Below are 70,574 nucleotides of genomic sequence, written 5' to 3'. Positions count from 1 at the left end.
GGAATCTCAGTAGCAATAGGAGCACCACCTATTGATAATCTAATTTTTGCAGGTGATTGTCTCATTTTTACTCAAGATAATTTAAGCAGTGTGAATAATCTTCTTCAAGTCTTGAAGGATTTTAGTTCACAATCTGGTCATGTCATTAATTTTGACAAGTCTTCTGTTTCCTATAGTAACAATCTGGATCCATCTGTGTGCAGTACTCTCAGTAACATTTTGGGAGTTCAAAATATGGAGAAAAATGAGAAATACTTAGGTTCCCCTCTTATTATTGGTAAATCCAAAGTGAAAGCTTTTGAAAGAAGGCTTGGTATTTGGAAAGGCATTAATTTACATCAATCTAGTAGAACAACAATGGTTAAAGCAGTTCTCAATGCTATAACAATGTACCAGATGAATATATTTAAGATGCCTAAGACTTTAATTAAGAATCTATATGCATTGCAAATGAAGTTTTGGTGGGGATACAAGTCTAATAGAGATTTAAACTTAATTGCCTGGAAGAATATGAGTTTGTCCAAAGACCTGCAGGGACTAGCTTTCAGAGATCTTGAGATGTTAAATCATGCACTACTTACTAAAATTTCTTGGAGAATTTGTCAAAATTCTGATCATCTTCTCACTAGGATTCTCAAAGAAAAATACTTCAAGAAAGAAGAGTTTCTTCATATTGAAGGAGAAAAGAGAAATTCCTCATGGACTTGGAAAGGGATTGAACTGGGTCTCTCTATTCTACAACAACACTACATCATGGAGGTTAACATTGGCAAGAACACTAAAATTTGGGTTGACAGGTGGATCATAGGTATTGACATCAAAGTTGTGCCTCTTCATCCCCATCATTTGAAATACGAGTTTGTCAGTGAACTAATTTTGCCTGGGTCTAAAAACTGGAATATTCCTCTTCTTAATGATCTTTTCAGTCCAGATATTGTTGATAGGATCAGAAATATGCAGCTCTCTCATGAAGAACAAGACATCGATAGATGGGCTCCTTCTAAAGATGGTGTTTTTAGTGTCAAAACTGTATACAATAAACTAACAGGAGCTAAAGTTCAAAGTAAAGTTGCTTTAAGTGATGTACCAACATCAGTATGGAAAGCTCTCTGGAAAATGAAGTTACCACATCGTGTTCTATTATTTGTATGGAAGTGCCTGAAAAATATAGTTCCTACAAGAGTAAGATTATCTCAGGATATGCATGATATGGAAACACATTGTGAGGTTTGCAAGGAAGAGGATGAAACCCTATTCCATATTCTTATTAGTTGTTCACATGCTAGAGAAGCATGGCGTTCCCTTAATATCAATATTGATCAGATTGTCTCTCAATGTCAGTCAGTCAAAGAATGGATCATCTCATGGTTTAATGATGTTCAGAATACCAGCAGTAAGGAAATCAATAACTGGAGAAGTTTGTTAATGGTGGGAAGCTGGATAATATGGAAGGAAAGCTGTGATTGTGTTTTCCAAGATAAAAAGCTGAATCCAATGAACACTGTCACCAGAATTCAGATACTGTTGAATAGATACACTGCCTGCACTCAAGATAGTTCGAAGTTCAATCCTCAAATTGACTTTGCTTACTCTGATAGTCAATCTAACAACTCATTATAGTTGCAGGATATTCTAGATGAATCAGCTTTTTTTAAATTATTTGTAGATACATCTTTTGACCCTAATACTAATGAGAGTGGTTCTGGCATTGTGTTGTATAACACTTCAGGTGCACGAGTTGGATTCAAAGGATCCTATGCAGCTGGCTTAATTGATGCAAAAGCTGGAGAGTGCAAAGCTTTTCTTGAAGGGCTGAGATGGGCTAAAGCAATGGATCTGGATAGCATTCATTTAGTAGCGGATGCAGAAGTTCTGGGTGTGAGATGGAGAATAGGAGAACCATCCTGGAAATTAAGCTTTTACTTAAATCTTTTAATTTTTTTTAAAGTATCGCATGTCAAGAGGGATTTAAACTCTTTACCGGATTCTATTTCGAAAATAGTTAGGAAAGATAAGCTTATTATTGAAGAATTCAGTCATGATGTTGCACGTCTTGAAACCTTGTTATCCAGGTTTTTAGTTCCTGGTATTTCTTAATAAATTTTTTAATCTTTATCTAAAAAAAAAAAAGAGAGATTTGGGGGGTTTAGGGTTCTTCTGTTAGCTGCCGATTAAGAGATAGATGGCGACAAAAGCAATGGCGAGAAAGATTTTTATGAATCCTCAAGAATTTTCGATCATTGGCCGTGCTTTTGTATCCCCTGGACGCATCAACTATTATACCTTATTGGTCTCCAGTGGTAAGAACTGTTTTTACTGCATCCCCTGGATTAATAGAATAAGAAAAGATAGAGAAGATGTTGAGTTCCCGTTGCAGAATAGAAAGCTTCAAGTGGATGAGCAGCAGAGACTCCTACAAGAAGTAGAGGAATTGACAAACTTCAGGAGATCACTGTTATATATCCAGCACCACCGTGGCGGAGGAGAAGGAATTATTAATTTCACAACTGCTGCTAGTATTAGGAGATTAGCATAACAGCATCGTCTTGGTCCCTACATCTTACCAAGACAAGCGGTGGAGTATGTATTACGTCACCTTGGATTGAAACAACCACCACTCGGGAAGTATACGGAAGAGGAAAAGCTAGGTGCCAAGTTGAGTCCATCGCTTTAGGATTTGATCCACAAAGCAAGAAACATAAAGTCATATGCATATCAAGTCATATGGACAAAATGTTTGCTGAAGAAGACAGTGATGACGACAACGACTATGAGACTCTGGTTGTGGAGGTCTTGACAGTTGGGGATCACACATGGGCTACTGGAGAACACAAATGGAGAGAGTTGGTTGATGCCCCGCCCGCCTACTCTGGCGGAGGAAGGTTTTCCTTTGTAGATGGACCTCTCTATATGAAAAGAATTGAATATATACTTGAGTTTGATGTTGGAACTGAAGAATTCGCTTACACTCCATTAGGTAGGCGTCTCAAGAAAGACTTACCGGATTCTTTACAACAAGCTCGGTCGGTAATGATGGAAATTGATGGGAATGAAGCTATTTTAATGAGTACACCAGATGATCAGCAGACTTCTTCTTTATGGATATGTCATGAACTATCTAAGGATGGCCACATGAGATGGAGAGATGAGAAGGTATTGATAACACCTTACGATTATGTATGTCCAGGTTCTTCTTCCATTGTAGCTCTTACTGAGACAGATTTCATCTTCATACAATCACATGATGGCCGTATCTCCTGCTATAATCGAAAGACGAACGTATCCGTACCCATAAGGATTCCAACTGCGCCCATCCCTGACCATTTTGATTGGGGAAGGATAATAAAACTGTAGGTACTGTCGACTGGACGGCCTTGAAGCTGTTGTCAACGTGCTGGATCAATGATGTTTCACATGGTCTTAGAAGTTAAAACCAGGTACATTCGCGAATGAGAACATTGTGGCGTTTATGCTCTATATGTTACAACAAATGCAGTACAAGAGGGGAAGACCTTGTTGTTTCTACCTTAATCAGATCATTGTTATCATGTTAAATGCACCTTAAACAATTCTATTTCGCCATCGAGAATGGATTCATAGAGGCTTGTATTTCTTCCAGTGTTAGACCCATAGTTTCTGGTACCAGCTTTGCTACAAAGAGAATGGTGAAGCCACAAATGCTTGAAAATATGAAGAATGTACCTACAGAAAGATAAAAGTAACGGGGAGCCGACTTCAATTCCTCGAAACAGGATAAAAATAGCGCAAGAAGCAGGATAAAATAGTAGTGAAGTGTAATAACCTGCTGAATTCCACTCCATGAGAAAGTTGAAAGCGTATGAAACAATCCAAGAACCAAACCAGCTTACTAAGGTCACTAGGGACCCTGCTGTGCCCTTCATGTTTATTGGAAATATCTGGATGTGGCAAAATTCATAAATTCATGTTCATTTGGCTCGTTCATTTCGCAATTCAGAAATTTTATACCAGAAAGAATGCAGTTACATTACCTCGGACATGATAACCCATGGTATCCCACCCATGCCTAATGAGAAAGATCCTGTGTACACCTAAATTCACAAGTCACATAACGTTTGTGGTTGATTAGCAAATTTTAACCCATTGATTTTTTTATTTTTTGTGGTCTAGTTTATTTGGATATGGTGCTGTGTAGTAATTCTTATTCCAATTACGAACAAGAAAAAAGAAGAAGCTGAAATGGGCATACCAGAATGCCCGTAAGGGCCAATGTTGGACTCAGCTCTTTAGGGAATTGGCTACCATGCTTGTGAGAAAGTACTTGACTACTTGAGAAAAGCAAAACAGGATCATCCAAAATACGAAAAACTGTAAACATCATTAATGAAGAGTACATGAGACCCTTTTTCCTGAACATACCTGCAAGAGAAACGACAATCCTGCTAGGGAACAACCCAAGCAAGTTCCAGCTGCAGAAATCTAGCAATCGTTGTAGATAAAACATGAGTTATGTTTACTCCGTCAATGTCAGAATCTAATAATCTGAATGAAACTAGAGATATCATACCATAAGAAGTGGTCTTCTCCCGGATTTATCCATTAAAAGTACACCTAATATTTGCATGGGTATCTGCATAAAGTAAATAACTTGGTTAAAAAAATGAAATGACAAATGAATACTGGAATTTGAGTTGCTGTTAAGAGAAATGAAATGACCTGAACTGCAACCATTGCTATAGTTCCAACATTGCCCGAAGAAAAACCTAGCAAAAAGAGAACCACAAGATAGGAGTGTGACTTCAATAACAATGAAACGAATGCATTTAGTTGAAGACCAGTTGTTAGTTACCTGCCGAAACAAAAATTGAACTCGCGTAAAATGCAATTCCATTAACACCTCCAAATTGTTGTAGGACCATTAATCCAACTCCAACCTAATTCAAAAGCAAGACCAACATATAAGATTCAAACAAGTTTTGTAAGTTCTATTAATCGGAATGGAGAACTAGTATGCGAAAGAAAGTTTACAATGAGCGAATGAGCATATTTTCTCTGAAACAAATCCAAGGTTTTGGCTTTTGGCAGTCGCTGAATGGTCTCGGTATAATCCTGTGGAACAGCAAGGAATTTAGAATCTGAATTATCTTCTCAAAACTAATTAGCCTGGTCGTAAACATACTCTAATTTCTGCGGCTTCTTCAGATATATCGGCATTGTTTCCCCGAAGACGTCGAAGGGAGAATTCAAAATCTTCCACTTTACCCACTTTTGCCTGTGAGAATTCAAAGTCGTACGACTGAATAATGCATAAAATTTAAAATATACATTTTAACACAACTTGACATCTGACTAACCAGCCATCTAGGAGATTCAGGAATGAAGATGAGCCCTATAAATTGTACTAGGCACGGAATGGTTCCTGTAGATTAAGTCCCATCCTGAATTAGCAAAGGTTTTCATTACAATCTATAAAGGATGACTGCAGAAACTTACCAAGTAGTGCTAGAGTGCGCCATGTGACCATTGTTCCAAATAGAAAGGTAAGAGATGCGCCAATGCATATCATCAACTGAAAATTCAAAAGCTAATGTATAAGCACTTGCACAAAACAAAAGCAAAACCAAACTCAATTTTTTTTAAGTTTACCTGATTAACTGTAGTAAATGCTCCTCGAAGATTCTTGGGTGTTATCTCAGCTATATACACAGGAACCTGCACATTCGCTATTTATCAATTTCCTATTTTTTGAACAAATTGGAAAGGACTCATAAAACAAAATGTTGAATTACCACATAAGAGAGAAGCCCTATTCCGTATCCCATTGATAGTCTTCCAATGTCAAGCACCCAAGCACCCTTTGACAACACAGTAAACGTTTAACTTGGATTGATATGAGTTGTACTTACATCAAACATGCTCATGTAATTTAGATTACGAACCTTCGAAAAGAGTATTGCGAGCCAACCAATAATGCAAAATATATCGGCAACCCACATAGCCTACATCCAATGCAAAAATGAACACATTTATGTAGAGATCAAAACAAAAACGAAAGAGATGGTAAAGTTTTTGAAGTTACATTTGCGTACTAAAACCAGAGATGATTCAATAAACATCATAAAAAGTACGTACACCCCTACGTCCGAGGACATCCGCTATGCGGCCACTCATTATGGCACCTGTCATTGCTCCGATTGTTAAACTTGAACCAAAAAATGAGTACTGCATAAAATAGACAAACCACAAGACATGAAAACTTAAATTCGATGGTGATAGTCGTTTCCGTAAAAAATTCATTAGTATGAGATAGAATTGGAAATTAATGAATTACCTCTGCTAAGGAAAGGTCAAGTTCATTCATAATCCCATACTGTGTTGGTGATGAGTATCCTATCTGATAATGTAACAAAACATACAATACTTAAATTGATTAAGCTTAAACTGGACTAGTACAGTTCCCACTGTGGAAGAAGTATAGAAGAAACAGATACAGATTCCCAAGTGTAGTCCAGAGAAAGAGACATAACTTACAGCAGAGCCAAAGATATAAGATCCAGAAACAGCAACAAAAGTGCCAAGAACCACTACTGCTATGGAGTCTGAACATGGAGGAGATTCCTGTTGCTGCTGTTTCCTGTGTTTTGTGGGAATCAAAGGCGTCTCCATCTCTCCTTGTTCCATGATTACTTCTTCCATTTTCTGAAAACTAGGAGAAAAAAGACTGCTGAATTTGCAGGAGATAAAAATCTAGAGAGACAAAGAGAGGGAGAGAAGGACAAACAAGGAAATGACCCACAACACAAAATGACAAGAACGGAACAAACAGAGTAGCAGTTGGAAGGCCAAGCAAAAGTTAATGCATCCTAGGTGATCATTCCACTACCTCTCTAGGGTCTACTCTTTTGTAGTGACTGTGTCATACTCCTTTACAATTGTATGTACCTGCTGTATGTCAGAATTTTGCATTCATAGAAACTTTGGTTTGGTTGGTAACTTACATGGATAACCTTGTTACTATGAGCCCATTATGAATATCAATCCCCTAAGTGTTGATTAATCTGAACAAGTGCATTTGGCTTGAATTTGGATTACAATATGAAACAGCATTGGATGATACTGTTCAGAATAGCGTGGCAGTGAATGCTTAATCATGCTTTGAGATTACATTTTTGTTTACTTCGGACAAAATAAACGAAATAAATGCTAGTTACTATTCGTCGACTAACTTCCTTTTGGTTTTCATCTTCAGGACTTGTTGATGGCAGCTTGAATCTCTTCTAGAGTTCTTCCCTTTGTTTCAGGTACTAACATGGCGATAAATACTATTGCTAGTCCGTTAACCACAGCGTATATGATAAATGTACCTGCAATTCACACACAAAACAAGTAATGATGAGTGCTTAGTGTTTTAATAGTTTGGTTTCACTAGTTTGAAAATGGAGACTCAATTACCAGAAGAGCTCCAACTCATGAGATAATTGAATGTGTAAGAAACCACCCATGAACCAAACCAGTTCACTAATGTTGCTAGACTTCCAGCTACCCCTTTAACATTTATTGGAAAAACCTGCAAGAGAAATGAATGCGGAATTAGAACCTCTTGCTTAACGTGTTAATAAAAATGGGAAGAATGATTAAGAAGTTTGAAATTACCTCAGACATTACAACCCATGGAACTGCTCCCATTCCTACCGAGAACGATCCAATGTACACCTATATTAAGTCCACAAATATGAATAACTTTATATCGAGAGTACAAAAGACGTGCTTAGCGAAGCGTTTAGTTTTATCAATCATACCAGTATTCCTGTCACAGTGAGGGCTGGTACTGCATTGAGCAGCAAATCATGGTCCTGATGCACATAATGTCGAGATTCAGAACAAAAAAAAATATTCGCCATGAAGATTCTTGTTTGTTAGAAAAATAGTTTAGCTACTACCTTCATATAGAATGCAATTCCAGTTAGGAGGCAACCAACAACCAATCCTGTTGCTGAGACCTACAACAAAATAAAATAAAATAAAATAAATTAGAAGGTGTAAACAGTATTATGATTTTCATGGTAACAGAATCTTACTAATTCGACAGCTTACCAGTAGAAGTGCCCGTCTTCCAGCTCTATCTATTAAGCTTGCACCCAGGGCAGTTACCACAATCTGCAAACAGGATAATCCATAGCAGTATTGGAGAGGAAATGGAATGTTCAGATTTGTAAAAGAAAGAGTGCAAACCTGAAGAACAGCGTAGATACTAGTTCCAACATCAGCTGGAAATCCTGAAAGGATACATAAAGATTGATGATGAAAACCATGAGTAATAAAAGAACCTGAAAGGTAAATGATTTTTCTTTAATGGTTTCTATTGTGCTTTACAGTTTACCTGCGGACACGAATATTTGGCTTAGGTAGAAAACTATTCCATTTATTCCTCCAAATTGTTGACACACCATCAATCCAACTCCAATCTGATTGTTAAAGGAAGCATGAGGTGCATTGAAGCTGTAGGTTCTTAAGAAGTGCTTAACCAAATTCAGTAAGAGTTATTTGGGAGAGATGCTAACAGTGACTGAACGCAAGTATCTTTTCTGAAACAAATCCCATATTCTGGCCTGTGGGAGTTTTTGAAGAGTTTCTATGTAATCCTGAGAAGCAACAATGCATTTGTCAGTTCACTATATCAATTTTGTGGAGCTAATTTTTAGAAACTAGTAGTGTTTAATGTTTAGCTGGAGACTAACCTGGATTTCGGCCACTTCCTCGGAAATATCAGCTTCCTTTCCCCGAAGCTTTTGAAGTGCTCCTTCAAACTCTTTTCGTTTTCCAATCTTGGCCTACATATATCGTCCGGCTATAATACTTGCGTGATTCTTACACAATTAAAATGAACTTCTTGGTTGTAATTGCATACCAGCCATCTAGGTGATTCTGGAATGAAAAATAGACCCACAAGCATAATGGCGCAAGGTATTAGTGCTGCAATACGGATACAATTTTCAGTTGATTTTCGCAGTACTATTCCACCCAATAGACCCTTTTCTTAAGAAATTTTCCTCCTTGGATTCATTGATAGTTTAAATTTACAATTTGCTAAAGTTAGATGATTTTACAAGATAATGCTAGTTCGCGCCATGGCATAAGCGTCCCTATCAGAAATGAAGCAGAAACTCCGCAGGTAATCATAAGCTGTAGAACAAGTAGAAAGTAATGTAAACCTCTTTTCTGTAATTATAATCACATCTGTGTGGAAATTCTTTTGTCAGATTAGTTCAGTGAAAAATTGTGTCATAAGTTCTGAACCTGATTCAATGTTGTCAAGGCTCCTCGAATATTTTTGGGTGCAATTTCAGCTATAAAAACAGGTACCTGTTCCACCAGGACACCAAATATCAAGGATTTGTAAGAAGTATTTTATTATCCAGGTCAACCTTATCAAGATGTTTACTCAAGTGAAAAAAGGAAAAACATACCACATAAGAAAAGACTCCCATCCCATATCCCGTGGCAAGTCTTCCAATGTCAAGGGCCAATGCACCCTTTAAATAAGAGATAAAAAATCATCATATAGAAGTTGATAATTCACATTGCAAAACGTAGCTACATATGAAGATGGAAGTTAAAAATAATTGTCAAGCAAACCTTGGCGAAGTATATGGCAAGCCATCCTGCAACACAAGAAGCAGCTGATGTTCTCAATGCCTGCAGGTTCCGCGGAGATGAATTACCCCGTTGCTCAAAAACAGTAAATTAAACATTAACTTGGGTGACCAGTATTTCTTACCCCTTTCCGACCAATGAAATCAGCAATCAACCCACTTGTAATTGCGCCAATCATTGCACCAATTGTCAATATGGAGCCAAAAACTGAGTACTGGAAACAGAAAAAACACCCAAATTGCAAGTCACAAATCGCACCAAATTATCCGTCACTGTCATCATTTATGATCCATTGCTTAATTTTTTCCGTTTTCCGCTACTCGGCTAGCTAAACAAGTGTGTGCCCTCCTACTAAAATTCGTATCACAAATCCATTACCAATTTAAGCTTCCTCGGCCAAGTATTTACACATGCATAGCAGAATTTCAAAATCTCATTGTATTTCAAGTAATATTCAAAAAAAACATATGGGCTCATTATACATTACTAATTTCTAAGGATACATCAAGGAAATTAACAAGGAAACAAATTTCTTGCAAACCCAAACCTCTGCTAAAGATAGATTCAGCTCGGCTGTAATTGCAGCCTGAGTTGGCGATGAATACCCAGCCTACACACACATAAAACAAAACATACTAGTCTCACAAAAATACAATATAACTGAAATTCCAATGATTACTTGCAATGAATATGATTTATGCATACTTACACAAGTACCGAATTCAAACGAACCCCAAACTGCAACAAAAGTACTCAAATAAACCATCCACAGACTTTCTTTGTTGTCTCTTTGTTTCCCATTTTCTTCTCCTTGATGATCATGGTGTTGTTGTTGAATAAGTGGTTCTCTTATCTCTTCTGCCATACTACTTTCTGGGTTATTCACACTTCTTGAGGAGTCCTACTACTAGTACTAGATTAGATTTGTGATTCAATCTAAGATGAGAAAAGCAAGAATGAGAAATCAAAAATGGAAAATCATTAAGAAAAGAAATTTTGGTTACTTGAGAATCTTTGCTTTCTTGTCTTCTAGAAAGAAAGACAAATAGTTAAGTGTTTAAGATTATTCAGCAGTCTAGCGAGTGTACACATGTATTATCTAGTGGGTTTCTTGATTCGTGGGACCCATTTTTGAAAACTCTAACATGTTCTTGTTTGTTTTTATCTGTTTCTTTGGTGGGTGAAACATTTACTCAATTTTGACAAAGGCTGCTATTAGATTCATTTTGTTTGACTAAAATTAGAATCGGTATTGTTCACTCAGTTGGGTTAGAGCAAGCAGGTGTGGTAAGCTTAGGCTTAGCTACAACTTCCGGATGTGGATAAGTCTTAGCTAAGAAGGGCAAGGTTGTAAAATTGTGAATCATGGAACGAATTGTTTTTTAATTTTGTGAACTGAATCGGGTGCTAAAATGTGAATCAAAGATTTATAGTCGATTGTTAAATTGTATATTTTCTTATAAACAATAATGAATTATGCAGAGCTTTTAAACATTTTTCCACCAAGTTTTGGTCTTTTATCCAATATATATACTAATGAAATTCGTCAAATATCAACAAACCATAAAGAGGAACACTGATTAGAGGCGATTTTTATGACACAAGAGGTTACGAGTTCAAACCTTCATAACCATGATCAAGAATGATGGAGAAATTGTCAAAATGTCTCAAGTATAACCTCTTTAAAGTAATACTCGATAATATAATATTCTTTTTAAAATAATAAAATTTTCTGATCCCGACTCGGGTTCTTAGTGCTAAAATAATAAATTCGATAAAATCATAAAATAAAGTAATACTAGATAATATAATATTCTCTTTAAAATAATAAATTTCCTGGTCCCGACTCGGGTCCTTAGTGCTAAAATAATAAATTCTTTAAAATCATAAAATGATATATTTCAAAAAGTGCCCCTTAAACATTAATAGGTCCCAAATAATATATAAAATAATACTGCTATTATAAAAAAAAAAATTTATACATGTTCAATTTTCTCCAAATATGATTCCATATTGGTTTTGTTTTTCTTTAAAATTCAAATCAAATTGTATTTCATCCTTAATAGTTGGTGGTGCACTCAAAAGATCTGGAATCACGTTGTTGTATTGCAAAAAGAAGTGTTGAAGTGCGATTGATATTGTTGGAGTGGTTGTATTTTTATTGCAATTAATCAATAATATAATATCACGACAAAATTAATCGATATTTTATTTACAATTATTATTCAACCTTCAAGATAGGAATTATTCTTCAAAACTATAAAATAATAATATATTATGTTATCGATAATATAATATCTCTTTAAAGTAATAAATTTTTTTGGTCCTAAGGCTATTATTTTATAGAAATTATACTATACTCTGAGTTTTTAAGAACAGAAAAAATGTCTCATTTAGTTAGTTTTAAGTAGTGAATTTGGCACAATATGACTTCACTCGTGTAAGAAAAAGCCAATAATAAATCCTCGGGGTTTAGGGTTCAGAGCTAAGGGTTTAGAGTTCACGTGGTGGCGCGCGGTAGTGGTTTTGGTGATGCTGGTTCATGTGGTGGTGGTTTTGGCGACGATGGTTCATGTGGTGGCGGCGGCCGTGATGGTAGTGGCGGTGACAATGGTTCTGGTGGTGGCGGCGGCGTTGGTGCTGAAAATATAACACGTGTTGTAATTTCAAGTGTTGGTCGTTTTCCAAGAAGAAAATGTTATTTCAACAAAATTCGCGGCAAGAAATGTTTTTTTGTTTAACATGTGGGATTTTACATGTGTATAAACTTGGCCACTTAACTTCTTTGGATTACTTTTTCTTTTCTTTTTGAAAATTTTGGATGTTGATACATGAAAATAATTACCCCTTAAAATGATTAGGGAGTTCCCAAATAGAGGGCAAGCCCGTTAAGAAAAATGAGAACTTGGGGATAAAGGCCCATGTCCAAAAAGATATGTCCATGGAATGTAAAGGAAAGGATAGGATAGGGATTAATGAGAAGTTAGGGGTCATATTAGGAGGAATGCAATGGTAAATAAGAGGGTTCCTTCTTTACATGGCGTGATGTCATGTAAAGAAAGAACTTTGGGAAAAGCTTATAAAAGGAGGAATATACCACAGAAAACAACCTCTCTCTCTCTTACCGTTCTAGGAAAAGGTGTAGTCATTGTTGTGGCTTGGATGTGTAGACCCAATATCTTCTTTACCTTTCAACATTCGGCGACCACACCCGGAGGCTCATCTACTGTCCATCATGACACACCCTACAAATAACAGCACACGCGCATTGGGGAATCAACCAACCGATCAACCGCCCAACCTTGAAGATGAGGTAGCAGAAGTTGCATGTGGAGGCATAGTAAAGAGTGCGATTGTACAAGGAGGAAGGGTGGAGGCTTCGCAGGAAAAAGACAAGAAACAAGCATCCGAAGATACACCACCTGCGCGGATAACTTTACAAGATATGCAAAAAAAAAAGCTGGAAAGCCATGTCCGGAGAAAGCAGGAATTGAGGAAGCTAATGAAACAGACGGTTGAAGCTGAAAAGGATAAGTCCCCAAATAAAGTTACTTGCAAGAGAGAAATATGATTGATCCAAAGTTTCAGCAAGTTGACGTACAGAGAAAGGAAACACCGAAGCCCAATCACTACCCGGAGAGACCATATTCCAAATTTTATGCATAATCTTACGATGCAAGAAAACGTGTTTTTGTATTTCAATGGTGTTGCCACAGAGGATGCATGAACTATAAAGATCAACTCCTTTATCCTGATAAATGGTATTAAGTTAGTCATGAATTGCACATCAGACAAGAAAATTTACTTTTGGAGCGATAGTAGCTTTCCAGATAAAAGAATGAGGTAAGTTATCAAATCTAGAATCTTCAATAAGTTTTGAATATAAAGTCTTAACTGAGAAGATACCGGAACTGTGGAGTGCACATCTTCTAGTATCCAGTGAAGAGTCTAAGGCTGGAGGAATATCCCTGATGAGCAAGAAAAAAGCAGCAAGATCATTTGTTTCACTATTTGTAAGCAATCTTCTGAATGTGAAATTCCATTTACCATCTTCTGTCGTCATTTCTGAAATCTTTGCATTTTTGTCTCTAGCAATCTTATACAGGGAAGGGAAAGAAACTTCAATAGGAGCATCACTCACCCACTGATCATTCTAGAGAGTAATATGCCTTCCAGAGTGAATATATATAGTGGAGTTCATAGGAATGCTCAGATGACTGTGATTAGCAATGACTCTCCAACAAGAAATGCCATAAGTAGAGTTAACCTTACCAAGTATCCAACAAGAGAAATTATTCCCACGTTTGTCAGTGATAATCTTGTACCAAAGTCTATTCTAATCAGTACCAAATCCCCAACACCATTTAGCTAGCATTGCAACATTCATCATTTTGAAATTGCAAACTCCCAAACCACCTTTGTTTATAGGTGCACAAACCATATCCCAGTTTATAAGATGAGAAGTTCTTGAACCATAATTGTATTCCCATAAAAAGTTTTTCATTTTTTCTCCAGAATTTTGATAACTGAAACAGGAAATTTGAACAAAGAGAAGTAATACATGGTAGAGCACAAAGAATACATTTAAGTAATGCAAGTTTACCTCCTTTACTGAGATTACATCTCCTCCATGTGGAAAGTCTAGCTTTAAATTTTCAATGATAGGATCCCAAATGTATTTAAAAGTACATTTAACACCAAAAGGCATACCCAAATATAAGAATGGCAGAGTATCAATAGCACAGCCCAACTCAACTGCCCAAGTGGATAAATCAGGTGCATAACCAATGCCAATTAGTCTAGTTTTTGAAGTATTCACTTTTAGACCAGTAATGAACTCAAAATAGTGTAGTGCGTAGAAAATATTATGTAGTTCTTCCTTCTTGTTATCAAAGAAGAAAATAGTATCATTTGCATAATGTAAGTGAGTTACCTTAATGCTTGATGGACTGACAGAAAAACCATTAAAGAAATTAAGATGAGCTTCCCTATCCATGTATCTGGAAAAACCATCCATAGCAATATTAAAAAGTAGAGGTGAAATAGGACATCCCTTCCTAACTCCCCTTGAACTTTTGACGTATCCAAAAGCAGAGCCATTAATGAGAATAGAGAAAGAGGAGGTAGAATAACAAAACCTGAGCCATTTGCACCACCTACTACTGAACCCATCTTTCTAAGCACAAACTGGAGATAACTCCAATTGGTTTATCAAAAGCCTTTTCAAGATCAATCTTACAAAAAATTCCAGCCTTTCCTGAATTAATTCTTAATCAACTAACTCATTTGCAATGAGAATACCATCCACAATCTGCCTTCCCTCCATATATACACATTGAACATGTGAGATAATTTTTTCCATAGCTAGATTTATTTTAGAAGCTTGTACTTTAGCAATGATTTTATAGACACTAGTCAAAAGACATATTGGTCTGCAATTTTTTATGATTTCAATACGGTCTTTCTTAGGAACAAATGTAATAAAAGTAGAGTTACGTCTAGTATCAATATTACCAATGGCACAAAACTCAGCAACAATATCCATGATGTATTTTTTGATGAAGTTCCAGCATTTAAGAAAAAACATAATGGGAAAACCATCAGGTCCTAGTGTCTTGTCATGATCAAGCTCTTTTATTGCATATAGAACTTCATCTTCTTTGAAATCTTCATCAAGTATATCTGACTCCACCCTACTAGTTTTTTTCAAACTCAATGTCCTCAAGTTGTGGCATGGTGAGCTCTTCTTCAGTGAACAAGTTCTTGTAATAATTGAAAATGTGATCTTGAAGCTTTGATCTATCTGACACCAGCTCACTATTAATGTATAACTGTTTGATTATATTATATCTCCTCTTGGGTGAAGCATGCTTGATAAAAAAAAAAGAAGTATTCCTATCACCCTCCTGCAACTATTGAGTATTAGACTTGATCTTCCATAAAACTTCTTCTTGTTCTGACACTTTCTCAAAATTCAGTCATGTACAACTTTATTTTCTCTTTTATTATATCTTCAGTAAGGATATTATCTTTTGCAAAATCATCCATGGCCTGAATTTCTGAAAGAATCATATTGAGTTTTGTGTTAGTGTGTCCAAATACTTCCTTATTCCAAATCTTGAGCTTTTCTTTGAGTGCCTTCAGCATGAGCCAAAATATACAGCTTGATGTACCTGCAAAACAAAAAGACTGCCACTAATCCTCCAATAATTAAAGGAAACCATTCTCCATAAACCACATTGTTACAAACCTAAAGGGACTAGGGCCCCAAAAAGGGTCAAATATATGATCTGATGTGGAATATGATCTTATGTGGATCTGGCTTTTGCTAGCTGAGATACAAGAGGATAGTGAGATTCAAAATAAGAAGAGATAGGAAATCCGTCAATTCTGGACATCACTGGATTTGATTTTCCATTTGACCAAATATATCTATCACCTTTCAGTGGTAGATCAATGAGATCATGCTGCATAATGAACTCAGAGAAATGCTTCATGCTAGTTGTGATTTTTGCGCAACCTTTCTTCTCATCACATTTCACAATTGTATTGAGATCAACTCTAAGACACCATTGGAGATCCCATTATCTACAAACATTGTCTAATTCAACCCAAAACTCAGCCCAGTCAACTGGTTTATTAGGCCCATAAACATTAGTGAGACCCCAAGCAAAGTTATCATGTTTATTGATGCAAGAAATGGAGAGAGTATATTCCCCCACCAGAGAATCAGTAACATCTACAAAATCCTTATCCCAGATAGTTATCATACCTCTAGAGCTACCCACTGATTTTTGAAAGGTCCAACCTATGTTTGTAAGCCCACAAATTTGTTTAATATCAAAAGCAGTATAATGCATCATTTTTGTTTCTTGAAGAATGATGATTGGAGCTTTAATCAAGTGTAGCATTTTCTTAACCACAGTTCTTCTGATGTTGGTTAATTAGCAATTTTATGACTGTTTTGGGGTAAAAACTGATTTTGCTGTTTTTGGTAAATTTGGGTGTGTTGATGAGAAACGAATTCAAACCCTAAACAAATGTACTGCACATGAGTACTTATAGATTCGAGAGATCAATCTGTAAGACTCTAGCCTAAACCAAGAAATGGTCGTTCCAGCTTCAATTCGGTCACAAAGTGAAGGAGAAGGGTTGATCTTAGGGAGGGAAGCGAAGAAGGTGTTTGAGATCATAACGTTGAATTATGAAGGTGTGGTTGTTTTATGACTTGCATCAGAATGTAGAACTGGCTTGCAGAATGTAAGCTATCAGTTCTTGGTGTTTTCTGAATACTTGTGTTGATCACACTTGTGTTGTTGAAATAGGTTGAAATCCTATTTATACAAGTCATTGAGCGCACCTTGATCTCGTTGGAAGTGGAGGTAGTTAAGTAGTGGAGTTGTGCGAAAGGTGGTGATCATCACGTTTCCATAATGAGGAAAGACTGGTCACCCTTTCACCCAGTACTCTATGTATTAACTATCCGTCCTTTTCCAAACACTTTCTCGTAATGGGCGCGTTGCACACCGCATGCTGTAAACCGCCAGACCAATAGCCCAGTGACCATCTTCCAATTTGTGACATGTTTGATGTCTCGAGTAAATGGGTCAAGTTGTGAGACTCGCCGCTAAAAGCAGCACATAATGCTTTTAAGTCAAATAATAAAATTATTTGTGAAATCAATATTTATAAACATCGCTTATAATCTATGTATATAAAACATCGCTTTTAAAAAAGCAGCTGAAAATAATCGATATGCAGGAAATATCGTTGTTTTAGAGATCGTTCAAGTTAGTCGCGAATTTAAAGTCTTAAAAAAGGAGCGTGACCGGCCACCTTTGGGCGATCGTTGGGAACCTTACGGGTGAGCTACCGCTTGGTCGATCGCTCCCTGTGGAGGAGGGGTGGTCGGTGATCACAATGTTATCATGTTGGCCTCTTGAAAACAAATCTACACCATCCGACTAGGATAGCGAAGTTGGATAGACGAGATGATATGCTGCAGGTGCATATTGCCGTTGATGTAATTTAGGGTTTAGGAGCCGTGCGGCCAACCCTCTTTTGGGCGATCAATTCAAGGCACTGAGCGTTAGTTTGAACATGCCAATTGGTTGAGTGCAAAGGCGGGCTGCCGCCGGTGATCATGTTGATGCCTTCTGGGCCGTCCGAAATTTATCTAAACCGTTCAATTTGGCCGACAAAGATGGACGACTGTGATCGATTTGCGACAGTAGTATGCTGCCGCAATGCAAAATAGGGTTTCCAAAAACAGCGCGTTCACCCTAGTTTGATCAAGCGATTTGATGCGCTCTTGACTTGCTATGAGCAAGTCGATCGACCAAGGACGGAGTTGGGTCGCCGGTGAACACGCCGGTACCCTTTTGAACATTCGAAAGAGGATCTAGATCGTCCATCTAGGCTAGCTAAGTTGGGTGGATGTGATGAATTTGAGACAGTTATGGTCGGTCTTAGCTCGTTCGAGCTCCTTTTTTAACATCGCGATCACCCATGTTCCGGCTAACGTTCAGGGGTGTTACGGGTGAACTAAAGGGAATATGATCGGCTGGGATGTTAGTGGGCCCGTCGGTGGTCATCATGGTGATTTCCTAGTTCCGCTGGGAGTAGGCTAGGCTTGTCTAATTTTCTGGCCAAATTGTGTGGTCGTGGTTGCTCTTTAAGATTGACATGGACAGTCTAGGTTTTCCTTTGGGGAATTTAAGCGCATTAATTGTGCTAACTTTCAATTAAAAAGCGCATTGATACGAAAATCTCTTTACCAGGGAGTGATGTAGCCTACGTGAGTGTTTTCATGCAGGTCTCAATACTGACACTTCGGGAGATTCATGCTACTCCGCTGCGAGTGAACATTAACCGTCATGTCATGCCAATATTGAGAGTTCGGCTGGGAACATAGCATAAGAAAATACTAGGCAGGTCATGCATTAGTGAATAATGCAGTAGGTTAAAATTTACAGAATATCTGGGATTGTTGCTTCATGCACCATTCTGGATAAATTTCATAAATATGTTGAATTGCTCAATACATATGTAAGTAAAGAGATCTAGACACTCATTACTTTTTGAATGGCTCAGTCTCTTTGCAGAATGACGACGCTTTAGATACAGGGCTTTACGATTTTAGCCCTGAACTATAAACCACCATCAACAATGACAGTTTTGGATTTAGCCTGACGAGTTTATAAGTGAGTATGGTTCTTCATAATTTTCTTTCACCTTTAAAAATAATATAAACAAATATGGAAATAAAAAATTCAGTTGTAAACAAAATACAAGGATTACACATTGGTAAAATTCTAGAGGTAAACAAAATTGTCTGATTGCTAGATGTTTGAATCGGTATGATATTTCTCCTGGGAGGTGAGGAGTTCCACGATTGCTAAAGTCGGATACCATTCCAGAATCTAACGGTTATGATTGATTTGTTTTATATGAATACTTACACTGCTACGAGCTTGTCCAATACAATACAATGAGCGTGGAGATAAATGTCTAAATCCACATAGGATAAACATTTATTTTTCCTAAAATTCTTCGTCAATCCAACTTCTTAAATCCACATGAAGATGACATGGCTTAATTTTTGATTCGACGTTGTCAAGGTGAATGTCTAGTTTGACATTCACCTTGACAATATCTAGCTATCCTAGTAAACTTTTGCGTAACTAAAATGAATTCAAATATATTAAATAATAACTTTCAGCTCTAATAAAATCTTAAAATTACTAAAAATAAAATTTATATTAAATAAAAAAATTATCACAAACAACACTATTGGAGATGGATTACTTTTTTCATCTAAACTTTAGAAAATATTGGAATAAGGATGTCTTGTTTGTGTTTCCACCTAGAAAATACATACAACAATCATTGGAAAAGCTCTAATGGCGGTACTTGACTTTAGTAATCCTGTGGAATACGAACCCTATCCAGGTGCTATGATTTTTTTCTTTTTTCTTTTGAATGTTTGTTATTGAATCCTATTATTGGAGCTGCAAGGGGCTTGGTTTTTTGGGGCTTAAAATGATAACTATAACCAAAACTTGTATATGGGGGACCTAATCTATGTAAAATATCAATACTACCCCCACTAAATTAAACATATTACCTTATTACCCAATTTAATCTAATTAAAAAAATATTATATATTCTTATCCTTCTCTTTCTTATCCTTCATCAATCATGGTCAAAATCATGAACTCAATATTTTTTTTACGGGATCAAAAATCGAGAAAATGAAATAACTAGACAACCTTATAATCTTCCATCCATAACTTTTATTAGACAAGAATCGACAAACTCGTCAATTTTTATTTTTGATTACTTAAATACTTTAAAATGCTCGAAATATGATTCAATTTCAGTTTCAGGAAATACTTACGGCTAGGAGTTCATCTTTTCTGAGGTGTAAGTAGTTCATTTACGACTAGCCGATATTTTCTTTACTTACGGCTGGGAAATGATGAATTCCTAAACGTAGTAATGTTTACGGCTAGGAGTTCATCATTTCTTAGTCGTAAGTTGAGCAAAAAATCCACAATGAATATTTGAATTAAATTTTATATCCAATCTTAAAATGAATTATGAGTATATGTATCACTTTATACTCGAATTAAAATAGAAAATAAGTTCATACTCGATCTCAGAATGATATGCTTTTACATTGATTCAAAAATGATAAGTTTGTACTCGATTTCAAAATCAGTATAAAGTTATACGCGATTTTAAAATGAGTACAACGCGATAAGCAATTTTAAAATGAGTATAAGTTCATACAGGATTTTTTCATATGAGTATCACTTTATGCTCGATTTCAAAAAGAATACTAGTTCATACTCGATTTAAGATCGAGTATGAAGTGATACTATTTCTTAGATATACTCATTTTATGAGTATCGGTATGTACTCAACCTTAAAATGAGTTCAACTATATACACATTTTTCATGTAGATTACTGGCTCATTTCGATTGGAATAATGCCGAATCTTTAGCCGCAAAGCAGGTATACGGCTGGGAAATGTTGAAATCCAAGCCGTAAATATATGCTTACGGTTAGGAATTCCTAGCCGTATGCACTTATGTTTATCATAAACAATGAAAAAACAGAGGTTGTATTGCGGCAAGGTTTTTCCTACCGTAACTTATCATACTGCTGGAAAACCCGGCCGTAATTTATTCTGAAAATACAAAAAAATAAACACTTTCGGCAGGGAATTTTTTATTTTCCACCATAAAGTGTTGATTTCGGTTGGGCGATAACATATTCCAACAGTAACTCCTAGAAAAACCCCGAATTTTTATGATTTTTAACGGATGTTAATCAATCAAACCTGTTACGGGGACATGTTTATAAGGTTCTCTTGACTATTTTTTAGGATATATTTCATCAATTTCTTCCAAAAATTTCATCAAAATCTCCTTCTTGTTCTTGCATAACCAAAAAAAAAAAAGAGAAAAAATGTTTTAGTTGAACCCCTTTTAAAATCAGTGTGGTACAGTTCATTACAGAGTCCCATTAATTTTGTACTGTTGTGTTCTGTCTTGTCAAACCAGCTTTCTTGATCAATGAAAATCTGTACAGGATTAGACTTGGTTTTGAAAGTCGACTCAAGGTTTACAATCATAAGTGACTGCTCATCAAACAAATGAGATCAGTAAAGTGGTATTTATATGGGCATACATGGTCCTTTCTTGTACGATTGACATAGTGGGAAAATGATGGGTGATTAGGTGATCAACCAGCTGTGGTGGTTACAAGTTGGACAATTCGGGTTCCATCTTGTCCTATGATTAGAACACTTTGATGAATGATTTGGTCGACAGAATATTCCTGGTATAAAATCCTGCATGATTCGCTCCTATAGAGACGACCATTTTTGACGGAATTTCCTTCAACCTTCGATTCTTTTTTTTTTTTTTTTTTTTTTTTGTAACAAAGGAACGTACTTATATCGAGAACCCTATTATTGGGCCGCAGGAGAGAGAGATTTTGGGGCTTAAAATATTAAGTGGAACCCAAATGGTACCGGGAGATCAGATTTATGCAAAAGTTCAAATATACACTCACTAATTTTAACTTATTCCCGTTCTACCCTTTCATTAACTACCTAATATAATAATGAAAAAAAACTGAAAAAACAAAAAAATCATTAAAAGAAAAAAACTGTCGCCCCCCACCATTCTTCTTCTTCCCCTTCTTCTTCTTCTCATATTCTTTCCCTATTTTATTTTCTTTCTTGTTTTTTTCTTCTTCCATTCTTCGTTGTTCAACGATTAATCGTCGATTCCAAAAAAAAAAAATCTTCGTCGATTAAACTCATTCTATAAAACCATGAAACCTAAGGAAAATTTAGGTCAAGCTTCATCGAATCAACCTTTTTCTGAAGCAGAGAAACCAACTTCATCAAATGAAGATGAAACTGAAGATCAAGAAGAAGTGAATGAAGGAGATGCACCGTCGCGAGTCCTGATATGACAACAATAAGGTATGAATTTCAAAACCCACTCTTTATCTAAGCGTTTTGTTGATTATTTTGTTGATTTTGAAAATTTTAGGTCTGAAAAAACAGTTTCTGAAACTGCTTACGGCTGGGAGTTCTTGTATTCCCAGCCGTAAATAGGCCTTACGGTTGGGATTGTTTGTTTTCCTAGCCGTTTATATGTTACACGGTTGGGATATGGTAGAACTCCCAGTCGTTTGTAGGATTTACGGTTGGGATATCTTAGAACTCCCAGCCGTAATATAGTCGATGCGTACGAGATTGAGAAATCCTATCCGCAACAAGTTGTATACGACTAGGTTATTCTTAGCCGTATATTCTCCTGTGTTCGAATTTTTTCAGCGGTAATATTTACATCTCGGTCTTTCTGTCTGTAACCTTGTTTCGGCTGGATTGCTTATTTAGTTTCCCAGCCGTTTACGTGTTACAGCTTGGAGTTTCCTAGCCGTTATTATTACGGCTAGATCGGTTACTAATATTCCCATCCGTTATGTTTTTTGCGTCTTGGGCTATCCAATTTTCCTAGCTGTTTTGCTTGTCACGGTTCGGTTGTGTTAAAATTTCCCAGCCGTTTTTGCTTATCTACTATTGGTTTTTGGCCTTGTTTGTCTTTGGATAGAGGAAAAGAAAAGAAGAATAAAAGATGACAAGAAGTAACACCTCGTAATGACCCGACTCCGCAACCTCGTTATGCAAAACCATTGGGTGCAAACGCAAGGACTACAAGTGGAGTTGTGACTTTTGGAGAAAATGAAGGTGGAGGAGATGGAGTTGGAATTACTGGAGGAACTGAAGTTGGAGTTGCTGGAAGAACTGAAGTTGCTGTTACTGGAGGAACTGAAGTTGGCACTTCTAGTGGTGGTGGAAATGAAGGTGTACTTGTTGTTACTAGAGGAACTGAAGTTGGCACTTCTAGTGGTGCTGCTGCTATTGATAAAGGTAAATCCGTAGTTGAGGAGGAAAAGAAGGAGGGAAAGAAGAAGTATCCACCAAAAGAAACGGCAAGACAAGTAATTAATAATATGGTGCCTTTACCTCCCAAGAGGAATGGGAGACCTTGGGGTGAGGCAAGAGATTGTTCCGTCTTGATTGGCTACGCGTCTTCATGGGATGCTAGGGTTTGTGGCACAAAGGTAATAAATCAAATTACATATAGGTTATATTCATTTTTTTATGGATTATTAATTTTACAACCAATTTTTTTTTGTAGTTCCCGGATAAAGCGGTCCCTAAACTAAAACACCAACAAGCAAGGTTTTGGTCGTTGCACAAGGAGCATCCAAATGTGATATCTTTGGTAAAAGCTTCGGGGTTATGGTCTGGAATCGAGGCTTTGCAGAAAATATATGATGTTGTGATAGTTTGTGGTTTTAGAGAAAGATTTTGGACCGAAACAAGGACTTTTCACCTCTCATTCGGCGAGATGACTATCACTCCGGATGATGTAAATCAAATCACTAGTCTAGCTTTGGAAGGAAAGGCTGTGTTTGAGGGTTTCAACAATTCTATGCCTTTTGATGAGCTTTGTGCCTTGGCGAAGAACTGTCTTGGGTGGGGTAAAGATGAAGCGGAAGAAGAGTTTGAGATAGGGTATGGAGCACCGCCTAGAGCTAAAAGGAAATTTAGTGCACCGAGCGAAATAAGTGAAGCAGTTATGTCAAGGAAGATTAATTTGGTTCATCTGAAGAAAAAGTCTGGGGATTCTGATACCAAGACTAGGAGTGGATTGGTGGTGATGGACGCAGAAAGAGCTAGACATACGGCTATATCTTACTTGTTGCATGCTCTTAGGACCGTCTTTTTCCCCGATTTCTCACGAAATAAGGTAAATGCTTGTTATTTGCAGTGGTTGAAGACTCTCAGTCTTAATCCGCAAACAAATGAGGTACCTAGGTACTCATGGGACACCAACCTCCTTGCTGATGTGTTGGACTGTCTTTGCAAAGCTTCTAGATGGAACGAAACACAAGTTACGGGATGTGTTGCTCTTATCCAGGTATCTTTTTGATTTAATATAACGAATGTTTATTTATTTTACTTTTATATATTGACGTACTCATGTCTTATTAAGAATAAAAAAAAATTTGACGTAGTCATGGGCTTACGACCATTTTAAAAGCTTGAAGCCTACTCGGGATACAAAATGGCCTCTAGAAAAACCTACAGGAGGAAGATACCCCTTTGTAGGGACCCAACACAAGGCTAAAGAGACGGAAATGAAGGAGATGAGGAAAAAGTTGGATGCTTTGAAAATCGAAGATGTGTCTTTTGATACATATTTGAAGCTTGATGAGGATGGAGAAGATGAAGTTGGTGATAGTGTATTTTCCGATGTGGCGACCTATACGGGACCTTTGTTTCATGCAACTGGGTTCGTCATCTTAGATCCTCGTAGAACGCTCCGCCAAATCGGTATTGTCCAGAAAATTGTACCTGAAGAAACTCCTTTTAAACCGAGCATAACCAACTCCCAATTTAAGGACAAAGATGTCAAATTGAACTATGAAAATGCACCGTCGATCGAGCGTTGGAATGCTCGTTCCCAAGAAGTAAACCAAATGTATACGAGACTCCTTGAAGCTTCTCATGGGACTTCCAAAGCGGATGCGAATTACATGGAATGGTATCAAGAGTGGGCTCATCCTTATGTGGAAAATTTGGATCCGGAGGCGCAGAGACATTTCAAGAATGCAGAGAAAGAGATTTCAAAATCAAAGGCATCAATAAATGAAGAAGATGATTGGGAGAAGATGGTGATACGTACACTACTAATTATGTTTGTATATGTTATTTTTTTTAATTATCTATGAATAATTAGAGTATGTGTATTTGATATAAAAAAATAGGTGAACGAGTTAACTGGGTGGCCAATGACATCACCCGTATGATTAATTTTGGTGAGGAGGTAATGGTATATGAACTATGATTAATGCGGAATCGAGTTAGAGGCATAATTATCCCTGAGAAAGGAGGTTTATATCCTTATGAAGAGGAACGACCAAGGAGATTTAAAAGGGCTAGGTCTCCTCCTTCTAGCGACGACTCGGACACCCCCCCCCCCCCCCCCCTCCGTGACCAAGCTCAAGGTGGTAGAGGTGAAAAAGGTCGAGGTGGTCGAGGCGCAAAAGGTGGACGTGCTGGAACAAGTGCAAAAGTTAGCCGCGCTGGAACAAGTGCAAAAGTTAGCCATGCTGGAACAAGTGCTCGAGGTGGACGTGGTGGAGGTAAAAAGACTCCAATTCAAGGTGGCAGCGGTCGAGGTAAAAACTATAGAGTTATAGAACAAGTTGTGGAACCTGAGAAAGAGGACGATTTGGATGAGTTTTTGCGCACTTCGGAGGAGGGATCAAGTGAAAGTGAATGACTATTTACTCTCTTTTTATTAGATTACTTCATGGATCATTTATTATCTAAGACTTTGTCTATTTACTATTTTTGTTGTTTGGTTATGGACTTGGATGGATGAATTTTTATAACTTTGCATTTATGAATAAATGTTAGTCTTTCCATTTGTCTAATCTAAGAAAACTGAGGAAACAATCAAGATTCACTAATTTTTTGTGCACTTTCGGCTAGGTCGATCCTTCACATAACCTAGCCGAAAGTGCATATAATTTTTGTTAAATAAACTTGTACAAAATTTTGGTTGGAAAGTCCCGACCGTTATAGGGAAACGGCTAGGAAAACGAACCGTAGCCCTGTTACGGTCAGGAAATACCCAGCCGTGTATTGCACTGGAGACTCAAAAATTAAATGAGTCTTGGTTACGGCTACATTCCCACTCCGTATATCTTTTTGGCAGTTAGAACTCCTAACCGTAATTATGACATAAATTTGCAACTTTGTTTTACGGCTTGGTCGACATTTGAAGTTCCTGGCCGTAAATATTTATACGGTGGGGATTTCCTAGCCGCGTATGTCACTCTGGTAACCCAAAAAAAACAATGGCTCCTTGTTGCGGCTATATATCCATGCCGTAATCCTGACAAAAACTAACAACTATTATTTACGGCCCGAAATACCTAGCCGTAAATCTGACACACCACAAACCCTGTAGGTTTATACAGAATTACGGCTCGGTATACCATGCTTTTTCCTAACCGTAAATACCTATAATTTTGAACACCACATCATATCGGCTAGTTTTTTGAATTTTAAAAAAATAGATCCGTTTGAAGACTGATCTATAGAAGGTTCTAGCTTTTCAACCACTTATTTAAACTTGAAATAACTCCATCTCCCTATAACCACCCATTCCAAATCAAAATCACACCTTCTACACTAATAATCTCTACAAAAACTCCTACAAACTCAATGCAATGCACTCAAAGGATAAACCCGACTTTACTTTGGATGAATACTTATCTCTTTGCCAAAATTTTGTGCTATGCTATCCAAATAAGGGAGAAGAACGAAAAAATGGTGGTGTACCAAGTCAATCTTATTGGAAAAAGATTTTTAAAAATTTTTGTAGTAAAACAGGCAACACTAACAACCGCGATGGGATTGAATTGTATCTTCGATTCTCAAACATACGCAAAAAAGTGGAAGAGTATATGGCTTTACTTCGTATATGCAAGCAACTTCGACTTAGAGGTGAGACTGATGAAGAAGTCGTAGCTCAAGCTAACAAGGAATGCAGAAAATGGAAAGGTTATAATTTCAACTTCGAAGCTCAAATGACCATCATCAAATATTTCTTGATACATTTGAAAGGATGTTATTAAAACCAACTTTGTAATGACGATATATTAAGCATGCAATGATTTTATTCTGGTCTAGTTAATGAAAGTATTAGTAATTATCAATCGTGTTAATAATTCATGTTGAATCAAAAAATTTCTCAACTTTCAAATCTAATTACGGACGGGAAATTTATGTAAACCCAACCGTAATGCAGACTCAGGTTATATTGGGAAGAATAACGGCCAGAAGTTCATAAAATCCCATCCGTTTTATGTGTTCACGGCTGGGAGTTCCTAATATCCCAACCGTTTTATCTTATTTCGGCCAGGTCACACATCTACCCAGCCGTAACAGCAGAAAATTCCAGAATTTTTATAGATTTTTGACGGATTTGATTGATGAAATTGATGCTGGGAGATGATTATAAGGTTATCTTGAGTTTTGTGATGAAGGGTTTTATCATTTTTCTTCAAAAATTTTCAAAAAAAATTCACCAAAATCACCATTTTTCCTTCTTCAAAACTCAATAAAATCAAGTTTTGATTTGCAAAAGATTAATGTTTTGATTAGTCTAATCGATTCATTAAGACTGATTAGTTAGCTTAATCAATTTAGTTAGCACTAATCAAATTAAGAGTAGATTAGACATTACAAAAAAGGATAGATAAGGGGTCCTATGGGTTGTTATAAGCCCCCAAAACCCACCCTTTTTAAGCCCCAATAATAGGGTTCTATATTAAACATTCACATGTGTTACATCATTTGAATAAGGAACGTACTTATTTATGTGAGAAACTAACATTTCAGGTGGATGAAACCATCATTCCCCACATAAATTATGTTTAAGAGTTGCCTTAACTAAAGAATCTGCAACTTTATTACAGTTTTTGTAAACAAACATACAAGACCACACCGGATTAACATTACAAATATATTCATACACTTTCTAAGTAAAGGCATATTTTTCCAAGGAGAAAGAATAGAGTGTTGTTGTAAATAAGAACTTATAGCAAGGTTATCTGTTTCATATATAACACGAGACCAACCATTAATTGTTGTCATTTCCATAGCTTCCAACAAATCCCATGCTTCAGCCTAATGTATATTGACTGCTCTTTTTACTGTTGCCCTTCCCAAAACATATGCTACTGCATGATTTCGAAATATAATTCCAATACTATCTAACAAGGAATTAGTATTATAAGAAGCAACAATATTTATCTTCAAAAAATTCAGAGGAGGGGGTTTCCAGTGAAGATTTAACTTAGAACTTGTTCTGAGAGAATTATTATGACTCACAGCTGAAATGCCTAAATGATGATGTGCAATATAAAATTTTATATGATGAATGACTGTGTTGGGATTGGGAGTAATATTGTCAAATACAATTCTACACCTGTGCTTCCAAATGAAATGCATTATGCAAACAATAAGGTGGATAGAATCAACTGACTAGTGGATACTAATAGGAGAATCCTTGCACTGCCAATTCCAAGCGAGAAAAGAAGATTGCTTCAGTAAATAAGAATACACCCAAGGAAAGAAATAATTACATATTTCTTGAGAAAATGGACAACGCATCAACATATAATCCAAGTCTTCAACCTGACTAGTATTGCAAAGCACGCACTGTTGATGAGAAATACCCATATGTTTAAACATCCTTTTTTTGACAGGGAGTGCATTGTTAATACCTTTCCATAAAAAGAGTTGAAACTTATAAGGTATTTTCAGTTTCCAAAATTTCAACCAAAATTAAGGAGTTAGTCTCATAGAAGCATCAGAAGACATATCTTTTTCACAAAGCAACTTGTAAGTTGAAGCAGTATTAAAAACACCAGTAGCAGTAAAAGGCCAAACTAAAGTATCTTGCCGATCTAATTAAATGAGAATTGTAAGGATTGTATTCACCTGATTTGGTTGAAACAGTCGTCGAAGAAGAGGAACATTCCATTGTGCAGTATGAGAATCAATGAGTTCATAAACCCATTGATAAGAATGAATATTCAGATTTCCCCATTCTTGGATAAAAGATTGCATATTAGAGATCCAATTAGATTTCCATATGTTGATACTAGTGCCATTATCTACTTGCCATTTAGCATACTTCAAAAAAATATTTAGACCAAGACAGACACTTTGCCAAATCCAGCTAAAATTAGTATTTGTTAGAGGTGGAAAAAATGTAAATCATTGAAAGGAAAATATTTACCTTTTAAGATTTTAGCCCACATATGGCCTCTTGATTGTGAATTATTTGCCAAGCTAATTTTGCAATAAAAGCTAAATTATAATTGCTCAATCTTTTAAGACCTAAACCACCAAGCCTTTTAGGTAAATAAGCTATCTCCCAAGAAAACAGTTGTTGATATTTGTGATTACCAAAGTTGTATATCCAATAAGATCTCTGAATTTTGTCCATTTCATGAATAGTAGTTTCCGGCAACTTAAATACCTGCATCTGATACATTCCCATAGTACTTAAAACAACATTTACTTGAGTAGTTCTGCCTGCTTGATTGACAATTTTACTATGCCAGCCTTGTAATCTATTATACATATTATCAAAAATACCTTGACAGTTCTTATGCCTTGATCTATGCATTAAAAGAGGAATTCCTAAATGTTTTTCTCAAAGACCCATCACTTTCATATTAAGCATGCCAGAAATATTAGACTTACAAGCAGTTGAAGTGTGCTTACCAAAGAAAATAGTCGATTTCTGCATGTTAATAACCTGACCAAAAGCTTGCCTAAAAATAAGAAGTAACTGTTGAAGATGAATTATCTGAGAAGGAGTATCTTGGAAAAACAATAAGAAATAAAATAGATGATTAACTACAGGATAATGCTTATTAATTTTTATCCCTTGAAGCTGACCTGAATCAACATTATGCTGTAAAAGTCTAGAAAAAGCTTCCATAACAAACAAGAACAAGTAAGGGGACAAAGGGTCACCCTGACGAATACCACGAGTTGGAGAAAAGTACGACTAGGTATGCCATTGATGAGTAAAGAGATATTTGTAGTGGAGATCTCACTGCTCAATCAGAGTAATCCAATCATCATGAAATCCTAACTGGTGAAAAATAAATAGTAAAAAAGACCACTCTACCTTGTCGAAAGCTCTCGACATGTCCAATTTAAACCTACCAGTGCTTGATTAATTTTTTTAAGTTTCATACTATGAAGAACCCCATGAGCAATAATGACAATGTCATGGATATGTCTGCCTGGTACATAAGAAGATTGGGTAGGAGAGATAATGTTTGATAGTAAATTCTTCAACCGGTTAGCTAAATTTTTTGAGATTATTTTATAGTTGTAACATTACACAGACTAATAGGTCTATAGTCTGTTGGGGTTTGAGGATGTTGGATTTTGGGAATTAAAACCTCATATGTGTGATTAATGGCTTTGAGCATGTGTTTGTAGGTAAAACAGTGTTGAACCATGGAGATTACCTCAGAGATGACAGTATCCCAGCATTGTTGATAAAAAGCTTCCTGAAATCCATCATTACCAGGTGAAGCCTAAGGTTTGATTTGGAAGACTCTCTTTAATTTCTTGAGCATCTGGAACTTGAATAAGACAATTATTTTGTGCTTCAGAAATGCAAGGATTAAAAAGTTGTATAATATCCTATTGAACAGGAGGCTTAAAAGAAGTTGAGATATTAGTAAAATGGTTAAGAAAAATTTCTTCAATCTCACTTCTTGAGTCATACCAAATGTCTAAAGGTCTTTTAACTGCAGGAATTTGCGATCTTCTTTTGTTACAATTATCCATTGAATGAAAGTATGAGGTGTTTCTATCAGCTTCAAGAAATTTACTACCAGCTTGTTGCATGAAGTACTCTTTCTGAATAGTAAGCCGATGTTGCTAGGAAGTGCTTAACTGTTTGACTTCAGGATGAGGAGGAGGCAGGTTATTAGCATAACATTGTTGAAGACGATTCTGAATATTATGAAGATTAGCTTCAATGTTGCCAAAAAAAACTTTTTCCAGAGTTGCAGTTGTGTTCTAGTGTATTTAAGTTTACTAGAAAACTGATAAGAAGGAGAACCCAAGAACTGTTGCTTCCAACTTTGATTAATAGGGTCAATACAAGAACTCATTTGAAACCAGCATTTGTATAACTTAAACGGAGAGTGTTTACTAGGGCTATTGACAGTATTCAACAAAATGGGACTATGATCCGAAGTTACTAGATTTAAATGTTGAAGAAGAGTGTAATGATTAATCCAAAGATGATTTCCTAATGCCCTATCTAATCTAACAACAACATAATCATCACCAGATCTATGATTATACCAAGTAGTATCAGCACGAGAATAGCCCAAATCAATCAGACCTAATTGTTGAACTATGTTCCTAATATGTCTAGAATGATGAGTGATAGACACATTTTTGTGTCTAATTTGTCTCGATTCTATAATTGATAGTGCTCATTTTTGTACTTGTTACGGTATTTTATGTGTGTGTAGGTATTTTTGGCCAATAATCATTTTTGGAATAATCGGCTCGAAAAGTTGGTAAAAGCGCCCGGAGGACACATGTTATTCGGACTCTCACTATGGATAAGGGGTACCCAAATTACTAAGGGGCACCCTCAGGACACCCTCATAGGCAGCTTCTATTCGCACCCCTGCCCTGGATAGGGGGCGCCTCTTCTTCACAATTCAAATGAAGCTTTTTGGCGGGAAGCTGTTGCAGCAGCGAAGCAGATCTGGAGATCGAATTTTGAGCGATTTATAAGGAGATTCAATGGCTTATTTTCGTTGGACTGGACCTGTAATAGCATAACAGGGTCGATGTGATTGATTGGACCCAACCAATTGGGCTAGATAGGCCGGGAGAAGCAAACAGAGGAGGTGAAGTTTATCGGAGTTGTTATCGTCTTTTGGGTGAGATTATGTCGGAGTTTGACGTGGAGATGGATTGGGATTATCTTGATTCATCGAAACAGGGTTGGTAATCCCTTTAGATTCGAAAATAGAGGAGGAAATCATCGAGTTGGCTAAAACAGGGAGTTCCGTGTATTCCCGGATATTTTGGTTTATGTATGGAAGTACCAGAGGATTTTACGTGAATTGAGTCCTTATTCAGTCTACAGGGAGTACTTGAGAGTTTGGAGAACCAAGTTGACGCGTAGATAAGCTTGGAAGGGAAAGAAATCCCGAGACTTGAGGTGGAGAAAAAGATAAGAATAATCGAGGATTTCTTGAGATTCAATCGACCTGTGGGCTATAAAAGGAGTTCGGATAGGTCATAGAAGGGTTACACATACTTTGGGGAAGTTTAGAAACAGAACAGAGCTAAGAAAAATTCACAGAGAAGAATAGACGAGTTGCAGTCGAGAGGAAGAAGAAGAACAGAGAACTGTCACCTTTTCTTTCAAACTGTAACGATTTTCCAACAAGTATTACTGTTAGTATTTCTTTGTAACACTGCTTTCTGTAACAGTGCGTTTTGTAACAATTACAACTGTTACAAACACGCTGCTTCATACCTTCTCTTCTATTCAATCAACTTTTGAGCAACAAACATGTATCTTGAGCAAGTGATTAACATGAGGAGCTAAACCCCATTGTTGAGGCGATAGAGGAAGCTATTTTTCCAACAAGAAGTGGTATATTCTATTTCATCTATTTATTGCAATTATGATTATGATTATTTGCCTTGAGCTATAATTGAATATGATTTTTACTTGAGTGATTGTGATCTATTTTGATGAAGTATGCTTAGTTTATAGACTTTTGATGCTTCATACTTGATATTTACAATTATTTCTTTTGAAAATCTACTTGTTGCAATGTTTTAGAATCAAATTGAATGAGAAAATTGCATAAATATAAAGATTGGATTAAATCACTTTGAACTTGAAAAAATAATGGAATCTTAGCCTCAGTTGTCTTTTAATATTGATATCAACTTTGTCAGTGTTTGGTATAATTATTAGTGAGTTTTTTATTTTAGTTTTAGAATTTAAGTATATATTTTATCCTTCGCAAGTCTGAGAATCGAACCACTTTTACCACTATCTATAAACCACATGAGCATGAGAGTTGCTAATGTTGTGAGTTTCATAATCATACATAGTGAAGTTCAAATACCCAATTAAAATCCAAGGAAGGTTAACAGAAGAATGCATATTCAGAAGATATTTCCACTAGTCATTATTTTGAACATCATCATGAGCGCCATACATAAAAGTAATAAGGAAATCCTCATTGTTGTCATGAGTATGCACAATAGCATGAATAATGTCATGTGTAGTATGCATAATTTCTATATCTATTCCCCGTTTCCATGCTAAAGCAATACCACCAGAAAGTCCTATTGATGGATCTAACCAAAAGTTAGGATACCTAGTCTGAGTAAGGTACAATCTCATGTTACTAGTCTGAGCTTTAGTTTCACACAAGAAAAAAATATCAGGGTCACTATTGTTAAAAAAAAATCGAAGATAATCTCTAGTATGGGGGTTTCATATACCCTGACAATTCCAAGAAAAGATCCGCATATTTTGTAAAACAAAAAAGTTACAAAAAAGAAAACAAAATTGAAAACAGAGACAGTAGTATCAATTGCATTATTGTCATCTTCATAAGTTGTTTCAGGCTCAAAAGTAATAACCAAAGTAGGATCTCTTTGATATCTCTTTTTAGTACCACTCGTACTAGCACCGTCACAAGTAACAGTTGAAGAAGATCGAAACTGATTATTATGTGAAGACGAAGCACTAGTGTCAGAGTCTGTTGCTGAAAAGATAGAAAGACGCATACCATCAAAAGGTGTTGGCTGCTCTTGAGTATTAGGCATCCTCAATCTTGATCTACATTGAGTACCATGCTGTAGAAATAATTTAGCTTCTTGAAGAGGATTTCTCTGAGGTGGAAAAATAGGTTCAACAAAACCAAAGCCTCTGACTATTTCTTCAATTTCATGTCTCATGTGAATCATGCCAGCACAATCAATTTCCTCATGATTAGAAACCTTACAATTAGGATAAAGACGATAAGGTTGTTTTTCATAAAAGAAACCAATCCATCTAGTAACTCCAACAACATTTGCAGCAGTAACACCTGTTATTAGAGGGGTATTGACATTGACTGAAACTGGGACTCTATATTTCGATGAAGTTGGAGTATTAACACCATCAAGTTCAACAACTCATACCTCACCAACAATATTACCAAGTATTCATAGTATATCAGCATAAGTAAATTCAGGCAAAGGATATTTATATTCTAGCCAATAAGGAGAAACTGAGAAATCGAACAAGTGATAATCCATGGTATGATTCCATTCTTTCAAGATAATTAAATGGTCGTCAAAATTCGATGCTCCTCCAAAAAAAATAAAATCTTTGTCATCTGTTTTTTGAAATTTTATAACAAAGATGGTAGGCTCAAGACAGCGTACCTGAACCAACCATTGATTATGTCTTCAAAGATGAGGCCAGATGAATTTGGCAGCTCTTTTTGCATCTTGCCAAATCATAATACCGGGAGCATATAGTTTACCTGCCAAACTAATCTCCACTCTCTGATTCTAGTTAAGATAGCAGTATTAGAGTGCATAACTACCCTCCTTCTAATGGGTTCTTCACTGATAGAAACATCATCCATTTGCTGGGTAATATTATTCATAAAAGGTCTAGCCATAAAGATGAAGAAAAGAAAAAAGTGTAAAGAACAAAGATGGGTACGAATGAAAGTGGATGAAATATTGGGATTTTTATAAGTGAAATTGGCAGGAGGTGTCAAATTACAGGTTTGATAACTATGAAAGAAAGAATTAAGAAATTTGTCAATCACATAAAAGGTTGAGAAATCAAAGCAGGATGAAGATAATAGATAACATCAAAAGCTAGATTCCTTAACCAACTAATATAATGAACCAATATATAATGCGTCAACCTTGGATTTAGAGACGACTGTCAAAGATGCAAGTAATCATATTTCCTTATAGGCTTCTAGGCTTCTAAATATGCTCAATCTAAGGCATCTTCCACGATTAGCAGAAAACGTCTTGGTATCTAAAGGGCAGGGATGAACTTAATTAGTAAGGAGCTAAACCTGGATAGAGCCCGTCCAATTTTGGCCCAATAATTTTTAATGTGTAATTTTTGAAAATTTTGTTTAGCCCATGTATAATTATGCAAATGAATACTATTTTGAGGCAATACCAAAATTTTTGTGGCGTGCATAATATTAACAAAATAAGGTTACTAGGTGGTAACAACAAATAACACCTTATCTATTATATTTTAATAATCACATTATTACCTTCATTATTTATATATCTATAGTTATTACTTTTAATTATTTTTCGATACTTATTATTAGTTTTAAATTGTTTATCACAAGTTTTCAAAGCGTGTTTAAAGTTTTTTTTTAATGTTTTCTTTATCTACTTAACCTAGACCTAGCTTCGGCTGATAAATTATCGACTGAGCCTAGTTTCTTTTTTGCTGATTAGAACCTTTAACTTTAGTCGAAACGATGAAAATTAAAGTCGAGTTACCATTCAATTGATTTAGAGAAAAGAGAAGGAAAAACATGTAATTAAAGCATAACTAAGAATTTTTTTTGAAAAGTAAATAATTAAAATTAATTAAGGGTATCTTGGTAATTTAACTAGCTTTGGGAAACCCTTATCATCCTACAATAGTTAGGGTAATAACTTTGTATGCCTCGAAATATGATTCCTATAATTATAGCCTACAATATTTTTAGCCCATGTTAAAGAAAAAATTATAACTTTCTTCTTCTTAGGCCTATTTATACGCACAAGGTTAAAAACAATGTTTGACATACCAGGTGGCATGGCAAATGAACTGCGCTACTATGATAAAACCATTGAGCAATAGGGTTATTATCGAAACTTCCGGCGATATTACAAATATCGCTAGCGTCGTAGACCCCATCGCGCGATTTACTTAATGTCGCTGATAATATGGTGAATATCGATCAACGACTATTTTCTAACGATATTTCCACTCTGGTTCCTGTATGTACACCTTTGTACTTCTTCAAATTACTCACACTTAATTCTACATATATTTCATATATTATTCTATCTGTATTTTCAAATTAAAATTTCATAATTATCAATGGAGAGATCCAAAGAAGAGAGGAATGTTATTATGAATCGGTTTAGATTACAACAAGAAATACATCAACGGAGGTTGCAACAACTTGATGATGAGGAAGTTGAAGATAAACAACTAATCGACACTCTGATGCTTGTACATTCATGCCAAATACCTAGAGTTTTATAGTCAAAATAAGTATTCTCAAAAAGATATACGTATCAAGGGAGGAAATTTTATCATCAGAAGCTGATGCAAGACTATTTTCTTTCCAATTGTGTGTACTCTGATCAAGATTTCCAACGTCTATTTCGCATGCCTCGACACCCGGTGTAAAAGATTATTGATGAGCTTTGTCGAGTAGAACCTCAATTTAACTGTCAGTTTGATAAACTAAATATTAGAGGTCATAGTCCTGAACAAAAAGCCTTCGGCTCTAAGGATTCTAGGTTATGGAAAACAAGCAAATGCAAACAATGAGTACCTTCGTATGGGCAAAACAACTTCATTCACTTATCTTTCATTTTTTTGCGAAGTAATAATTAATCATTTTGGTCCAATGTATTTACGAAAACCAACCGAGGAAGATGTTAGACAAATATTAAAGAAAATCAGGAAAGGGGATTCCCAAGAATGCTAGGTAGTCTTGATTGCATGCATTAGGTATGGAAGGGATGCCCTATTTACTGGGACGGTAAATAAATGGGCCATTACCCGAAACCAAACGTTATCCTTGAAGTTGCCGCTTCTTATGATTTTTGGATACGCCTCGTCTTATTTGGTCTTTCGGGTTCACAAAATCATATTAATGTTTTGCACAAGTCACCTTTGTTTGAAGATCTTAAGTATGGAATTTATCCCGAATTCCGTTTCACAATCAATACACTCATGGGTATTATCTTGCCGATGGTATTTATCCAAAATAGTTAATCTTGGTTTAATATTACCGTCATCCCCCTATCGACGCATTAGGTAATTCATACCGTCATTTTAATGAACGCCAAATGACATTGAGGAAGGATGTGTAACGTGCTTTTGGTATTTTGAATAGGAAGTTCGCTATCATTTATAGGCAATATCGTGGTTTAAGTCCTCGTGAAATGCACAAGATTACGCTCACTTGAATAATTCTACATAACATGGTAATTCATGAAATCCGTCGTGACAAGGAGTGGACTAACTATAAAGATGAAGGTTTGATCTCTGAGATTCGGCCACAAAGAGGCATACCTACAAGAAATTATGGGCAAATGACTAATTACATTCAGAACCACAATCTGTATGACCGATCAAAAGAAGATCTGAGAGCTAATCTTTGGGCAGAGTATGGAAAAGTCGGTGAGCGTAATTATTAAGTTTTATTTTGTGTATCAGTTTAAACATTTAGTTATCAGTTTGTTTGTAGTTTGTTTATTCAATATTAAGTTAATGAGTTAAACTTGTTATTAAGTAGGATGTTTATTTCAAATTAAGCAATTTTTCATTTCAAATTAATATTAAATAAAGGACAAAAACATTTAACATCAAAATTTCAAATTAAAACTAAAATTAATACATGAATTATCTAGAGGTACTACTTCATCGAACTCATCATCCTCATCATCATCACCAAGTTGGTTGTTACTAAATCCAGCTTGATGTTTATTTTGTGCTTGAAGCCTGTTAAATTCGATTTGCCACACATATTGCTGGAGGTTAGATTGAATAATATGATGCTTGTCATAGTCATTCAAAAATTTTCCTTGTGGAAAGAGACTTTTTTTAGTTTTCCTGTTTTTAAATTTCCTGTCAACCGCTCTTTGCTTCTCGACGGTCTTATTATGTTGCATAAATTCTACCATGTTATCTGTCAAAACTTCCTCCTTCTTGAGCTAATTTTCTAGCCAATATTGTATTGTTTCTCTCTAGTAATTTTCTCTTACCATCATTATTTAGAATTAAGTTGACACTTGGATTTCTTGGGGTATCTGGTGAAGAATTTGATGGAGATGGTGAAAATGGTGAAGAATTTGGTGTTGAGGGAGAAGAAATATATGGTGACCTTTCAGGTACTTATTGATTAGCTGCTAACACATCTGGATTATATTTGTTCAACACCTTCAAAATATGATAATAACCTTCGAATGCAAAACTTTTCCATATTTACATTGTCATTTTGTATGAACCTGTCTTTAAACATCACCATCCACAAGACCACTCTCCGGGCCTCTCTTGGCTTGCATTATCAATGAAACATAAGAGGTGACTTCCTTATTGATTACAACGAAGCGTTCTGCTAACCCAGTTGCATCACGATCATTGATGTTCATGGTTTGCTTTTGATATCTCAGAAATATGTTATCCCACATGGTATTACCATGTTGCTGTGCACCATCGATACAATCTTGGGTAAAATCTTAATTCTTAATCTTATTATTCAAAAGGGAGTTGGTTCCCAGCTTGTTGCTCGGCTACCCTCCTCCGACATATAAAAAAAAAACTTCTTGTTTTTATTTTTTATTTTTATGGCCCTCTGGTGGCTGTTGTTTTATATAATAATAATAATAATAATAATAGTCTTACGTAATATTGTAGAAATTAACATGGAAGGTAGAGTTAGTGTGCCCCCCTTGTGACACAATCTCAGCCCCCATCCACTTCGGCTCCTTTGGCTAGGTTACCTATGAGGCTCGCTGGTAGGCTAGCACAGCAACCTGTTCAATTAATGTAGTAGTATGTCGTTGGAGCTTAGCTTGTTATGTTTCCAATTAGTTTCACTAGTGAACGTACTCAGATGTTCACCCCTGGACAAGACATTACCACTGCTGTCACACGCAAAAATAATAAATATCTTGACAAGTGCACTAGTAATGGTTGTGGTTTCGGTGTCTTGGCTTTCACTACTATAGGAGAGTTGAGTGGTGACTTTATTGTTTTGCTAAAGAGGTAGAGTAACCGCCTTGCTAGTCACGGTGTGAACTACAAAGTTGGAAGTTTACTCTTCCATAGACTAGGTATTATTATTCAGAGAGGAATTGGAGCCCAGATTATCGCTAGGCTGCCAACTAACTACTTGTAAAATAATTTTAATATTTTTATTTCATAGAAAAGGCATGGCAATCCAGAAAGATGTTGGTTCCCAGCTTGTGGCTCGGATACCAACCAACTAAGTGTAATAGAACTTATGTTTATTTTCAATAATTTAATAATAATAATAATAATAAGGGGTGAAGAGAGAGAAAGTCCAGGCGATATCCAGGCGACAGAAAGCCTGAATTCTCTTCCGGGCAAAATCTCAAGAATTTCTTCATGGTTTTTATTCTAATCCTCCTCTTTCCAATCCCTTGTTACGATCTTTCGAACGATGCCATTTTCGCCTGCCGATCTCTACAATCTTGGTACTGGTTCGACGGTTACTTGTATTTACTACCATGCCTAGGCCTTGAAGAGTCCGTTCTTCATCTGGAAACCCTACTGCATCTCCCATCTCGCCTGCACCTTCCTGCAACGGCCCTCTAACGCAATCATCGCCTTGCCAGGGTGATCGTATTCATTGCCCTTTCCGTAGTTTTGATGAATGTACAGACGGAGTTAATGGCAGAGGATATGTCCGTAGTTCTTTCCAGAGGCATCTCAATGATCGTCACTTTTCTTCTGAAATGGCTAAGCAACAGTGTAGAGACAGATTGAGCACCGACAGGAACATCTACACATTTTGGGAGTGTGTATTACAACAACTGCGTTGTTGGCTCTGCAGTCGTTGCATGATCCTGCATGCATGGAAGAAATCATGCACACACAACAATATAGTTATTCCAGGGCCATCTAATGGCAGGCATGTCGATTTTCTGATTTCCAACATTGTCAAATCTCCAGCAGTTGTCACTGATACACCATCCTCCAGCACCGTAGATAATACTTCATTATCTATTTCCGTAGACTTGTCAAATGAAGCTTTTCAACGGCAATTCACCACTATCGTAAGTATTCCTCCACCCTGCCGGTTTCAATTCTCAAGAACCATCAAAGCCTGTTTAGATGCTATTATTCTTAACCCCAGGGAGATGTCTTCCTGGATAAAACTATTACTACTCCTCATATGCACTCTTAATCGGTACAGCCCCAAAAGCTCCTCCGAAGAACGATCAGGGAACAAGAAAAAGTTGCAAGTTTCCTCTATTAACCAAGCTTTGCTTGACTGGAAGGAATCCAATGGCTTCCTGACATTGATTAACACACTGTTAGCTCAGCCAAAACGCACAAAGGTGAGTAAGCCGAACAAGAAGAAATCACAGGATTGTGCAAACATAGACGCCTGCAAAAAGAAGATGTCATATGGACATTATACTGCCGCCATTAGAGTCCTCTCCTATAATGGTATTGCTCCCTGTGACGACGCTACTTTGCTTGAATTGATGCAAAAGCACCCTTCCGCACCTCCACCTTCCATTCCTGCTGAGCCCATTCCCTGCAATGCAATCACAGTTGACTCGAAAACTGTTTTAAAGGCTATAAAGAGCTTCCCCAAGGGAACATCATGTGGGAGAGACGGCTTGAGAGCTCAACACCTCCTAGACGCAATGAGTGGTGCAGCCAATGCTGTCGCAGATGAACTACTTTCCTCTTTAACCAAGGTGGTTAACCTTTGGCTGGCTGGTCGTTGCCCCTCTGCTCTTGGCGAATACATTGCGAGTGCTCCACTCACATCGCTGCAGAAACCAGGTGGTGGTCTGCGTCCTATCGCAGTAGGCACAATTTGAAGACGTTTAGCGTCTAAGCTGGCGGCCACAAGCGTTGGAAGAGAAATGGCAGCGTACCTCGGTGACTTTCAATTTGGGTTTGGAGTGCCATGTGGTGGTGAGATCATAGTTCACTCAGTTAACAGGCTCATGGAACTGAAAGGTAATGTGAGTGGTATCTCGATGCTACTCGTCGACTTCTCCAACGCCTTTAATATGGTTGACAGAACTGCACTAATTAGGGAAGTCCGTACACGATTCCCTGCGATTTCATACTGGGTTGAATTCTGCTACGCACATCCAGCTAGGCTATACTACAATGAAGTCATTCTTTCCTCAGCCCAAGGGGTGCAACAGGGCGACCCACTTGGTCCCCTACTTTTCGCACTCACACTACACCCCATCGCGAAGGAGATTGCTTCTCAATGTATCCTAGAATTGCAAGCCTGGTATTTGGACGACGAAACCATCATTGCCGATACCATGGAAGTCTCCAAATGCCTTACGCATCATCCAAATAGAAGGAATCTCTAGAGGTATCCATCTGAACGTCAGAAAAACTGAAGTATATTGGCCGCTGACGGATCCGAGAAGCCTTAGCGAAGACGTGTTTCCTCATAACATCAGCAGACCCCCGTTGGGGGTCAAATTACTAGGAAGGTCAATTAGTTCTAACCTCCAGTTTTGCAAAGAAATGGTCATGCAAAGAGTGGACAAGACACTTCGACTAATGGAAAATTTTAAGAGGCTTAAAGATCCCCAATGCGAACTCCTTTTGTTGCGCAACTGTTCTGGCGTGTCTAAGTTATATTTCACGATGCGTACAACGAATCCGTTAGCCTTGGAGCAAGCCAAAACACACCACGACGATCACCTGTTTTAATACATGCGACTTTTAGTGACTGTCGATGGTGCTGGCTTTGGCCCTTTACAGTTTCGCCTGGCCACTCTTCCAATCCGAGACGGCGGCCTAGGCATCTACACTATGTCAGATACGTCTCATTATTGTTACTTGTCCTCCAACGAATTATTTTGAACAATATTCCCCCAGACGGACCAAGCCCCACATGCCAGTACGTTGTTCAACAGTTCAACCAGGTTTGTGGTGCCTCCCCTTCCTCACTTAGTTTCGACAGTACTTACCCTCTTCCCATGCATTTTATGCATTCACTGGCAGTAATATACTTCGACGCTGTGAAGAAGCAGCTGCCTAATGAGTATAGTCTGACTGCACGGGATAATGTGTTGTGGCAAAGCAATATACTGAAGCACGCCCAAGATTACTTGCTTGCGATTCCAATCAGTGGGCTAAACCAAACTCTTGGCCCAAGACAATTCCGTTGTGTTCTTAGTTACCGCCTGGGCGTTCCGCTCTTCCCTGTTGGTAGTCGCTGCACTAGCTGTAATAGAGACATGGACATATATGGAGACCATGCATTACATTGCGCAAGCGAAGTTGGACTCAAATTCAGGCATGATGTGGTGCGAGATATCTATGTGGATATTTGCTTTCGTGTTGGGGTATCAGCCAGAAAGGAAGTATCACTTGGCCTTAGTTCTGCTGAGAATAATACCTTACTTCCTGCTGACTTGTTGGTTTACAATTGGAAAAACGGGAAGGATACATACCTTGATGTCACCGGAGTCTCGCCCTTCACAGGTGACATACGCTCGTTCGTTCCAGGTCAGGCTATTGACAAAGCGGTTCTTCTAAAACGCAACAAGTACCTAGCTAATTGTGAATCCCATGGGTATGGCTTCGGCGTTCTCGCTTTCACCACCTTAGGCGAATTTGGAGATGACACAATGAGTTTCTTGAAGCGACTCTAGGACTGTCTTGCAAACAGGGACGCTGATTGTGGCAACAATAGATTTTTATTTCATAGAATAGGCATGGCAATCCAGAAAAGTGTTGGTGCCCAGCTTGTGGCTCGGCTACCAACCAACTCAATGTAATAGAACTTATGTTTATTTTCAATAATTTAATAATAATAATAATAAGGAGATGGACATATTTGGAGACCATGCCTTACATTGTGCTAGCGACGTTGGACTCAAATTCCGACACGATCTGGTACGTGACATTTTTATGGATATATGTATCAAAGTCGGTGTCGCAGCGCGTAAAGAAGCAGCCTTAGGTTTTCTTTCAGATGAGAATGCTGCTTTGAGGCCTGCTGACTTATTAGTACACAACTGGGAAAGCGGCAGAGATACATGCTTCGATGTCACATGCGTTTCTCCCTTCACTGGGGAAATTCGTTCTTTCACCTCGGGCCAAGCTATCTCTAAGGCGATCCTCCGTAAACGCAACAAATATTTAGAGAAGTGTGAGTCTCATGGATATGGCTTTCATATTCTCGCTTTCACTACATTAGGTGAACTAAGTGAGGACACGGTGGCTTTTGTAAAGAGGTTAAAAAACTGTCTATCTCACAATGATGCAAATTGTGGCACTGGCAGTTTTCTTTTTCATCGATTAGGTATTGTTATTCAAAAGGGTGTTGGTTCTCAGCTTGTAGCTAGGTTACCAACACTTTTCATGTAATATTACTCTTTTCCCTATTTTCAATAAAAGCCTTCAGAGGTACTTTTCCATAATAATAATAATAATAATAAAGTCTTTCTTCATTAAAAGGGAGTTGGTGCTCAGCTTGTTGCTAGGCTCCCAACACATCCTGTGTAATGAACTTATTCTTCTTTATTATTATAAATCAAAATTATTATTATTATTACTATTATTATTATTATAAATGCTGGAGTTGCAGCTAGAAAGGAGGTCAATTTTGGACTCTCTTCGGATAATGGCAAGGATTTGAAGCCCTCCGATATTCTTGTATATAATTGGGTTAATGGACAAGATTTTTTTTTTTTGATGTTCCGGGTGTTTCACCTTTTGCCGGTATTAATGGTCGGACTTTTGTTTCGGGTATCGCCATTTTTAATGCTATTTCACGCAAGAGGGCGAAGTATTTGGATAAGGTGTGTACTCATGGGTATGGTTTTGGCGTTCTTGCTTTCTCCACTTTAGGCGAACTTAGTGAAGACATGGTGTTTCTTTTGAAGAGGTTGAAAAATTGTTAGCTAATTACGACCTCAATTACAAAATAGGTAATTCTGTTTTTTATATATTAGGTATTTCAATTCAAAGGGGTGTAGGGGCTCAACTTGTAGCTAGGTTGCCCTCCATTGACATTGTACCTTGTATTTGATTCTTTTGTTAATAAAAGCCTTTGCGACGCCTTTTTTGAAAAAATAAAATAAAATAATAATAATAATAATAATAATAATAATAAAAGCCTTTGTGTGCATGGACGTCACGGGTGTTTCACCCTTCACAACTGCTTGCTCTTCCAACTATACACCTGGACGAACTATTTCCGCAGCGGTTGCTCGTAAACGTAATAAATACTTGGATATTTGTTCGGCACATTGATATGGGTTTAATGTCCTGGCATTCTCTACATTGGGTGAACTTGGTGACGAACTTATAACTTTCTTGAAGAGATTACGTAATTGCCTTCTTAGCCAGGATGCGAACTATAAATTTGGTAATTTTCTTTTCCATAGACTTGGTATTGTTATTCAGAAAGGTATAGGAGCCCAATTAGTTGCTCGGCTACCTGTCACCGATCTATCTGATGATGTGTAATGACTCTTTTTTATTAATAAATTTTTCTTTTAAAAAAAATAAAATAATAATAATAATAATAAGAAAAGCCTATGCGGTGCCAAAAATAAATAAATAATAATAATAAGGGATAATTTGACTTTAAGTCACCATTTTTTTTAATTAGAGTTTGGGTCACATGACCATCATTGATCGACTAAAATGACCCTAACAATGTCCTAGTGTTACTAACTAAACCAAATGGATCTTCATCTTCAACGAATCTTCATCTTCAATGTCCAGAGATAGAGGATGAAACCAGAGATTAAAATCGATGGATTTCTGAAAATAATTAAAGACTAATCAAAGTTTGGATCGAGAAAAAACCATATTTTGGATTTTGGATCAAGTTTATCTTATGGAGTATTTTGGACCAAGAATACCTCGCAGCACAAAACAATCTGGTTTCATGGTCATTTCTTCTATTAACTCCTCAGCTTCGGTAATTTTACCTTCCCGACCTAACATATCTATCATACAACCATAATGTTCTATACTAGGGTGAAAATTATGAAATCCGTAGACGTTTGCATCCAAGACAAGACATCTAAAAAGACCTGTGTGACTACAAGCAGCCAAGACACCGGCAAAGGTTATCACATCTGGTTTTGCATCAAACCATTATATTTTTCTTTGTGTCTAAATTTGTAAATTACAGTAAACCTTTTTTTAATATAATACTCTCGATAAAATAATAGAATTTTCTGGTCCCGACTCGGGTCCTTCAAACTAAAATAATAAATTTGATAATATTATAATTCCAAAAATTTATCTTAAACATTATTATGTCCCAAAAACTATATATATAAAATAAATTCATACATATCAAATTTATATGTAAATTGTATGCTAAATGCTATTTATATTAAGTTAGGGTTTGTGAATACATTGAATGTAGTATAATATTAATGTTTCTACAATTTCCAATAATTCATTATCTAGAAATTTCTATCAAATTAGTCAATGGTTGCACATCCTAGGTATTTTGTGTCAAACCATAATGATAAAAATTAAAAAAAAAATAGGAATTATTCGTTAAATTAATATATTTATAAAATAATCAATTATTAAATTATCGATTATATAATATTTCTTTAAAATAATAGGATTAGGGTGGTCCCAAGCCTATTATTCTATAGAAGTTTTACTTTTGAAACACTTCCACAATCCAATCTCACAATCTTTCACTTCATGTTCAATCATTTCCTGCAATTTTTTCCACAAGCAACCCAATCTTACAATCGATTCATCATTGCATGTTCAACCATTTCGTGTAATCTTTCAACAATCAACCCTACCTTACAACCGTTTCACTATATAATCAAGATCCCCAAATCACAGGTTAAAACTTTTTCATAATCCCCAAACCATAAAATATCAATTGAATCAAGATCAACAATTCATGAAACCAAATCAGATGAATTATTGAATAACCCGAATTCAAATCTAATCAAATGAATTCACCATTATCTCTTTCCTCTTTTTCTCCGCAATCAGTATCCTGTTGGCACTTTTCTTTCATCAGCACTATCACCACCTTCATTAGTTTTACTACCACAAACATTCTCCTACCTTCCCTGTCTCACCCATTTTAAAAAACCATATACTTCTCTAGTTTCTTCATCTTCTCTGTGAGATAAAAAATGTGATGAATGTTTTACAGCGTTAGCAAATTATATGAAATAATTAAAAATTGATATATCTATGTAACCATCAAGACAGACAACTACGATCATCTGACCTGTTGTAGTATTTCGATTGCGGTAAATAAGAATTCGTTGCTCGGACTTGTAAAGATTTAAAAACAATAAAAATATATACAATATATGTCACAGGATCAAGAGATACTAGGACTCAGGATTCCACCAATTCTTATACTCATGCGAATCAACTATTAATTCTAGACAATTATAGCTTATAATGATAACAAATATCGACTCTTTTCTTTGCCAAAAATAGATTTTGTAAAGTATTAGATGTAAATCATAAGCATGATGCATCAAGAGTTCGTAGACTAAGCATACATCATCAAATAAAATCACAAATAATCAAGAAAAATCATAAAACAACTCATAATAGTGCAAATAGTCATAAAAGAATTAAATAGAATTACTCATGCATAAAGAATGGTTTCCTCCATCATCCCAGTAATGGGGTTTAGCTACTCATAATAATCATGTTCTAAAAATAAATATTTAATGCTCAAAATATGATTAAAAGAGTGAAAAATATAATACAGTGAAACTACGACCCTCTTTAAGCGTCCAGAGAAGAACGATAAAACACCACTGCTGTAAATAACGATACCTCACTGCTGCTGTTGACGCTGTTGTTTTAAGACCCTCAGTTGCAAGTCGTTGTCACTTTTGATAAACGACTGTCTTATGGAGTCTGTTCTTCGTGTTCTTCGTGCTCTTTAATGGTAGCAGCAAGAGCAGAACTCCTCCTTCCTGCAGCTCCCGTTCTTCGCTCCTCTAGCCTCTCTCTGGTCTCTGCTCGACCCCAAACCTTTTGATCCCCCCTTCTCTCACTTCTCTATAACTCTTATATATTTCACAGCTCAAAGAAATCCCGATAGAATCTCCTTTTTCTTTCTTCCAAAGACTCGGAAAATATTTCCCATCTGCTGTTCTTCACGCGACTTTCTGTCGAATCTGTGTTGTTCAAAACTGCTCCAAACTATTCGTAGATAGTCACGGATCCAATCAGAGTATATTCTTTCCTGTTTTATCTCCACAATCTAGCCCAAGTCAATCCCCTGAAAATCTTCCAGCGAAGCTCCGAGCATGTTGCGTCTCTGTTTCGTGAACTTGAGATAAAATCTCTCTTTCTTAACTCAACCAAGCCCACAACTTCTCCTGCGCGATCAGACCAAGCCCAACCCAACTTGGTCCGATGAAAATTCAAGAGGAAATCACGTCCTAAACCATTGAGAGAAATTTGCAGTCTTAATATAGTTTTCCCGCCATTTCCGTCTTTGAAAATAAAGAAGGTGACCTCCCCCTATCCAACAGTGAAGTCCCCTTAGCAATTTGGGTGGAAACATCATTTTTAGGGTGTAAATAGCCATGGGGTCCTCTTATCCAACCAAGGAGTGCCTTTAGCAATTCTTCTGGGATATTTTCCGCACTTTTTCGGGGTTCCTCCGGGGTATTCCTGGGGTACTTCCGGCACGTTATCAACGGAGGTCCAAATGCCGCATTTTTAGCCAATTTCGCCACAAAGCCTTATTCTTCCAAAAACACCTACAAATAAATAAAATAACCAAATAAGTACGATATCGAGCACTAACAATATATACAAATGAGTTATATTAGACACATAAATGCGTCTATCAAATACCCCCAAACTTATTATTTGCTAGTCCCGAGCAAATCAAAACTACAAAATAAAATCCTAACTCACTGTCGCAGGGTCCCCTTATCCAACCAAGGAGTGCCTTTAGCAATTCTTCTGGGATATTTTCCGCACTTTTTCGGGGTTCCTCCGGGGTATTCCTGGGGTACTTCCGGCACGTTATCAACGGAGGTCCAAATGCCGCATTTTTAGCCAATTTCGCCACAAAGCCTTATTCTTCCAAAAACACCTACAAATAAATAAAATAACCAAATAAGTACGATATCGAGCACTAATAATATATACAAATGAGTTATATTAGACACATAAATGCGTCTATCAAATACCCCCAAACTTATTATTTGCTAGTCCCGAGCAAATCAAAACTACAAAATAAAATCCTAACTCACTGTCGCAGGCATCGTCGATTGCATTTAGCGTATGGAATAAGCCTTTAAACCTCTAGGTGGCCCTAGTGGCCGAGTTAAAGTCTCGGGAGGGCTTACCAGAGATATACCCACAAAACCTGTACTCCTAATTGGTCACAAGTATCCAAAGAGTTATGAGGACATACATATTATCAACCTATCTCCAAGTAAGTAGAATGCCAGAGAAATTAAAGGTGTCAGCTCTAAAGCTGACTGAAGAAAAGGGGAGACACATCTGCATGACTGCTAGATAAAGAGATATCCGCTATACAGCTAGATAAACATTGTAAGATGCGTCCGCTGCTTTACAGCTGGATAAGATTAGGAGAGAGATAAAAATGAGAGGGACATCTGCTATACAGCTGGACTAATTACGTGTGATGAGTTAAACCAGTTCTAGAAAGATCTTGTGCCAGATTGAAAGCAGACTAACAAAGCAACCAAAATGCGTCTTTCTTCGACTCTCTCATAGTGCCCAGTAGAAACAACGTCTTCTTCGGTCTTCAACTGTTGATGATAAACTATCGAACCTCATAGAACCTTGACAATTAACTCTTCTCTTCGATTTCTTGCTTGACTTATAAATTTCTTCTTCTCTATGGCCTTATTGAACAAAAAGAATGTAATGATGTTTCATATTTTTTTTTATTATTATTTTTTTATTTTTTTTCATTCATTTTTTTTTAATAGAAAATAACAAGACAAAAATTTAAATGGCCATGAGAGAAGGACTTTAGAACTTGGATCTTCACAAATTGTGATGTCTTGGTATCATGAACTTCAACAACTTATATCATTTGCTCTTGTAACTTCTTGTAACTAAGTCTTCAACTTTGATTTTTGAATTATTCTTTTCTATTGTTGCTTCTAAACCTTAAACGTCTTCAACTTTTTCATAAATTTTGATGTCACTCCGCTTGTTGATGATGATAAGTTTCTACTGAGAGAGGGTCGCAATCCAGTAACTAAGACTACATTGTGAGGTTGCTTTGTCTTTCTGGCATTTCCTGACCTACTTGCCTTTCCATCATGTATGGTTAGGTCCATCACGGTTACCCTCTAAAAGGAACAAGTTCTCTCCTGAATTTCAAGGATCTCAATGTCTTTTTCTCTAATGTCTCAATAAGTTGTTATCTCTAGCATTCCAATTTCTATCTTTTCAGTGAGAAACAGTATGTAAACTTAGCTAACCGGATACCATGTGACGCTAGAAGTTTCAAAAGTGCAACTAAAAAGTTTCTCCCATACCCCCAAACTTAAATCTAACATTGTCCTCAATGTTCTAAAGATGAAATTAAAAGCATGAACAAGGAGAAACTATTACCATTTGAAGCAAAAAGGGTTGAGGAAAGATATTACCGTGTTGCGTGAGATTGGGTTACCTCCCAAGAAGTGCTAAGTTTAAAGTCTTCAGCCAGACATCAAATACCTCAAAAAGGATCTTCACCTTCCAAAGTCATATACCAATAGCCGAAAAAGTTGTGGGTCCATAATACCAATAGAGCTAACACCAATATGAGACAACTGCACTGGTTCAGAAAAATGAACAGAAGGAGCACATCCTCATCTAAGGTTTCTTGCAAGACAAACGGATCTATCCAGAGCCTCCAGTTGGGCTTCATAAGAGTGTCTTGAAAAATAGATTCATCCGAAAAACGGGTTTCTAATATATGGATTTCCTCCTGAACAGTATCAGGCGGATCAGGTTGTGGAGTCTGAATAGACTCAAGCGATACCTCAGATGCACTAGGATTGAGTCCCAAGTTAGGGACTTCTACTGGGGATAATTGACAATCTCTATCCCCAAATTTAGGGTAATCACTATTCTCCGTAAGACCTTTAACTATGGCTTGAATTTCCGGATCCGGAGAGTATTTAAAATACTCTAGAGCTTCTTCTAGTTCACTACCCCCAAACTTAGAGTTTTGGGTATCTCTAGATAAAGTAGTCACAATATTCCTAATTTCTAGACCATCCGGGACCTGAAAAAGGTCAATTGCTTTCTCTGAGTTATAATCAGGTGGATCATCCTCTAAATTCTTTTGAGGTATACTAGCTATAGGACTTATATGTTTCATATCATCTATGGTCATCCCTAGAGTTTCCTTATTGTGTTGAAGCACGGTTACTGGCCTAATCTCATGATCACTATCCAAACCGGAAGTTATAGGCAAAATCTCAGATGGGTCTACAAATGCATAATTGGGGTCCAACTTAGGAGGATCTTTAGGCTCTTTGAAATAAGGGCTCAAGGTAGATTTGGTAGCTAGTAATGGTTCAAACCTAGATTTCCATCTATCGATATCTAACATAGGAATAGAATCCAACAGAGCATTTACTTGTTCAATGTTTATATCATCGTCGAAATCCATGCTAAAACGGTCTAGACAACTCTCTAATGGATCTTCCGATTCGGTGTTTGGTACAGACTTCGGAACTAAGGTTCCTATCATGTTGACCTCTTCAATGCACGTGTCGTCTAGCTCAGAATGTAGCTTATTGACATTAAAAATATTCAACTCAATAGTCATATTACCAAAAGATAGATTCATAATACCATTTCGACAGTTTATGATCGCATTTGACGTGGCTAAAAACGGGCGACCTAAAATCACTGGTATTTGGTTCTCTGAGTCAGGGACAGGTTGGGTATCTAGGATAATAAAATCCACTGGATAAATAAACTTGTCAACCTCTATGAGAACATCCTCGATCACACCACGAGGAACTTTAACGGACCTATCAGCTAACTGAAGTGTTATCTGGGTAAGTTTCATCTCACCAAGTCCTAGCTTGAGGTACACATGGTATGGCAGTAAGTTCACACTGGCTCCTAAGTCAAGCAACGCTTTCTCAACACGGTACTTACCTATTGTACAAGCAATGGTAGGGGACCCTGGGTCTTTATACTTAGGAGTAGTGGTATTCTGAATAATAGAACTCACATGACTAGCTATGAAGGCTTTCTTATGGACACTGAGCTTACGCTTTCGCGTACACAAGTCCTTAAGGAACTTGACATAAGAGGGAATCTGCCTAATTGCATCTAATAATGGAAGGTTGATATTAACCTGCTTAAAAACCTCCAATATATCATTAAAGTTGGACTCCCTCTTAGTCGGAACTAGCAGCTGGGGAAACGGGGCTCTGGGAACAAAGCCGGGCTCAACATGACCCTCATTGGTCTCTTTAGAGACTCTATCAGTCTCCAAACTCTAATTAATTTTTTTTGGTGACCCAAACTCTAATTAAATTTTTTTGGTGACCCAAACACAACTCTTGTCACTTTTTCGTGATCCAAAGTCAAAATATCCCTGATAATAATAATAATATAAAGAAAAGAGGTTTTTTAGTTGGTCACAAAAAGACAAAGCAGCTTGGTATAACCCTGATATTACTAATATGACCTTCAATATTAATTACCACTCTTCACATTTATTTAAGGGTAAGAACGTGCATTAAATTAATATTTAACTATTCAACCTTATATATTTAAATATTCACACAATGTCATTACTTTTAAAAATATATCAAAATTCTTAAAAACTTATGTATTTCGAAATACACACCGGATTTTCGTAAAAATAATACATTTGGAAAGTTCTTTGAATTACCTATGTAATAAGTACAAATAAGAATATTAAATTTTATTTTACGAAAAAAATATCATTGCTATCAACTTTTGTTTTGTTAAAGGAATCAAATTCAAGCATGTGCATCGCATATGTGTTTTACTAGTAAACATAATGACGACAAATACATTCATCTTCTGTGATGTCGAATTTTGTACTCCGAACTTTAACCTTTTTACCTTTACCTTTTCCTTGACTTTGAGATTGTGAATCCAAATTACAAAAAATTATGAAATTAAGAAGTGTAGAAAATATGTGATTAGTTAATCTTGCTTCAGAAAAAAAGTTAATCTTGTTTCAAATCAGAAGAATATTGAGAGATAACGAAATTCTAGAGAGAACTAGAAATTCTGGAGTGAGTTGAAATGAATTTAAACTTGGGTATTTATAGAGTTGAGGATTTCTAGCCGTTGGATGAGGAACTGCTGAGCGCTGATCTAATCAGCGAGCGACTAACGCGCTGGCGCTGGACTGACCAACGAGTAATATTAAGACCATATAGCGATGGACATTTTATTGCTCGCTGGAAACTCCATCATGTATGCCTATGTGGTGTATTTGTCACATTGACACATACTTTTGCCACTTTGGCACACCAATAATGGGTGCAAAAGTGACAAATTTTGGTATTTGACATTGCATAGTAATAGGCCTTAGCACCTCAGTTTCCTATTTTCTGTTTTAATCTTTAGCCGTCAATTTATGTAGTATTTTTAGGTGAACTAAAATTGCCTGCTAGTGCACAATTTGTTCAAAATTACCATCTAATTCATGATTCATTCAAAGAAAAATGTTGCAGCTTTCGGCGCTATACTATCGTTAAGATTGCAGTCGTACCTAAAGAAAAATCCTAGGTCCGTCCTTGTCAAAGGAAAGCGTCAAGTTGTTGGATATTATCAAAGCGTACACATTAAGTTTGCCGCTACGACACAGGTTCTAACAATAGATATCATTGATACCGTTTGAAGGTGCCTATTGGTGATGAACATGCATCTCAAAGATATGCAAAAACTCTTATAAATAGTGGTATTTGTTTGGGCTTTTTGATAAAGTATCCTTACTTTTCACATTACATTAAAAAAAGTTCCCCCGTTTTATTCAAAAGGCAAATTCCATCTAGTTAGGTGCTAGGTGGCAGTCATCTTTCCAGTTAAAAGTCTTATTTACCTCCTGAACTACATTTCCTTGGTGGGGAGGTAAATGATCCGACGATCCTGAAACGGTGTAACGATCCTGAACCAGGCTCGACGAACCCGAAATTGTTGTCACGATCCTGAACCGGGATCGACAAACCTAAAAGAATGTTGTGGAATATTTTCCTCCAACTAAAAACCCTAAAACACTTGAAATGATGAACCATTTTTGGGAAACGATGTAATGAATCCGAAAGCGGACCTGAAAAATGATGTAGGAAATCAATGTGGTAATAAGTAAAGGACAAATATGTAAAGTAACTTAGTCTTAACTAACAGTAGATAGGAAAACTAACATGAGGATACATTAACAAATTTCAAAATAACGGGGGCATTCTTTTTTGGGTTCCTGAAAGAGGGGTACTTTATCAAATTATCAAAATTCTCTATTTGTTTCCCTAGAAAAAAACATCAAATATAATTATTTTCTTCTTCTCTAATAGCATCATCAGAATCTTAAACAATGTATTCCTGGTTGGGTCAAAAAAATATAATCCTTGGATTCGATTACGGTATTAAGACTTTATTGAATCCTGAGGGCATGATTAATTGGAAAAGATCGAATTATTGTCTGAAAAAATCGAAAGATCTTGAAAATCGGGGGAATATCATTCTTCTGTCTGTTTTTATCCTCTAGTTTCAACCCAATTTTCACAAGTCACCCGATGCTTCGGAGGAGTATAAGTCACTTGTCATTCTTTATCAGACGGTTCCAGTTTGAGGTCTTGGGATGTCAACTTGAGCTCCTGACAAGTGACTGAACGCTTTGGAAGGCCTGCTATATAAGACATGCTCCCTCTCATGGATAAAGTTGGAGATAGAGTCTATTGGACATGTTAATTGATGCAATTGGGGCTAGACATTTTTTAGAGGCAGGTCCGGGGGAGTGGGTCTGGGAAAGGCCAAAGGGAAAATTAGGCGCAAACCAAAAAAAATAATATTCTCATTGTCAGACCCACAATTAATTTTAGATACCGTGACACTCATAATTATATGAAATTTTGAAAAATATATGCATGACGGGTTATGCATCCTAATTTTTAAGGGGATATAATTGGCAACGCAACTTGGATATAACATATCTAAAAAACCGCGCCTTGGAATTTTACAATTTTTATATCGTTGGAAATCTTTTGAAGAGAGCTACACAACGAGTACAAACAACAATATCAAATTTTTGTTTTTCATGAAAAAATCGGAGGTGATCATCATTTTAGGGGAGAAATTCGAAAATTGGCTACATATTCATTATGCAGACTCCAAAAAGGATGCATAACACAATATGCATACACCACAAAAGATGCATAACACGTTATGCAACCATATTTTTGTTCATGCATCAATTATTTTGGTTATACAGCCACTAAAACACTGTATATGCCTAAATCCAACAGAAAAAACAGACGCATAACAAATTATGCAACCATTTTCTCGACTGCATAATAAGTTATGCATCTATAACACATTATGCAACCATTGTTTTGGTTGATTTTAGTGCATACAGAAAAAATTGATGCATAATGTGTTTTGCAACCATATTTACGGATGCATATCATGTTATGCATCTATTTTCTCGATGATAATGCATTATGCATTCATATTTTGGATGCATATCAAGTTATGCATCCATTTTCTTGACTGCATAAAAAGTTATGCAACAATTTTCGATTTCATACCTAATAAAAAAGATGCCACATAATGTGTTATGCATCCATTTTCTTGACTGCATAATAGTTTATGCAGACATTTTCTCGACTGCATGACATGTTATGAAGTCATAACAGCATCACCGCTTCATTATCATCCATCAAACCACTGTCAACAACAACTCCATTAGCAGCACTATATCAACTACAAGAACACCAAATGATTCCTGCAGCTCTCAGTAACCAACAACCAACCCTAAATGCTATCTTTAACATCAGAAACATTCTCTACTCCAACTAATTTGTAATTGAACGCAAACCCATCTCAGATTTCTTCCATCTTCTCCAAAATCTCTCTTCAATTCTGCCCTATTTCAAAATCATATCTTCCAGATCTAAAATGAGTTTTATCAAATTGAAGAAAACAAACACGTCCACAATCAAATCATCAAAGTCTGAAGCAGCAAAAGAAATATTGAATTGAGTTTTAGGTTATGTCTTCTAGGATTTTGATTGAATCAGATAGAAAAATATCAAAATAAATATTTTCTTAATGGTGTTTTCGTCATCATATTTCTTATTCCAAAGATTGAATCTTCAAAATTAACAGTAGATGATTATCTCTGATCTCGTAGTTCCTCTTTTTGCCTCTCGTTTTATGAACAAAGAAAATAAATCTCAGAATAACATAATTTTAGAAAATCTGGGTGTGGGAGAAATTTTCACCGAGAAAATGGGTGCGCGCCTGTAGATTTCTGGGCGTGGATTTCACAGTGGAGAAAATCTGAAAAATGGGTCTGTAGTTTTCACAAGGCCAAACCTGTTCAGAAGAAAACAGTCACCCCGTACTTTTGTAAGAAGGTAGGCTCTTACAGTGGCAATACTCAATAGCGCGAAGGATTTCATTTGCATCTACAAAACAAATAAAAATTGTAGTGACATTTTTATTGTTGGATATTTTCAAGGTTTGCCGCTACGCAGAGTTATACGGTGATCGACCTGACAGGTCAGGTCGTGGGGGTCTAGGGGCAACGCCCCCTAGCAGAGTCCGAGACAGCGTCTCGTGGATTTTTTTTTTTCTGGTTTTACTTTGTAAAACCTAGAAGTTTCCATTCAAAATTGAACAGACGCGTCTCTTCCCATAAGCCACCATTAATGGCTTTTGGAAGCGTCTGTTGGTGATGAAACGGCACTACCAACAGGCATGAATATCACAATAAGTAGCGAAGATGTTCTCCCATTCCAACACATTAAAAAAAACAATCTGTTTTCTTCTTCTCTAAAAAAGCATCATCAGAACCTTATACAGTGTGTTTCTTGGTCGGGTCAAGGAAGTACAATCCTTGAATTCGATTACGGTGTTAGGGCTTCATTGAATCCTGAAGGCATAATTCGAGAGACCGTTTTGTACTCGCCAAATTTATTGGGAAAAGTCGAATTATTGTCTAAAAGAATCGAAAGAGCCTTGAAGTCAGGGGTACACCATTTTTTGTTTCTGTTTTCATCCTCTTGTTTAACCCAAAATTTCCAACATTTATTTAATATGAAACTTGTAATGCAGTTTCTAATATGGTTCCGGTCTACTAAAAAATAAAGTATATTGTTATACATATACATCATATTATGAAACAAATTGGGTGATGATCATCAATGTGTTTTCGTTCTTTTTTTCGAAATTTTGATAATTACATAGTTTTAATCTCTTTGTTTCGGAAAAAAATACATTGGTAATCTCAATCCAGCATCAACTGCCTTTTGTATTTGAATTTCTTCTAAAGGTCACTTATTGATGGCAGCTTGAATTTCTTCTAAAGTTCTTCCCTTTGTTTCGGGTACTAAAATGGCGATAAATACTATCGCTAGTCCATTTATCACAGCATACATGATAAATGTACCTGCAAAACCCATACATTAAACAACTAGAATTTAGAATATTTTCTCTAGTAATTTTCTTTCATTCTTGAGTAACTATGCAAGTGTTTGAATTCATGTGGATGAAAATGGAGACTAGTTATTACCGTAAGAGCTCCAGGTCATGAGATAATTGAAAGTATAGGAAGTCACCCATGAACCGAACCAGTTCATCCATATTGCAAGACTCCCAGCAGATCCCTTTATGTTTAATGGAAAAATCTGCAAGAAAAAAGAGGTAGATTCATCATAACCTGCGCTTTACGGCTTTACCTGTAAAAGGCGTAGCGGACAGTTTTAAGAGTGCTGATTATTACCTCAGACATTACAACCCATGGAATTGCACCCAGTCCTATAGAGAAGAATCCTATGTACACCTGACATAAGTGAACAATCATGAATAATCTGGTACCCTGATTACGAGTTAGTATGCAACTTTACCGTTTTAAAAGTCTTACCAGGATTCCTGTCAGGATGAATGCTGGCACTGCATCGAGTAGCAATTCATGCTCCTGATTTACTTAAAGTGGTCAGGATTCAGGCCTAGAAGAAAAGAAGGCAGAAAAATGGAGAGTTATTTGTTGGACAAATTGTTCAATTACCTTCAGAAAGAATGCAGCAGCACACAGGATGCAACCTAGAACCAGTCCTGCTGTTGAGACCTATATAGAGAGCAAAAAAAAAAGAGGCAGCGCTAAGATTGATGACAAATGACATTGCGTATAACTTTTTTGTAAGTATGATAAAAACAAGTTTGAAACTTTACCAGTAGAAGTATTCTTCTTCCAGCTCTGTCTATTAAGACTGCACTCAGAGCGGTTAACACGATCTGCAAAATACGAAAATCTATCACCATATTGCAGAGGCAGGGAAATGTTCAGATATGCAGGAGGAAGAGTCCAAACCTGGAGAGCAGCACCAGCATTTGTTCCAATGTCTGGTGGAAATCCTGAAAAATGAGGATAGACAGACAAAAATCACCAACCAGAACCAAAAGAGGATGAGAAAATGAGACTGATTGGAGGAGTTTCCTTGAAGAGGGTCTATATAAGCTATAGCGGCGTTACCTACGGACACAAAAATCTGGCTTTGATAAAAAAGAATGCCAGGCAATCCTCCAAACTTTTGACACACCATCAGTCCTACTCCAATCTAGTTTCACAGAGGCAAAATGAGTTGGATAAAAATCCAAGTGTTTCAAAATTGATAAACTGAAAATAATAGACTTCCACCATGAAGTTTCAATACACATTATGCAAGAGAGGTACTAACTGTGACTGAGCGCAAATATCTTTTCTGAAACAAATCCAACATTTTGGCCTGCGGCAATTTTTGAAGAGTTTCTAGATAATCCTGAAAAACAACAACAAAAAATCATCACTTCATTACATCAATTTTAATTCTTAAAATCTAGCAAAGCTGGGAGTTGAGGATTGTGGCCAACTTGAATTTCATCTGCTTCACCAGAAATATCAGCTTCCTTTCCCCTTAGCTTCCGCAGTGCCACTTGAAACTCTTTTTGTTTTCCGATTTTGGCCTACATATAAATATCGCCGGAGTACTATGATTCTGTAAATTTCATTTTCACATCTCTTGCACAATATACAACAACTGAAGTTATTGACAGTAGTCCCTTACCAGCCATCTAGGAGATTCTGGAATGAGAAAAAGGCCAATAAGCATAATAGCGCAGGGAAGCAGTGCTGCAAATCAAATTTTATGAGTCAGTCCTTTTGATGCTGTTTTCTATAGTTTAAAGGCTCCAGTTACAATGCAATCTAAAGGTTTTTGACTGTACAAAATATTGCTAGGATGCGCCATGTTAGAATCGTCCCCATCAAATATGAAGCAAAAACTCCAGAGGCAATCATAACCTGTAAATGTAGAAAGTTAGTCTTTCGTTGGTTATATGAACTATTTTTCATTAGAAATTGTATGTGCCGGGATCTGAACCTGATTCAGTGCTGTCAAGGCACCTCGAAGATTCTTGGGAGATATTTCAGCAATGAAAACAGGTACCTGTTCCATCCATTTATATGTTACAACTTCAAATTTGCACAATTTTATAACCAATTTGTAGTTTATTACAAGGTTTGCTCTTAGAAGAATGAAAAATTACCACATAGGAAAAAACTCCCATGCCATATCCTGTAGCTAGTCTTCCGAAGTCGAGCGCCAGGGCACCCTGGGTAAGTAAAAAAAATCATGCAAACTGATCATTTACTTATAGCTACCAAGATCCAATTTTCAAGAATCAAGGCTATATAATCATTTAGCAAACCTTGGCAAAGTATATGGAAAGCCATCCTGCAACGCAAAAAGCAGCAGATGTTCTCAATGCCTGCAATTGCATATCCGTGGAAATGAAATAACCCAGTTACTGATCAAAACGTAAAACTAGACGGTAACTTTTTGGTACAGGGGTCTTGTATTTCTTACCCCTTTCCGCCCGATGAAATCAGCAATCAACCCACTTGTGACTGCGCCAACCATAGCACCAATTGTCAAAATGGAGCCGAAAACCGAGTACTGAAAAATCAAAAGTAATAATTGAAACCAACTATACAAAAAACATGAGCAACTTCACATTTAAAGTGCGTATCTATCAGCATCATAAGTCCTGAAACCGGTATGTGGCCTACTCGTAAAGTAAAGTAAAGCGGTGCTTTACAAGTCCCCACCAATTTTTCCAATGAGTATAAGTATTTGAGTAATTCAGACTGTACTAAAACATAATCCAAACTCAAACCTCTGCTAAAGATAGATTGAGCTCCTCCGTAATCGCAGCTTGAGTAGGCGATGAGTACCCTATCTAAAAACATGCACAGACCCATACAAAAAAAAATAAGTCTGGTTAGATAAACAAAAACACTGGTGAACATATATAAAAATGGTGAAGACATGGAAGTACGTACACAAGTACCAAATTCGAAAGAACCCCAAACAGCAACAAAAGTACTCAAGTAAACCATCCATAAGCTTTCTTTGTTTTCTCTTTGTACCCCATTTTCTTCTTCTTGATGATGATGATGATGTTGGTGTGGGTTACTGTTTCTTATGAGTGGTTTTCTTACTTCCCCTTTCATGGTGTACTTGCTACTGATGTTGTTCTGAATTCTATATCTTTTCTTTTAAGAAGTTATAATTTGTGTCGGAGAAGAAGTAGTCGAAGAAGAAGAAGAAGATTGCAATGCCAGCGAGGCTGCCTGCAGCCTATGGACAGCATTTGTTGGGTGGGCCTTGTTCATCTAATTTCACATGGGTGAACAATATCTGCGTTTCAGTTGCCTAATGACCTGGTTCTTTGCTGGACCATGTCCAACGACCAACGACTAGTTCTCTTAAAGTCCTACTCTCCTATGTGTAATGTATATATATTGGGAATGCCAAGTCAAATAATAAAGAAAATCGAGTATCCTTTTACAATAATGTATAGGGACAGGAATGTCATCGTGAAAAATGATTTAAGAATATATAAGAAGGCATAATCGGGGATATTCCCGGGAATTGGGAGATACTCACGATTATATACAGCTGGATTTTGGTTAGGGGATATTTTTAATTTGGTATCCCCTCAATATGTAAATCAAAATCATCCGATAGTAACGATGGTGATGATTCATAATCAAACAAGTATACTATAAATAACATAAAAATAGCAAGCAATTTCGACAGATCGATCTCCTTGAAAAGATCTTTATAGTGTTTGATTGATTCATAGCAAGCAAAATCATCGGATCGCTTCTCGTAGCTTTGAACAATGATTTGGATCAAGTTCTCCAAAACTCACATTCAATTGGAATTAGAATTTGAAGGTAGATCGGAGATAACTGGGATTTTATAAAGTAGTTAGAGCTTAACAAATTAACTGAAGCATACAATTGAAATCATGCCGCTCCTTATTTTGAACTGCTTCATGTTTATAACTGTCGGCACTGAAACCGGTTTGAATGCAATACCGATGGTTCTAGTCGGTATTGTTGTGTCAATGAAGGCAATACTGATTGTGTTAGTCGATATTGTTTGTAACAACAGTTCTACTGCCGACTATTGATACATAAGGCTAAGTTTTATGGAACAGATAATTAGCTGCTAGATTGGCCATCCACGTCAGCATGGTCGACCTCCTAAGTCTTATGGGAGAGATATCTAGCTTCTAAATTGGCCATACACGTCAGCTGTGAGCGCCGAACCGTTCGACGTTTCTCTTAACGCCGAACCATTCGGCGTTTTCGTTAGTTTTTGAGCGCCGAATGGTTCGGCTCTTTCATTCTCAACCGTTAGATTTTGTGATTCCTCTGAGCGCCGAACTGTTCGGCGTTTTCTTTTACTTTTTGAACACCGCAGCATTCAGCGTTTCAATCTCGCTGATAGTGAAACGGCGAGCAAATGCTAGGAGAGAGAAGTAGCCAGAAAAAGTGTTAACTTTTTCCCCACACTTTTTTTATGATTTGCAACATTTTTTGGCCATCCAATCTTTCTCATAAGACTTAGTCTAAGGGGATATTTAGGGATATTTAGGGGTAATTTGGTCATTATAAAAATTATTTGGTTAAGGAGTACTTAAATTACTTCACAATGTTTTTATTCTTTTATGTTTTTAATATCCCCAATTTATAAGAGTATCCCCAATTACGCCTTCAACAAGAAAAGGTCTTCCGATTTCACGTATAAAAGAGTGCTTACTTCCATGAAGAATATCAAAGTTGAAATATATGAAAAAACACCATAAAGCCATAAATACATGAGCATGGCTAGTGTTAGTGGCTCAAATGCTTTTAGGCTAGTTAAGTCTTTACAGAATGTTAAGACAGTGCTTAGACCTTGGAATTTGCAAACCTTTGGAAATATCTACCAACATATTAAAGAAAACAAGGATCAGCTTGCTAATGTCCATCCGAATAGAAGTGTAAATAGAGATCCAGGCTATAGTTGAGTAACTTGAGTTAGAAGAGAAACTTAACTGAAGAAACAGAGGTGAGAGAAAGAGCGTGAATCGGCGTCAAACTAGGTGTCAACTCGTAGATCATGAACTTCTTAGCAGCAGCGATGAAGCCATCATCCGATTGAAGTTGGTCCAAGAAAAGGCATCAAGAAGAAGATTAAGGGGAGTCAGGGTTTGTATGTTCAAGGAAGAGGGTTTGATTTTCAGAAAATATATAGTTGAAGATTACATTTTGAAAGTTAAGATTAAAGAAAGGAACAAAAGTTTTCTCGACATTATCATTTGTCGGAAATCTGTAACTTGGGTAGTGAAGACGCTAGAAAGGGAATCAAAGTGGGAAGGTTCCAAGAGAAGTTTTTGGAGATTTACATCAAAATCAAAATCGATCTTTTTGGATAGATTATAGAACAAAGATGGGCAGTTCATGAGACTGGGTTTTCTAGAAAAAGGGTTAAATCCATCTCGGGTTTGTGTTTTTCCCTGCCGGTGTAAACAGGCAAGGTTGGAGAGATATTGCTAAGGCTCTGCAAAACTGTTTGAAGGGGGAAGATGAAACTGCTACATCAAGCAATGACATTATTAGAGAGGAGGACTTTCCCTGTATTAATGACAAAGAATTAAATAGATGGAATAGAGCTCTGATTTGTGAGGTGGACAAACCAGTGCTGTGTTGGAAAGAAATTGGGGATTTTATGAGGAGTAAATTACAATTGAAGGAGGCCTTTTCTCTTTCTCCATTTGATTTATCTAAGTCACTGTATTTTGCAGATTCAATTGAATGCGTCGAATCTCTAATCAAAAAGAACTGGTGGTGCTTTAATGATTTGAGAATTCAATTTTCCAGGTGGAATCCAAGTTGTAATTGTATCAAATCCCTTAATCTCAATCCTCCAAAACCAGTATGGTTAGCTGTCAAAGGGATTCCTTTTCATCTATGGAATCTCAAGACTTTTACTCAGATTGGGAATCTTTGGGGAGGTTTTATTAAAGTTCATGAGAACTCCCTCTCAGGGAAAGATTATGGTGAAGCTTATATTCAGGTATCAAATAGTTCAAAGGATAAAGAAGAATTCCGGTCTGTCTCTATGGATGGGAGGAATTTTATGGTTGTTGCTTATGAAATTGAGGATATAGAAGAAGCTATGTTGTTTGGTTGGCGTACGGTGGAGTTTGAAGCAGTAACAGAGATTAGGCCGGCAACGGTGATCTCAACGGTGTTATTGGTGAAAGAGAAATTCAAAACTCAAATCATTCTGGTTCACGTTAGGAATCTACTGCCGACTCGAATAGTGTAGGGGTAGATTTATCGGAATCTGTTTCCAGGGTGCAGGTAAATATAGGCCCTTTATCTTCAGAAGAGCGCATTGGGTTAAAGCGTGAAAAGAATAAAAAGAAAAAACATCGTCCATCTCACTGTGAGGATACTGAAGTAGAAATTGAAGCATCAAGAGAGGGAGAGACAATGGAATATTGTCATCATGATGGCGAAAGACAGCTAACCCCTTCACATGTCTCTGATTCGTCAGATGAAGGTATTTCTTCTACTCATTCTTCTTTTGCTTTTGTGAGAGATAAAAGTCAAGACACTAGTCCTATTTCTGAAGTTGAAGGTCTAAGAAGATTGCAACTTCTAATTAATGACTTTAAAAGGGCTGGTCCTGATGTTGGAGTTAATTTTAAACAAAATGAACTGGAGTTGCAAAGATTGATGAAAAATGCTACTGAGAACAAAGAATTTTGTATATCTGATTCGGAAGGTTGTGGGGGGCTGGATGACCTTTAGGTGTTTGGTTTTTGTTCTGTGTGGATTTATTCTTCAGTTAATTATGCAGATAAAAATAGTTTCATGGAATGTCCGTGGTTTATGTAAACCGGATAGAAGAGCGGAATTAAAGACTCTTATTAGTTTATGGAATCCAGATGTTGCTTGTTTTCAGGAAACAAAGATGGTGTATTGGGATAGAAGAAAAGTCCAAGAGTTATGGGGTAATAGTAAGTTCAAATGGGTTGCTTTGAGTTCAAATGGTAGATCAGGAGGTATATTGATTGTTTGGAATTCTCGTGCTATAGAGGTCGATGATTCTTTGATAGGGGCTTTTACTGCGTCAATTCGTTGTAAATTATGGGGGGGGGGGGGGGGGGGGGGGGGGGGGGGAGGGGGGGGGGGGGATTTCTGGTGGGTTTTAACTACTGTTTATGGTCCCTGTTTGGAGGTGTTTCATGATCAATTTTGGATATAAATGTTAGATGTGGGAACGTATTGGGGGGATCCATGGTGTCTTTGTGGTGATTGGAATGTTGTTCGTTTTAGCAATGTGAGGACTGGTGAGCAACTAGTTTCCACTGTCATGCAAAATTTTAACAAGATTATCAATGACTTTGGTTTAATCGACATACTGCCCATTGGTTCTTCTTATACGTGGAGTAGGAACGAAAGTATCAGTAGAATAGATAGATTTTTGGTGGATAATGATTGGGAGGATCACTTTGTTAGGCTCGAACAACAAATTTTGGTGAGACCTTTCTCAGACCATTGGCCTTTATCTTTAACCTCTGAAGGAGAAGGGTGGGGGGAAATTACTTTTCGCTTCCAGGAGATTTGGTTTGAAGATCCTCATATTCTGAATTTAATGAAAAATTGGTGGGAGTCAGCTTCGTTCCACGGAAATCCAGGCTTTGTAATGGCAAAAAAGCTTCAATTTCTTAAAGGAAAACTGAAAGAGTGGAACAAAAATGTTTTCGGGAACTTTAACAGGAAAATTGAGGAGAATCTTGTTCAAATTCAAAGACTTGATGCAGAACAAAGGCTAATTGGTTTGATGGACACTTTACGTTCTTCAATTTTGCAGGCCAAATGTGAGTTTCATAAACTTTCAAAATTAAAAGATATTTATTGGAGACAACAAGCAAGGGTGGAATGGTTTATGCAAAATGAGAGAAATACTAAATTCTTCCATAAACGAGCTTCTTCGCGTCAAAGAAGCAATTCTTCTTCTCAACTGAATGTTAATGGATCTCTTACTTCTGATAAGGAAATTATAAAATCTACTATTGTGGAGTATTATTCGGAGTTATTTAGGGAAACTGCAACTTCTAGACCTCAGCTAGATGGTCTTAATTTTCCTTCTATTAATGCGTTCCAAGCTGCAGCTCTTGAAGGTCCTTGCGACGAAGAAGAAGTTAGGAGGGCTATCCACGCCTTGGGTGGCGATAGATCCCAGGTCCAGATGGCTTCCCTATTATGGTTTTTAGTAGATGCTGGGATTTCATGAAGGAGGACATAATGGATGTAGTGAATGATCTTCTCTTGAACGGTCACATCGATTGGCGTCTGAAATCAACATTTATTTTCCTAGCTCCCAAACAGCAGGTGGTTGTTAATGTTACTGACTTCCGACCAATTAGTTTGATGGGTAGTGTAAATAAGATAATGTCAAAAATCTTGGCTTCTAGGTTGAAAGGAGTGATGGAGTCTTTAGTAAGCAGTCAACAAAGTGCTTTTATTAGTGGGAGGCAAATCTTGGATAACTCACTTATAGCAAATGAATTGATTGACTCTTATCAGAAGAGGAAGAAGAGTGGTATTTTGTGAAAAATAAACTTTCAAAAGGCGTATGACAATGTTTCGTGGGATTTTCTTGATTATACTCTATCGCGAATGGGTTTTGGTATTAGGTGGAGGAAATGGATTGCGGCTTGTACAAAGCATGTTTACTTCTCTGTTTTAGTCAATGGTTCCTCGAACGGGAGATTTGAAAGCTCGAAGGGTCTGAGACAAGGGGATCCCTTGTCTCCGTTTATTTTTATCCTTGTGGCTGAAGCTTTAAACCTTATGTTGAAAAAAGCTTGTGAAGTGGGATGGCTGCAAGGTTTTGAAGTTGTGGAAGGAGGAACAGTGGTAAGTCACTTACAGTTTGCTGATGACACAATCGTGTTCTTGCAACCTCGGTCTGCTCAATTATCTCATCTTAGAAATGTTTTACTGTGGTTTGAGATCATATCCGGTTTAAAGGTGAACTTTAAGAAGACTTCCATTATTCCAGTAGGAGATGTTTCTCAGGTAAACTCTCTTGCTATCTCTTTTGGTTGAAGAACAGACAAGTTTCCAATACCTTATTTAGGGCTTCCTTTGGGTGATACGTATATGTGTAAGGCTAAATGGGATATAGTTTTGGAAAGAGTGGAAGCAAGGCTATACTCTGGGTCAGCAATATTTCTTTCTAGGGGCGGTAAATTGATTCTTATTCATGTTGTTCTTCAAGCGTTACCGGTGTATCTTATGTCCCTCTTTATGGCTCCGATTGCTACCATCAAAAAACTGGAGAGGTTGTTTAGGAATTTTTTATGGAATGATAAGGATGGATCTAAGAAAACTCATCTAGTTAGAAGGGAGATGGCTAAATGTAATAAAGATAATGGAGGCCTTGGGGTTAAGGACTTGAAAATGTTGAATGCCTCTCTTCTGATGAAGTGGATGTGGCAGTTTGGGTATGAAAAATTGGCTCTTTGGAGGATAATAGTGGCAGAAAATACGGGGAAGACTCTTTTGGTTGGTTAACTAAGCCTACCAAGAAGGCGTACGGGTGTAGCGTTTGGAAACCAATTTGCAAGAATGTCGAGTTCTTCTCTTTCAACTGTAAGATGCAGGTGGGTGATGGAAGCTTAACTAGTTTTTGGGGAGATAGATGGCTTACAGATACTCCTTTGAAAGATTTATATCCAGACGTTTATGCTGTTTCGGTAGGCAAGGAAGCTACGGTGGCCGAGGTAAGAATTTTAGATAACGACATGATCAGTTGGAATTTGAACATATCCAGAAGAGTGTATGATGGAGTTATCTTGGAGTTAACTTCATTACTTACCTAACTTGATAACTTTATTCCCGGCAACACTTCGGATCCTGATAAGAGGATTTGGTTGGGCGAAAATTCAAATGGAACTTTTTCTGTGAAATCTTGTTATCAGTTGCTTCTCAAGACTACTGTTGTTCCTACTAGATTCATTCCCAAAAACAGGATTTTGTCGAGTCAATGGCCGACCAAAGTCAGCTTTTTCATGTGGGTTGCAGGTTACGCAAAATTTTCGACGCAAGATAAGATGATTAGAAGGGGATGGCCTTTTGAGTGAGTTAATCATTGTTACCTTTGTGTTCAAGATGGTGAGTCGTATGATCATCTTCTCGTCCACTGTAAGGTGGCATGGGATATATGGTGTTTCTTTCTTAAGGAATGGTCCATAAATTGGGTCACCCCTCGGGACTTCCTAGCTCTTGTTAACTCTTGGCCTCTTAAAGCAATATCGTCGAGAAAGACTTTAGTGTTACGTTGTTTGCACGCGGCGATCTCTTGATGTCTCTGGAAAGAGAGAAATCGTAGAGCCTTTCAAGATATTTGCATGGATGTGAATGGTATAATTGATTCTGTAAAGCTTACGGTGGTTATTGGTTACATAATAGGAGTGTGTTTCGGGGTATCTCCTTAAACCAGTTTGCTATCAGTTGGAAGGAAGTCTTATCCCAACCATCTTGATGTTGTAGTTGGGTATCTATAGGCCTTGTGTCATGTGGTTTTGTTGTTTTTTTAGGGGCTGTGAGTTTGCGGATCATGTTCTTGTCTTGTTTTCTGTTTTGGGTTTGGAGTCTTCTTCTTCTCATTCCCTTTGGTCGGTCTTCCTTTAGAGTTCATATATCATGTACTTTATCTTTTTCTATAAAATTTTAATTTACCGATCAAAAAAAAAGAAGAGAAACTTAACTTGCAGCACGATTTTTACATGCAAAGGGCTAAAGAAAATGTACTTAGGTTTGATGATCCAAGTACTTAATATTTCCATGATAAAGTTAAATTTAGGAAAAGAAGAACTCGGATCGATTGTATTCAAAATAATCTAGGTCTTTGGTTGACTGAGATTGTTGTTGAACATAGAAAACATTTCTCTAAGATAAGTAAATTTTTTAATCCGCCTGATGTTGTTGATTTTATGAAAATTATTAACCATTGTATCACAGACGAGGAGAATGATTTCCTCATTCATGGTCCCTGTTTGGAGGGGGGGGGGGGGGGATTTCTGGTGGGTTTTAACTAGTTTATGGTCCCTGTTTGGAGGTGTTTCATGATCAATTTTGGATATAAATGTTAGATGTGGGAACGTATTGGGGGGATCCATGGTGTCTTTGTGGTGATTGGAATGTTGTTCGTTTTAGCAATGTGAGGACTGGTGAGCAACTAGTTTCCACTGTCATGCAAAATTTTAACAAGATTATCAATGACTTTGGTTTAATCGACATACTGCCCATTGGTTCTTCTTATACGTGGAGTAGGAACGAAAGATCAGTAGTAGAATAGATAGATTTTTGGTGGATAATGATTGGGAGGATCACTTTGTTAGGCTCGAACAACAAATTTTGGTGAGACCTTTCTCAGACCATTGGCCTTTATCTTTAACCTCTGAAGGAGAAGGGTGGGGGGAAATTACTTTTCGCTTCCAGGAGATTTGGTTTGAAGATCCTCATATTCTGAATTTAATGAAAAATTGGTGGGAGTCAGCTTCGTTCCACGGAAATCCAGGCTTTGTAATGGCAAAAAAGCTTCAATTTCTTAAAGGAAAACTGAAAGAGTGGAACAAAAATGTTTTCGGGAACTTTAACAGGAAAATTGAGGAGAATCTTGTTCAAATTCAAAGACTTGATGCAGAACAAAGGCTAATTGGTTTGATGGACACTTTACGTTCTTCAATTTTGCAGGCCAAATGTGAGTTTCATAAACTTTCAAAATTAAAAGATATTTATTGGAGACAACAAGCAAGGGTGGAATGGTTTATGCAAAATGAGAGAGAAATACTAAATTCTTCCATAAACGAGCTTCTTCGCGTCAAAGAAGCAATTCTTCTTCTCAACTGAATGTTAATGGATCTCTTACTTCTGATAAGGAAATTATAAAATCTACTATTGTGGAGTATTATTCGGAGTTATTTAGGGAAACTGCAACTTCTAGACCTCAGCTAGATGGTCTTAATTTTCCTTCTATTAATGCGTTCCAAGCTGCAGCTCTTGAAGGTCCTTGCGACGAAGAAGAAGTTAGGAGGGCTATCCACGCCTTGGGTGGCGATAGATCCCAGGTCCAGATGGCTTCCCTATTATGGTTTTTAGTAGATGCTGGGATTTCATGAAGGAGGACATAATGGATGTAGTGAATGATCTTCTCTTGAACGGTCACATCGATTGGCGTCTGAAATCAACATTTATTTTCCTAGCTCCCAAACAGCAGGTGGTTGTTAATGTTACTGACTTCCGACCAATTAGTTTGATGGGTAGTGTAAATAAGATAATGTCAAAAATCTTGGCTTCTAGGTTGAAAGGAGTGATGGAGTCTTTAGTAAGCAGTCAACAAAGTGCTTTTATTAGTGGGAGGCAAATCTTGGATAACTCACTTATAGCAAATGAATTGATTGACTCTTATCAGAAGAGGAAGAAGAGTGGTATTTTGTGAAAAATAAACTTTCAAAAGGCGTATGACAATGTTTCGTGGGATTTTCTTGATTATACTCTATCGCGAATGGGTTTTGGTATTAGGTGGAGGAAATGGATTGCGGCTTGTACAAAGCATGTTTACTTCTCTGTTTTAGTCAATGGTTCCTCGAACGGGAGATTTGAAAGCTCGAAGGGTCTGAGACAAGGGGATCCCTTGTCTCCGTTTATTTTTATCCTTGTGGCTGAAGCTTTAAACCTTATGTTGAAAAAAGCTTGTGAAGTGGGATGGCTGCAAGGTTTTGAAGTTGTGGAAGGAGGAACAGTGGTAAGTCACTTACAGTTTGCTGATGACACAATCGTGTTCTTGCAACCTCGGTCTGCTCAATTATCTCATCTTAGAAATGTTTTACTGTGGTTTGACATCATATCCGGTTTAAAGGTGAACTTTAAGAAGACTTCCATTATTCCAGTAGGAGATGTTTCTCAGGTAAACTCTCTTGCTATCTCTTTTGGTTGAAGAACAGACAAGTTTCCAATACCTTATTTAGGGCTTCCTTTGGGTGATACGTATATGTGTAAGGCTAAATGGGATATAGTTTTGGAAAGAGTGGAAGCAAGGCTATACTCTGGGTCAGCAATATTTCTTTCTAGGGGCGGTAAATTGATTCTTATTCATGTTGTTCTTCAAGCGTTACCGGTGTATCTTATGTCCCTCTTTATGGCTCCGATTGCTACCATCAAAAAACTGGAGAGGTTGTTTAGGAATTTTTTATGGAATGATAAGGATGGATCTAAGAAAACTCATCTAGTTAGAAGGGAGATGGCTAAATGTAATAAAGATAATGGAGGCCTTGGGGTTAAGGACTTGAAAATGTTGAATGCCTCTCTTCTGATGAAGTGGATGTGGCAGTTTGGGTATGAAAAATTGGCTCTTTGGAGGATAATAGTGGCAGAAAAATACGGGGAAGACTCTTTTGGTTGGTTAACTAAGCCTACCAAGAAGGCGTACGGGTGTAGCGTTTGGAAACCAATTTGCAAGAATGTCGAGTTCTTCTCTTTCAACTGTAAGATGCAGGTGGGTGATGGAAGCTTAACTAGTTTTTGGGGAGATAGATGGCTTACAGATACTCCTTTGAAAGATTTATATCCAGACGTTTATGCTGTTTCGGTAGGCAAGGAAGCTACGGTGGCCGAGGTAAGAATTTTAGATAACGACATGATCAGTTGGAATTTGAACATATCCAGAAGAGTGTATGATGGAGTTATCTTGGAGTTAACTTCATTACTTACCTAACTTGATAACTTTATTCCCGGCAACACTTCGGATCCTGATAAGAGGATTTGGTTGGGCGAAAATTCAAATGGAACTTTTTCTGTGAAATCTTGTTATCAGTTGCTTCTCAAGACTACTGTTGTTCCTACTAGATTCATTCCCAAAAACAGGATTTTGTCGAGTCAATGGCCGACCAAAGTCAGCTTTTTCATGTGGGTTGCAGGTTACGCAAAATTTTCGACGCAAGATAAGATGATTAGAAGGGGATGGCCTTTTGAGTGAGTTAATCATTGTTACCTTTGTGTTCAAGATGGTGAGTCGTATGATCATCTTCTCGTCCACTGTAAGGTGGCATGGGATATATGGTGTTTCTTTCTTAAGGAATGGTCCATAAATTGGGTCACCCCTCGGGACTTC

The 70,574-nt window shown here is 37.0% G+C and overlaps 6 protein-coding genes across 10 annotated transcripts; 2 read left to right on the top strand and 4 right to left on the bottom strand.

Moving 5' to 3' along the window:
- Positions 1 to 2,993: 2,993 nt before the first annotated feature.
- LOC113336843 (sugar transporter ERD6-like 5) lies at positions 2,994 to 6,939 on the bottom strand. Of its 5 annotated transcripts, none has more exons than XR_003354037.1 (18): positions 6,511 to 6,939; positions 6,311 to 6,373; positions 6,112 to 6,201; positions 5,919 to 5,978; positions 5,769 to 5,834; positions 5,626 to 5,691; positions 5,473 to 5,548; positions 5,334 to 5,398; positions 5,159 to 5,251; positions 5,008 to 5,088; positions 4,829 to 4,913; positions 4,696 to 4,742; positions 4,547 to 4,609; positions 4,399 to 4,458; positions 4,229 to 4,304; positions 4,011 to 4,070; positions 3,803 to 3,917; positions 2,994 to 3,702 (listed from the first exon to the last, which is right to left on the bottom strand). XR_003354037.1 is itself a non-coding variant. In XM_026582526.1 (18 exons), exons 1-18 carry the CDS (start codon positions 6,673 to 6,675, stop codon positions 3,572 to 3,574), a joined length of 1,443 nt encoding a protein of 480 aa, XP_026438311.1. In that variant the 5' UTR covers positions 6,676 to 6,939; the 3' UTR covers positions 2,995 to 3,571. The 5 variants fall into 5 exon arrangements, 4 of the variants coding, with proteins under 4 accessions (XP_026438311.1, XP_026438307.1, XP_026438310.1 ...); XM_026582526.1 differs by having other exon boundaries at positions 2,995 to 3,702; positions 4,229 to 4,285; XM_026582522.1 differs by lacking the exon at positions 4,229 to 4,304 and having other exon boundaries at positions 2,997 to 3,702.
- Positions 6,940 to 7,026: 87 nt separating this feature from the next.
- LOC113336842 (sugar transporter ERD6-like 7) lies at positions 7,027 to 10,681 on the bottom strand. Its single transcript, XM_026582521.1, has 18 exons — positions 10,343 to 10,681; positions 10,181 to 10,243; positions 9,758 to 9,847; positions 9,616 to 9,675; positions 9,447 to 9,512; positions 9,277 to 9,342; positions 9,087 to 9,162; positions 8,888 to 8,952; positions 8,718 to 8,810; positions 8,541 to 8,621; positions 8,360 to 8,444; positions 8,212 to 8,255; positions 8,074 to 8,136; positions 7,920 to 7,979; positions 7,779 to 7,832; positions 7,633 to 7,692; positions 7,432 to 7,546; positions 7,027 to 7,343 (listed from the first exon to the last, which is right to left on the bottom strand). The coding sequence occupies exons 1-18, from the start codon at positions 10,496 to 10,498 to the stop codon at positions 7,225 to 7,227; spliced, it is 1,416 nt and encodes a 471-aa protein (XP_026438306.1). The 5' UTR covers positions 10,499 to 10,681; the 3' UTR covers positions 7,027 to 7,224.
- Positions 10,682 to 13,420: 2,739 nt separating this feature from the next.
- Positions 13,421 to 14,805, bottom strand: LOC113336785. The gene is made up of 4 exons (XM_026582461.1): positions 14,696 to 14,805; positions 14,237 to 14,633; positions 13,906 to 14,001; positions 13,421 to 13,786 (listed from the first exon to the last, which is right to left on the bottom strand). Exons 1-4 carry the CDS (start codon positions 14,803 to 14,805, stop codon positions 13,421 to 13,423), a joined length of 969 nt encoding a protein of 322 aa, XP_026438246.1.
- A 24,346-nt stretch (positions 14,806 to 39,151) lies between these two features.
- Positions 39,152 to 41,466, top strand: LOC113336844. The gene is made up of 2 exons (XM_026582527.1): positions 39,152 to 39,896; positions 40,037 to 41,466. Exons 1-2 carry the CDS (start codon positions 39,865 to 39,867, stop codon positions 40,674 to 40,676), a joined length of 672 nt encoding a protein of 223 aa, XP_026438312.1. The 5' UTR covers positions 39,152 to 39,864; the 3' UTR covers positions 40,677 to 41,466.
- A 14,650-nt stretch (positions 41,467 to 56,116) lies between these two features.
- On the bottom strand, positions 56,117 to 59,665 carry LOC113336841 (sugar transporter ERD6-like 7). Its single transcript, XM_026582520.1, has 18 exons — positions 59,387 to 59,665; positions 59,221 to 59,283; positions 58,911 to 59,000; positions 58,753 to 58,812; positions 58,591 to 58,656; positions 58,425 to 58,490; positions 58,270 to 58,345; positions 58,110 to 58,174; positions 57,916 to 58,008; positions 57,744 to 57,824; positions 57,539 to 57,623; positions 57,377 to 57,420; positions 57,238 to 57,300; positions 57,074 to 57,133; positions 56,930 to 56,983; positions 56,789 to 56,848; positions 56,579 to 56,693; positions 56,117 to 56,455 (listed from the first exon to the last, which is right to left on the bottom strand). Exons 1-18 carry the CDS (start codon positions 59,555 to 59,557, stop codon positions 56,340 to 56,342), a joined length of 1,428 nt encoding a protein of 475 aa, XP_026438305.1. The 5' UTR covers positions 59,558 to 59,665; the 3' UTR covers positions 56,117 to 56,339.
- Positions 59,666 to 63,242: 3,577 nt separating this feature from the next.
- LOC113336784 lies at positions 63,243 to 64,688 on the top strand. Its single transcript, XM_026582460.1, has 2 exons — positions 63,243 to 63,531; positions 63,664 to 64,688. Exons 1-2 carry the CDS (start codon positions 63,243 to 63,245, stop codon positions 64,686 to 64,688), a joined length of 1,314 nt encoding a protein of 437 aa, XP_026438245.1.
- Positions 64,689 to 70,574: the final 5,886 nt, after the last annotated feature.

Source organism: Papaver somniferum, unplaced genomic scaffold, assembly GCF_003573695.1.
Source record: "Papaver somniferum cultivar HN1 unplaced genomic scaffold, ASM357369v1 unplaced-scaffold_154, whole genome shotgun sequence".
Classification (NCBI taxonomy): Eukaryota; Viridiplantae; Streptophyta; class Magnoliopsida; order Ranunculales; family Papaveraceae; genus Papaver; species Papaver somniferum.
The sequence above is the reverse complement of the archived record's forward strand: the minus strand, read 5'-3'. Positions and strand labels throughout refer to the sequence as shown.

Bases quoted from the DNA above. Each gene is read 5' to 3' on its own strand.
- LOC113336843 (XM_026582526.1), bottom strand. From the start codon at position 6,675: ATGGAAGAAGTAATCATGGAACAAGGAGAGATGGAGACGCCTTTGATT. The intron at 5,089-5,158 runs GTATGTTTACGA...GCTGTTCCACAG, and splicing joins AAGAAGCCGCAGAAATTAGA to GATTATACCGAGACCATTCA. The intron at 4,914-5,007 runs GTAAACTTTCTT...CTTTTGAATTAG, and splicing joins AATATGCTCATTCGCTCATT to GTTGGAGTTGGATTAATGGT.
- LOC113336842 (XM_026582521.1), bottom strand. From the start codon at position 10,498: ATGGCAGAAGAGATAAGAGAACCACTTATTCAACAACAACACCATGAT. The intron at 7,693-7,778 runs GTATGATTGATA...GACTTAATATAG, and splicing joins TCACTGTGACAGGAATACTG to GTGTACATTGGATCGTTCTC. The intron at 7,547-7,632 runs GTAATTTCAAAC...TTTCTCTTGCAG, and splicing joins CATGGGTTGTAATGTCTGAG to GTTTTTCCAATAAATGTTAA.
- LOC113336785 (XM_026582461.1), bottom strand. From the start codon at position 14,805: ATGGGTTCAGTAGTAGGTGGTGCAAATGGCTCAGGTTTTGTTATTCTA. The intron at 14,002-14,236 runs GTAAACTTGCAT...TTGCAATGCTAG, and splicing joins ATGTAATCTCAGTAAAGGAG to CTAAATGGTGTTGGGGATTT. The intron at 13,787-13,905 runs GTAAGGTTAACT...ATTACTCTCTAG, and splicing joins TTTCTCTTGTTGGATACTTG to AATGATCAGTGGGTGAGTGA.
- LOC113336844 (XM_026582527.1), top strand. From the start codon at position 39,865: ATGAAGCTTTTCAACGGCAATTCACCACTATC. The intron at 39,897-40,036 runs GTAAGTATTCCT...TAATCGGTACAG, and splicing joins AACGGCAATTCACCACTATC to CCCCAAAAGCTCCTCCGAAG.
- LOC113336841 (XM_026582520.1), bottom strand. From the start codon at position 59,557: ATGAAAGGGGAAGTAAGAAAACCACTCATAAGAAACAGTAACCCACAC. The intron at 58,657-58,752 runs GTTTGCTAAATG...TTACTTACCCAG, and splicing joins TTTCCATATACTTTGCCAAG to GGTGCCCTGGCGCTCGACTT. The intron at 56,984-57,073 runs GTAATTGAACAA...TAAGTAAATCAG, and splicing joins CTGCTGCATTCTTTCTGAAG to GAGCATGAATTGCTACTCGA.
- LOC113336784 (XM_026582460.1), top strand. From the start codon at position 63,243: ATGCAGATAAAAATAGTTTCATGGAATGTCCGTGGTTTATGTAAACCG. The intron at 63,532-63,663 runs GTAAATTATGGG...TATAAATGTTAG, and splicing joins TTTTACTGCGTCAATTCGTT to ATGTGGGAACGTATTGGGGG.